We start from the raw sequence: 55,630 nt of genomic DNA, 5'->3' as shown, positions 1-55,630 counted from the left end.
TTGAATATAAAAAAATCTGTTTGCTCTTTTGAGAAATGGATTTCAGTGCAGAATTCTGCTGGAGCAGCACTATTAACTGATTCATTTTGAAGAATTTTTTTTTTCCCATGACAGTATCCCTTTAATTATCTTAACAGGGTGCACAGCATTATCAAATTTACTTTAGAATACCACTCCTCAAATATACATTTTCTTGATGTGGACATTCATCGTTCTGATACAGGTTTCACTACATCTGTCTTTATGAAGCCAACAGACCGTAATAATCTTTTAAGCCCCACAAGCTTTCATGCTCCCTGTCTGTTTAGTGCAGTGATCCCCAACCAGTAGCTCGTGAGCAACATGTTGCTCTCCAACCCCTTAGATGTTGCTCCCAGTGGCCTCAAAGCAGGAGCTTATTTTTGAATTCCAGGCTTGGAGGCACGTTTTGGTTGTATAAAAACCAGATGTACTGCCAAACAGAGCCTCAATGTAGGTTGACAATCCACATAGGGGCTACTAAATGGCCAATCACTGTCCTTTTTTGGCACCCCAGGAACATTTATCGTGCTTGTGTTGCTCCTCAACTCCTTTTACTTCTGAATGTTGCTCACAGGTTCTAAAGGTTGGGGATCCCTGGTTTAGTGGTTTACCAAAAAGCCAACTAATGAGGGTTAGGAGAATCACCTCTAATGATACCCTATATGCTCAGGAATCAGAAAAAATGGTTAATAAGTTTGCGGTAAAGGGTTACAATAAAAACACACTCTCAAAAATACGCGAGGAGGTGGGAAAAATTCCACGAGCCAGTCTACTAACAAAAAAGAATGGCACAGCCGAACAGAAACGGATCCCTTTTGTTTCAACTTTTGACACCAATGCTAAATACATAAGAAAAACAATTCTTAAACATTGGAAGGTTTTTAAAATCTGATATTAAGCATGGAAATCTTTTTTCTTTGCCGCCGATTTTTTCACACAAAAGGGGAAGGAACGTTGGAGATCTGGTTAAAAAGAGAATTGGGTCATTTGTGAATAATAATAATAAAAAGTAGTAGCAGGGGTGGCACTTTCCCTTGCCTCAGCTGTGGCCATTGTACAGGCAGTACCAAAGGGGATTATGTGATTCACCCACAAAAAGGTACTAAACATTTTACAAAGGGCTTCCATACATGTGATTCAAAGGGCGTCATTTATTGTTTAAAATGCCCGTGTGGTTTGGCTTATGTTGGGCAAACAAGTAGACCTGTTAAAATACGCTTCAATGAACATAAAGCAGCCGTCAGAAATTACAAACCACCCCTAAAAGAAACAAACAAAGAAACTGACAAGAAAAAGAATAAAAGTCCAAATATATAAGTTTGAGTCCCAGGAAGATTAGGTATCCCCAAAGTCCAGCAAATCTTAGGCTCTCCTCTGCCTGATCAAAATTCTTTTCTTTAAAGGGGACTCGTCACCAAAAAAATTTATTAAAAATCCTATTTTATCCCATTAGTCAAGCAAAATGAACTTTAATTACACTGTATAAATTATTTGAATCCTCTTTCCTTCAGTCTGGGAATTCAAAATTACACCAAGCAGGCAGGAGCAGCGCCGGATTCGCTGGGCGGGCGCCCCTAGGCCGTGCGCTCCGCGTGGTCCTAGTGCCTGCCCGCACTACCACACGCTGGCGCAAAAGCGAGCGCCGGAGCACTGGGGAGCACAGGCTCCACACAGAGCGGCTGGGCAGCATGCCGCCCCCAAAAATGTGCCGCCCTAGGCCCGGGCCTATGTGGCCTCGCCACAAATCCAGGGCTGGGCAGGAGCCATTTTGTGGAAACTGTTATTAAGGAAAGCCTTACATCATCTCAGAATCTTGTTTGTGCACCAGAATGGGGAACCTGATGTCCATCCCCATGTACTGGCTACACAATCAAATGGTGAAGAGAACATGGGAATGTGGGGAGAGCAGTGACATCTAGGATGTCTATGCCCAGGGCATAGAGGAGGGGCAGACAATATTTGATTGACAGCTGAGATGTTTAAATGAGCTTACAACAGCCATGAATGCTTTAATAAAAAATAGAAATTGGATTTCATGTTTAATTTGAAAAGGACTTTTATTATACAGCTTTTTGTGTCTGGGTGACAGGGCCACTTTAAAACCAGATTGCTGTGTTCCTCCAGAAACAAAGTTTCACGAGGACGGGGAAACCAGAAAAGATGATATAGTGTAGTATCTCAGTGTGAAAGTATTTCACCCTTTGCTCTTAAACAAAAATTGGCGCATACATGTAATGTGGGGTCTACTAAGATGAGGGAAGAGAAATACCCTGGGTTTTTTCCATGCAGCCTCTCTAAGTCATGCCGGTTCGGCACAAAAACTAAAACTTTCAAGAGTACTGTAACTAGAGAAACCTTTCATATAAAAGATCTAATTAAATGTGAAACTATAAATGTGATTTACGTACTGGAGTGTCCTCCATTACGTGGGAAAAACTAACAGAAAGTTACGTGAGAGAATAGGTGAACATATAAATAATATAAGAAAAGGGAATACTAAACACCAAGTATCAAAACATTTTTTGGAAAAACACAACAAAAATCCGATAGGTTTAAATTGGGTATTGAGAGGGTTAATAAGGACTGGAGAGGAGGAAACTTGGTTAATAAGACCCTCCAAAGAGAAAGTTGGTGGATACATAGGATGAAATCGCTAAATCCACAAGGTCTTAAGGTGGCCATAGACGCAAAGATCCGCTCGTTTGGCAACATCGCCAAACGAGCGGATCTTTCCCCGATATGCCATTAACGAGCATGGCTATATCGGGAGTAATCTGCTTGTTTGGCCGATTACCATGTGCCGTGGGCTCCGGCGGGATCGGTCAAGTCAAAATCAAACCTGAAATCAAAAATCGACCGACCTCCGCCAGATGAAAGATGTCGGCACACGCCACACACGATCCAAAAATCGTACGAATCCTTGATTCGTACGATAGGATCTGTGTGTCTATGGCCAGCTTTAATGTTGACTTTAATTTGAGAGCGTTTCTAGAATAACTCTTTACAGACTGTGTTTTAAATTTTAAATTTTGATCCCTGTGTAAATACCTAAGAGACTGCGAGACAAATTGTTCAGGATCAATAAAGTTACTTAAAAAAAAACAAAAAAACTGGCTTAGGGAACACAGGATTGCAAAGTAGATGGGGACGTCATCACTCAAGGAAGAAGCCTTTAGGCGAAACGCGTTAGCGAGACCAAACTTGTGAGTTGCAGAAGCACCCTTTGGCAAGACGGATTGAGCTCTGAGGGACACTGAGGAGACATAGCGACATTGGGGACTTACACTGAAACTTTTTATGCGATTTATCAAGAACTCGTTTGTGAGTGTGTTTTATTATTTATTTATTAAAAGGTTTTTAAGCGTTTCTATTTCTATTTATAACATGTTGCAACATAACTTTGTAATATAATCATTCCCGTAGCGATTGTATCTTTTTAGCAACAGTATAATTTTTACCTGTATATGGAAAGTAGCATTTTATGAGAAGGGATTGTTCTTGATCCCTGTGTAAATACCTAAGAGACTGTGAGACAAATTGTTCAGAATCAATAAAGTTACTGAGGGAACTAGGAGTTAAAACAGTGCAAAGTAGATGGGGACGTCATCACTCAAGGAAGAAGCCTTTAGGCGAAACGCGTTAGCAAGACCACACTTGTGAGTTGCAGAAGCACCCTTTGGCTAGACGGATTGAGCTCTGAGGGACACTGAGGAGCCATTGCGATTTATCAAGAACTCGTTTGTGAGTGTGTTTTATTATTTGTTTGTTAAAACGTTTTTAAGCGTTTCTGCACACGCTGTTTTTCTCTTCACCCAAGTAACGAAGGAGGAGTTCAAGTACGGAAATGAGCTCGCATTTATTTATGCCTATTTCAACTCACGTCTTGTGAGTATTCTATACCACTGGAGACATTAGGAATTCAGCGGTTTGATGCTATTTTCCCTTTTACCCATTCACAAGTTACGTGTGTAAAGAAGTTTTGCATTTGGGTTCTTTGGACAATTGGAGTATGTGTTAAATGTAACCGCACTATAAATAGGCAACACGTATAGATATTGAGGTCTGTGTAACACGTGCATGCCAGAGGTTAAAGGGATACTGTCATGGGGAAAAATTTTTTTTTCAAAATGAATCAGTTAATAGTACTGCTCCAGAAGAATTCTGCACTGAAATCCATTTCTCAAAAGAGCAAACAGATTTTTTTATATTCAATTTTGAAATCTGACATGGGGCTAGACATTTTGTCAATTTCCCAGCTGCCCCTGGTCATGTGACTTGTGAATGCACGTTAGGAGAGAAATGCTTTCTGGCAGGCTGCTGTTTTTCCTTCTCAATGTAACTGAATGTGTCTCAGTGGGACATGGGTTTTTAGTATTGAGTGTTGTTCTTAGATCTACCAGGCAGCTGTTATCTTGTGTTAGGGAGCTGCTATCTGGTTACCTTCCCATTGTTCTTTTGTTTGGCTGCTGGGGGAGAAAAGGGAGGGGGGTGATGTCACTCCAACTTGCAGTACAGCAGTAAAGAGTGATTGAAGTTTATCAGAGCACAAGTCACATGACTTGGGGCAGCTGGGAAATTGACAATATGTCTAGCCCCATTTCAAAATTGAATATAAAAAAATCTGTTTACTCTTTTGAGAAATGGATTGCAGTGCAGAATTCTGCTGGGGCAGCTCTATTAACTGATTCATTTTGGAAAATAATTTTTTTCCCATGACAGTATCCCTTTAATTGAGAGGTGTGGAGTGTTTTTTCACAAGGTGTTAAATAATGAAGGCAATTAACTCACAAAGGGTGAGATACATTCACACTGAGATCCTACACTATATAATCTTTTCTGTTTTCCCTGTCCTCGTAAAACTTTGTTTCTGGAGGAACACAGCAATCCGGTTTTAAAGTAAAGAAAAAGAATAAACAAGAAACCCTTTTGTACAAACATTTTTAACGGCCACAGAACGTCTCAGTTAAAGTGGCAGGTATTGGAGAAGGTAATGACTGCTGATTATAATTTTAAATTAAAATTAACCCAGCGTGAAAGTTACTGGATCTGGTTGTTACAAACACAGACTCCAAGATTCAGTCTGACTAGCTACTTGTAACATTCTCCAATTTCTATGTTGCTAATTTGTTACCTTATTTCTTTTCAGATTCTCCTAATTGTTGCAAATAAAATCTAATAGCAGGGGAAGGTATGGCTAAATTTATTTCCCTTTTTAAAATAAGGTCTTGTGGCAATTTAGTGTTCTTGGAGCTCTTGCTGAACTATAAACACCTGTATTGTACCATAATGTGTAAATTTATTCCTAACAGCTTTCAAGTATCGTATTTCACGGATTTTGTGCTTGGACTTTGCTAAAAGGAACTTTTCACATTTGCTTGGACTGATGTTCTACTGTTTAAAAAAATAAATAAATAAATAAAGTTTTGTAAAAAATTTTTTTTTTGTAAATTTGCATAAGTGGAGGGGTGGATACCTGCAATTAATGGATTTAAGGAAGGTGGTGGGTGGTTTTGAGCACCTGACGAAGGGGTACGCCCCCGAAACGTTGTTCTTGTTGGATTGACATTAAACACGGGAGTAATCCCTTGAGTATGTTACGTGTGCTGGAGTTACTTTTTATTCAGTAATCGTGGAGGGGCTGTCCTCCTATACCCCAGGCACCGTACGTAACGTATTGGAGAGGCCAGGTGTGCGTGTGCAATTTCATGCCTAATCGTGTCAGATGAATGATCCAATATCCAAATCAAATAATTTTTATATTCCTTAAAGGGATACTGTCATGGGAAAAAAAAAAAAAAGAATCAGTTAATAGTGCTGCTGCAGCAGAATTCTGCACTGAAATCCATTTCTCAAAAGAGCAAACAGATTTTTTTATATTCAATTTTGAAATCTGACATGGGGCTAGACATATTGTCAATTTCCCAGCTGTCCCAGTCATGTGACTTGTGCTCTGATAAACTTCAATCACTCTTTACTGCTGTACTGCAAGTTAGAGTGATATCACCCCCTCCCTTCCCCCCCCCAGCAGCCTAACAAAAGAACAATGGGAAGGTAACCAGATAGCAGCTCCCTAACACAAGATAACAGCTGCCTGGTAGATCTAAGAACAACACTCAATAGTAAAAACCCATGTCTCACTGAGACACATTCAGTTACATTGAGAAGGAAAAACAGCAGCCTGCCAGAAAGCATTTCTCTCCTAAAGTGCAGGCACAAGTCACATGACCAGGGGCAGCTGGGAAATTCACAAAATGTCTAGCCCCATGTCAGATTTCAAAATTGAATATAAAAAAATCTGTTTGCTCTTTTGAGAAATGGATTTCAGGGCAGAATTCTGCTGGAGCAGCACTATCAACTGATTCATTTTGAAAATTTTTTTTTTTCCTATGACAGTATCCCTTTAAGTACTTACTGTAGCTTGAAAAACCACATTGCTTTAACATATCAATAGTATCATCAGATGTTCCTGATCTATACAGAAGGTGCCTGCTGATAATCTGGACAATTACTGTATACAGAAAAATCACTGGAAGCCCCAGCATAGTGTACAGTGTGCGCAGTAAGTATTGACACCCACATTAAACAGAGAAGAGCAGGGGCACTGGCACCCCAATTACATTAAACAGTGAGTGGCAGTGGGCACTGGGCACCAATCACATTATCCAGTCCACAGTAGGCAATGTCTGAAGACATGATTAAAGCCACCCAATTGCATAGTAACATATAGAGCATTAGAACTATTGCCTTTCTGCAAAATCTTTCAGTCTCCCTATTTCGCCTTCTGTCTTTTCTTACTCCCATGCATGCCTTAAAGGGAATGTCAACCCAAAAAAGAATGTTTTGCCTTATAAAAGCAAACATAATTCTAAGCAACTTTGCAATATACATTCATTACAATTTCATATGGGTTTTTAAGTTATTTGTATATGTACTGCTATTGAAATCAGTGTCTGACCATTTCTATTCTCAGCCTTGGTGGCTCAGACTGTTGATACAATGTAAGACAAGGCAGCTGATTAACAGACCTGTCTTTGCTGCTGGGGAACTAAGACTTTTGCAACATTGTTTAAAAAGTAACCACCAGGAGTTAAGCCAATGATGCTTTTAATAACAATTGTTTTTACAAATAGGTTTAAAAGCACTGGCAATTTTTAATACATGTAAACTGGAAAGTTGCACATGCTCAGTGTGGTCTGGGCTGCTTAGGGATCGTCATAAACAAAGCTGCTTGAGTTCTGCATGGCTGGGAATTAAGACGGGGGCTCCCCCTGCTGTTCATAAGTATGATTGTTTCCCTGCTCAGCAGTTAGGGACCGTCTGACAATTCCTATCCACAGCAGTAAATGAAGGGCGAATTTCACTGCATACAGTCAGGTTTCTTATAAAAAACGATACACAGTTTTTAATTGAAGTATATTGGAGATAGGTTTTTTTTCATTAAAGAAAGTAAAAATGGGATTTTTTTTTTTTTTTGCCTTTACATGCCCTTTAGCACGATGGTATGTTACAAAATAAAGTGCAATTAGATGTTATAGCTTGTTTAGCTTCACTTGGAAGATCCAATTGGAAACAATACACTTTTCCACTGCCAGAGTGACTCCATTATAATTAGATGTTATAACTTATACAACAATTAGCAGTGCCATTGGGTGCTGTAACTTTTGTAGCACCACTCAGAATCCAAGTGGAAATAATGGGCTCATCCACCACCAAGGTCACTTCAATTTAATTTAAAGCCTGGCCAGATATATATAGGGTGCTGATATGCGGCACACACTGCAACGTCTTTAATAAATATAAGTTAGTATGTGTCATAATAGTGAGTCAGGCCCAATAGTTAAATGGAATACTTATCAAGGCCGATACTTTGCTGCTCAATTAAAACCATAGCTCCAGTATTCTGACAGGCTTGTGCTCGATCCAAAGGCCAATCTGCAGAACATTACTGTTCAATAACAAATAATGGGGTGGTATTGGGGGCCCCCAACCAGCAGTACATCTCTACACCTTGATGAGTGCTGTGCCAGAAGCCTGGCTTTCTCAAGAGGTATATTGGTCCTTTAAAATCAGATCTATGAAATGAATATCTGTTCCTTGTAAAATGCAGTTTTGACCTCATCTGTACAAAGGAATGTCTAGTTAAATATGGGAATCTAAATTTCAGATGTACATCTTTTCAACATCTAATTTAATTCTTCCAAAAACAGTTCTCTTTTTCTTGCTTTGCCTTTGTTGTAGTTTGTACTACCAGGACTATTGTGTGCTCAAATAGAATTAAAATCATGACAGAGGAAATAGAAATTGAATTGAGTGGGAAATCCTATGATACCAAACACTGTGTGTTCAGTGAAGCTGAACTGGATGACATAGCACCCAAATCCCAAGGACAACCTTCGCTTTGGACTTGGATGAAAAGTCACACAAGGTGAGATGAAAAGAAATGCCTTTCTCTGAAAATAACTTTGTGGAAAGGTATGAAATGATTAGCTAGGAAATAACCCATAGGGGATTGGCTGGCATAAGATTCCCCAGATTTAAAAAAGTTGAATGCAGCATATACCGTATATACTCGAATAAAAGCCATCCCGAGTATAAGCCGAGGTACCTAATTTTACCTCCAAAAACTGGGAAAGCTTATTGACTCGAGTATAAGCCGAGTATAAGCCTAGGGTGAGAAATGCAGCAGCTTCTGGTAAGTTTCAATCAAAAAATTGAGGGTTTCTGCTCCCATTGGAGGTGCCGGCGTCTCATTTTTGGACGCCGACGACCATTCTTGGATGCCGGCGACTATTCTTGGAGACTATTCTTGGATGCCGGCGACTATTCGTGGACGCCGCTGACTATTCTTAGACGCCGGCGACCGTTTTTGCGCTTGACCCGAGTATAAGCTGAGTTTTTCAGCTTATTTTGGGGGCTGAAAAACTCGGCTTATACTCGAGTATATACGGTACTTTACTCTATATAGACGCTGGTACTGGCGTTAGAGTATGCACAACTGGGGATAGCTTTGCACTTGTTTTGGTGAGCCCCCCTGATCCCTTATATCTGGACTGTTTAACTGCCCAAAGACCCACAACAGCTCTCCGTTTTAATAGGAGACAACACAGGATGAAACACACACCCATATTTATGTAGCTTCTAAATAAATAGCAGAGGCCTTTCCTTTTGCGTTTGGTTTAAAAACAGAGCATGATAATATAGGAGAAAACTTGCCTATGTTTATCTCCTCTCCATCGAGTAACAGTGTATTTTGCCATTTTGGAGTCAGGAAGGAATTTTCTCCCCCTCTGAGGCAAATTGGAGAGGCTTCAGATGGGATTTTTTGCCTTCCTCTGGATCAACTGGCAGTTAGGCAGGTTAAAAAAACTGTTTAAAAGGTTGAACTTGATGGATGTGTGGCTTTTTTCAACCTAACTTACTATGTTACATAGTTACATAGTTACATAGTTAAATTGGGTTGAAAAAAGACAAAGTCCATCAAGTTCAACCCCTCCAAATGAAAACCCAGCATCCCTACACACACCCCTCCCTACTTTTAATTAAAATTCTATATACCCATACCTATATTAACTATAGAGTTTAGTTACTATTTTACTATGTTACTATGTATTGTCCTCCATATCTAAGAAGTAGGGCAGCGCTGGACTTTATAGATTTCTGATGGGGTTTTTGTTTTTCAAGATGCTCCTTAGGTATGGGGAGGTCTTTGCTGCTGAACTACATTCCAGTTTTGCGTTGGATTCACCGATACCCTTTCAAAGAGTGGATTCTGGGGGATGTCATATCGGGACTCAGTGTTGGAATCATGCAGCTTCCACAAGGTGTGTTATCCAAATTTACGGCTAACGTTAGGTTAAGGTTAAGGTAAAATGTGTTTTCTAGGGGATGAGATAAAGTATGTCTTATCTGTGGAAATAAAAAGCAACAGAAAGGTCAACTGAATCCTCTAAAATTTTGTAGGTCCATATTTATCTTCTAGTGCCTCAGAAACAAAAGTGTTTTATCTCAGACTGCATCACCCCTTCTTGCCCAGAACCCCCATTATCCATACCATACATTATGACTCACAAGATCTATAATGTATCTCCCCCCCAGTCCATCATAAATATAATTCCTTAACAGTTATTTAAGTTATTATTGATTTCCATTGGATTGTTCAATCTAGGCTGGAGTTAGAGTAGAGGGGACCCCTTTGTGAAGGAGCTCCCATGAAATTAAATGTGTGGTTGATAACTTTCAATAGCAACCAGTTGAAAGAGCCTTGAACTGGAAACTTTACATCTAAAAGTGTTATTTTAAAATGCTTTAATCTTTTTGGTGTTACTGTTCCTTTAAATGAATGACGCAAGTTTTATTTAGGCATATTCAAACAATAAAATCATATTATATTTGGTACATAGTTAAAACATGGTCAGTTGCAGATTTTAGTTCACTGTGTAGTGTTTCTCTTTATTTTCAGGTCTGGCGTATTCACTGTTAGCAGGCTTGCCTCCTGTGTTTGGTCTCTACACCTCCTTTTACCCTGCGTTCATTTACTTTCTTCTTGGAACCTCCAGGCATATATCTGTAGGTAAGTGGTGCCCTCCTGCTGTGTAACCTAATCCTCTTTTTTGCATTAGGGCTTGTCTTCTACATGACATGATAGTTGTAATATGTTAAAGGGATGGTTCACCTTTAAGGTGACTTTTTGGGGCAAATTTACTTATGGTCAAATATCGAGGGTTAATTAACCCTCGATATTCGCCTGCCGAATTGAAATCCTTCTACTTCGAATATCGTATTCGAAGGATTTAGCACAAATACGTTTTAATCCATCGATCGAACGATTTTCCTTCGATAAAAAAATACTTAGAAAGCCTATGGGGGACCTTCCCCATAGGCTAACATTGACTTCGGTAGGTTTTAGGTGGCGAACTAGGGGGTCAAAGATTTTTTTTAAAGAGACAGTACCCCGACTATCGAATAGTCGAACGATTTTTAGTTCAAAATGTTCGATTCGAAGTCGAAGGTTGAAGTAGCCAATTCGATGGTCGAAGTAGCCAAAAAAATCATTCGAAATTAGAAGTTTTTTTTATTCTATTCCTTCACTCGAGCTAAGTAAATGGGCCCCTCAGTATGTTAAAGAAAGGCTAATTCTAAACAACCTTTTAATTGGTCTTCATTATTCATTTTTTTTTATAGTTTTAGCATAATTCGCCCTTTTCTTAAAACTCTTTCCAACTTTCGAATGGGGGTCAATGACCCCATCAACAAAGTGATAGTGGGAGGACTTACCGGTACACAGCCAAGCTTCTGCGTGCTGCAACGTCCAGACCGCTATCCCAAACGGCAATCCAGGGCAAAATCAATGTTGAGGAATGGAGCACCGCAGAGCCAGAATAATATGTTAAAAAAGTCAAAATTTATTATAAATCCATTAAAAATTACAGCAGCATCTCTCCTGTGGGGCTGCCCGCTTAACGCGGTTCGTGACTCACTGCCACTTGATCAGAAGCTCTTTTGACTTTTTGAACATATTATTCTGGCTCTGCGGTGCTCCGTTCCTCAACATTGGTTTTTCTATGACCCCATCTAATAAACAAACAGGGTCAGACTGGGGGGCCCGGGGCCCACCGGGACCGCTGTCCAGGGCCCCCTCCGCCCCCCCGGCCCCCTACTGTTAGGCGCTGCTCAGGAGAACACACATGAATGTGCACCGGCGCGCATGCAAGAAGCAACAGCCGCGCATGCACAAACAGCCCTGCCCCCTACTGTTAGGAGCCGCTCAGGAGAACACAGTTGAATGCGCACCAGCGCGCCTGCACGAACAGCAGCCACGCATTTGCAAACATCGCTGTTTTTTTTCCGGTGCCATTTCAAATTTGCTTTGTGGGAAAAGCTCAGGTTTTCATGATTTTTTAGTAAATTTTCCCCGAAATCTGCAAATTTTTCATAGTTTTCACCTGAAAGCTCCAAAAACATCGTGAAATTGCCCCAAACCCCCGACACAACCAAAAATCAATGGGACTGTTCCCATAGACTTTTATGCAACCTCGACAGGTTTGAGATGCCGTGTTTTTATATTCTGGATTTTTAGCAGTCGGGGTTTAATAAATTCTGAAAAATTTTTGATTTTTTTAAAAGTCTGATTTTATAAAAAATTAACAACATTTTCAGGTATTCAGAGCTTAGTAAATAACCCCCTTAATGTTTTGATTGGCTTTGGCAAGTATCATACTGAGTTATGCCTATTCCCTTATTTTCCTTCAGTGTAGGGTATGGGGACTTTTTTTTATAGAGTAACCGTAAAATATGGCCCCTGCAGGGTGCAGGCTGGGACACCTATGTGCCTCTCCCACCCTACCAATGAATACAGTTATAAATAATGCCGGTGGTGCTGCATTTATTAGGGGATTCTCTTTTAGCATGCTGACATAGTTACATATAAGTGGTTTATTTATAAGCCATAAGAGTTATTTGTTGCAAACAATATTATAGGGGTGAACAGTACGCCCCTTAGTGCTCTGCCTGCCCCTCTGATTCGCCTAATGCAGACCGCATTTGATTATGTGCTCCGGAACTATATGCATAATACCTCTTTAAGGCCTTTTTTGCACTTTGTCCACTGCTTGGAGCATTGTAAATAACCCCTTATAGGTATGAGTTAAAGTTTTTTTGTTTCCATCTCTACCAGGTACCTTTGCTGTTGTGTGTGCCATGACTGGAGGTGTAACAGAAACCCTAGTCCCCGAAGAAAACATGCTGATTGGAAACAACGCTACATTCTATGATACTGTGGCAAGGGATAATTTGAGAGTTGAAGTTGCAACCGCATTAGCATTCCTAGTAGGGCTAATCCAGGTAAGAGAGGGTCTGCTGTTTCTGGTGGAACGGCTGTTTGAAGACACAGTTAACAAGAGGGTATCGGAAGTTAAAGTTGTAAGGAATCTTATTAAACAGAGCAAATTGTAAATGATGTATAATCTCTAAACAGCTGAGAAATGGGTGGCAATATAATCAAATTCTAACAAGTTTTACTTATATTAGATTCCTTCCCTAGCAATAAATCTGTCCCTCCCTTGCTGGATAATAAAGTCTAAAGCCAGTTTTGCAGTGCTGGTTTCCTAACCTGTCTCATTCATATTTAAATATCGATTAAGCATCTGTCTTTGATGTTCCAAGTGTTAAAGGGGTGGCTCACCTTTAAGTTATTCTTTTCATATGTTATAAAATCACTAATTCTAAGTAACTTTTCAATTTGTTGTCATTATTTCTTTTTTTTAATTTTTTTTTTATAGTTTTTGAATTATTCGCCTTCTTTTTCTGACTCCTTCCAGCATTCAAATGGGGGTCACTGACCCCATCTAAAAAACAAATGCTCTGTAAGGTGACACATGTATTGTTATTTCTACTGAATATTTCTATTCAGGCTTCTCCAATTCATATTCCAGTCTCTTATTTAAGTTAATGCATGGTTGCTAGGGTAATTTGGACCGTTGCACGCAGATGGCTGAGACTGCAACCTGGAGAGCTGCTGAATAAAAAGCTAAATAACTCAAAATAACAACATATACATTTACAACATGTATAACCAGTTGGCCTAGAGGCTGGTTAGGATAAGATATTTGAAGAAAATCTATTTACTGCCTTGGATATTGCAGTTTTTGCTTAGTATGATTCTTGTGCACAATGGCCTCATATATCTGCAAGACTTGTATCTCATTTCACATAGACCCTTTTCATATATAAAATTGGGTGTCCCTGTAGTTGCATTGAACAGCACTAAACATTGGGTTTCATGACCCCTTCAATGACTGGGCCCCCTACATGTGTACCAACATTTATCCCTGTTAATTTGTTCCCTGTTTATCTGTAACTTTGTTTTGTGATAATGGGACTTTAACATATTAAATAACAAAGTGGTGTGGTGGACTTAAATGTTAAAACATCTGCCTTAAATTAAGCTATATTATATATTTAGGAAAACAAGGACTGCAAAACACAATGTAGCACTAGCGAATTGTACGTCAACCTCATTGTGACTCCCTATTCTCTTTCCTTCACAGATTGCTCTGGGTCTTCTACAATTTGGATTTGTTGTTATTTATCTGTCTGACCCACTCATAAGCGGATACACTACAGCTTCTGCAGTTCATGTGCTGGTGGCACAACTGAAATACCTCCTTGGCATTAAACTGAGCCAGAAAACAGAGTTGTTCTCACTAATTAATGTAGGTTGATGATTTTGTTCCATTTTATTTTTATAATATATTTAGATTTTATATAATAACTACATTGGAAGACCTAGATCCTTGATACAAAACTGCAGTGCATGAAACCTAAGGTCCTAGTGCAAAATCTAAGCCCAGTCCCTCCATTGCAAGCCAAAACATCTATAACCTTAATCATAAGTAGGGATGCACAGTATCCAGGATTCAGTTTGGGATTCGGCCAGGATTCGGCCTTTTTCAGCAGGATTCGGCCGAATCCTTGTTTCAGGCTGAACCAAATCCTAATTTGCATATGTAAATTAGGGGCATGTAAGATTCAGGTATTCGGCCGAATCCCAAATAGTGGATTCGGTGCATCCCTAATGATAAGGTTAGTTTTAGAACCCCTACCCTCAGTACCCACCACCCGTTCTACATTCTATCTCCTTTGCTAAATAATGTCCATCAAAACTCCAGAAGTTGCATTATTTGTTCCTGAATGCCAAAATTCTTTATGACTAGTAGATATTTCCTCCACAGACCTTGATGAATCTCTCCTCAAGCATCACAGAGACAAGCATCGGCACAGTTATTACCAGCCTTATCGCCATTGTGGTTCTATTGATTATGAAGTTTCTGAATGAAAAACTATTTTCCAGGTTTATTATCCCAATCCCTATTGAACTGATATTGGTAAGAATAAAAAAAAAGTACAAATATGTATATTTGCATTTCATTATTTTTCACTACTTACTTTCAAAAACACTTTGAAATGCTGGAAAATAGATAAGGCATACATGTCAACATTTGTCTTTAAATCGGGAAACAAATATAATTTAGATGTTTTGTAAGCTGAGAGGTCCTCCTCCATAATATTTGATTGTTCTCCTATTCAAAGATGAACGTTTGCATGATGTATGCACAAGGATGTGATTAAAGGGGTGTAACTGGTCATGAATATGATGGACCTATTGTAAGGGATTTCTACGGAGAAGAAGATGGTGAAGGTGTGAGTCCTTCAGACGAGGACTGGTATCGTGCCTACAGGTAGAAAGGTTAGGAACAAGATCAGGGTGATGAGGGCGAAGGGTCAGGGTCTGGCAGGATAGGAACGGTGCAGGCAAAGAATTGAGAACTGGAACAGGACCAAGAATAGCGCAAAAGCAGGACTAGAGTAGGGAACAGGAACAGGTCAGGGCAAGACAAGGTGGAGACAGAAGCTAGAGTGAGGGAAATGTCACAGTGTTTATGTGCAAAGGCCAATGGTCAAGCATAGGAAGTAATGAGGACTCATCTTATATAGGACAGAGTCAGTCCTGATTGGTTGACCCTACCCAAGCAATAAGGCTGCTGGGTGATGTATAAAGGTCAGGGAAACAGTTGGAAGGGAGAATAAAAGGTAAAAGCGCACTTGCTGACTGCTCTCCTGGCCCATTGTTTAGGGAGAGCAACCAACAACTGGAAGATCCTGGTTTTGAACCCCAGCAAAGCCTTACACCCATAACCAACCACACCATCCAATTTCCAGAAAGAAAGCTGCTGTAGGTAAATTGAAGAGAGTTTTTGTGCTCACAGTAAGTGTTGTAAGGTGAACACAGATTTGGGTTTACTACGAATAAACATACCTATTCCTAGGATATAACAATTCCTCCTAGGAATTAGCACACTTGGTTATCTGGGGAACCACTCTACAGAATACATTTACTAACTACAAAAGATTTTACCCTTTGGCATCAGGGATACATGGAGATAATAATTAATTCTCAAGCTGATGTACATCTTAAATGAGTGTTGTATTTAGTGGTAGGCATTTGGAAAGGAGAAGCAAAATAAAGTGTTGAATATAAAATTATGGTGGGTGCTGGGTAAAAAATGAAATACAGAAGATATTGGTTGGAACGGAAACAAGAAGGTGAAGAGCAGAGCAAGATATTAAAAAATAATTAAATAAGACAAAAAAGGTAAGGAGGAGAGGTGCCAGGGTCCCATATTTTTGGGATGTTATCTTATATTTAAGACTGAATTAAAGAGAAGAGCAGTTACTCCAGAGATATTGGCCAATAATTTCACCAATCAATCAAGAGATGCAGGTTTATGTTTGTGACTTTTTTAGCTCATAGTCTCCACTGGAATATCATATGGTGTTGGACTACAGGACCTGTTTGGCATTGAAAATGTTGGTGACATTCCTGTTGGGTGAGTTGATTTTTGATATAAAATATTAATCACAATGGGGCTCATTTATAAACACTTGGCAAATTTGCATCTAGGCAGTTACCCATAGCAACCAATGAAAGCTTTGCTTTGCTCAACCTGCAGGTGGCTGAAGAAAGCCAGTTACTAATTGGTCACTATGGATTACTGCCCAGGTGCAAATTTGCCTATTGCTTAAAAATGAGCCCCAGTGTGTTCCATTCCATGTTTCCTACCATTTTGGTCAAGGGTTTAGATATATACAGTAGAAGCAGCTGTGGTGTAGAAAACAGAATCATCGTTAATAATGGGCTACAGGAACCACAACCTGTTCTTTCAAATGCACCTGGACCAAAGAACACCTTAGCTCACAACATTATAATCACTTGTTGGTTTAAAATTTAAACAGTACTTTAAAAAAAAAAGATGTGTGAGTTTATGGCATAATTATTATTATGGGCTGGATAAAATGCAGCCTCATATTGATGAGCCAACACATATTCTGAGCTGAGTTCACCAAATTTCTGGTTAAATTTGTATGTTTGGCACAGATTATAATTGTTACCAATTCCATATCTTTGCTTAGATTGAAGGCTCCAGTATTGCCTAACATCAACTACTTTGAAGACATTATTGGAAATGCATTTGCTATTGCTATAGTAGGATATGCCATAACTATATCTCTAGGGAAGGTTTTTGCATCAAAACATGGATATAAAGTGGACACCAATCAGGTACAGAAGACCTTGTACTGCTATTTTCATCCGTGAGTAGCACTTTAGCTATCTGCAGGTCTGGGCTATCGAAATTATGGCACTCACAGTATTTGTAAAATGTTTGGGCAATGGCCATTAAAATTTAGTGGGTACTAAGGGCAGGCAACTAAATTTAGTGTGAATTTCTGCCTGCAATATCTTGTAGGTGTTACCAATATATTTCATATGTTACCAAGACATAATAGTTGCCAGGAACAACTAACTAGTATATACCTACTCGGAGTTAAGAGGGGTCCATATAGATTAAGGTTTGACCAGTGATTTTTTTTTTTGAATTTTAATTTCAGGAGCTGGTAGCCCTTGGCTGTAGTAACTTCATTGGAAGCTTCTTTCATTGTTTTGCAACAAGTGCCTCACTTTCTCGCTCTCTTGTTCAAGAAAGCACAGGAGGAAACAGCCAGGTGTGTTTATACTATTTGCTGTTCTCGACCTACAGTAGACATATCACAAAATCTATAGTGATGGGGGAATCTGTGCTGTTTTGCTTTGCCGAAAAACGGTGAAAAATTTGCGAAACACATTGAAGTCAGTGGGCATCAAAATAATTTTGATGCAAGCGTCAATTTTTATACGTGCGACTATTTTTTGCAAATATATTAAAGTCAGTGGGCATCCGAATAATTTTGTTGCTCGACAATTTTATGCGCGCGAATTTTTTTGTAGCGGATTTTCGCTGCAGTTTCACAAATTTATTCGCCAGTGTTGAAACGCAGAAATTCGCCGCAAATTCGTGTCTGCAGAATTTATTCACCCATCACTACAAATCTACCCTTTGCCTTGTTTTTGTTTTTGCTAGGACCTGGGGGTTTCTGAATAAGGGGTCTTTCCGTAATTTGGATCGCTATACCTTAAAGGGATACTGTCATGGGAAAAAATTTTTTTTTTCAAAATGAATCAATTATTAGTGCTGCTCCAGCAGAATTCTGCACTGAAATCCATTTCTCAAAAGAGCAAACAGATTTTTTTATATTCAATTTTGAAATCTGACATGGGGCTAGACATATTGTCAAGTTCCCAGCTGCCCCAAGTCATGTGACTTGTGCTCTGATAAACTTCAATCACTCTTTACTGCTGTACTGCAAGTTGGAGTGATATCACCCCCTCCCTTTTTTCCCCCAGCAGCCAAACAAAAGAACAATGGGAAGGTAACCAGATAGCAGCTCCCTAACACAAGATAACAGCTGCCTGGTATATCTAAAGGTGGCCATACATGGATAGATCCGCTCGTTTGGCGATGTCGCCAAACGAGCGGATCTCCCTCCGATATGCCCACCTTGAGGTGGGCAATATCGGGCTGATCCGATCATGGGCCCTAGGGCCCAACGATCGGATCCTAGCGATCGTAAACGGGTGGTCGGATCGCGGGACCGCATCAATGAACAGATGCAGCCGCGATCCAACGGGATTTTTAATCCCATCTGATCGAGATCTGGCCCGGGGAAGCCCGTCGGGGGCCCCCATACATGGGCCAATAAGCTGCCAACTCGGTCTGTCGGCAGCTTTTATCGGCCCGTGTATGGCCACCTTTAGAACAGCACTCAATAGTAAAAACCCATGTCCCACTGAGACACATTCAGTTACATTGAGAAGGAAAAACAGCAGCCTGCCAAAAAGCATTTCTCTTTAAAGTGCAGGCACAAGTCACATGACCAGGGGCAGCTGGGAAATTGACAAAATGTCTAGCCCCATGTCAGATTTCAAAATTGAATATAAAAAAATCTGTTTGCTCTTTTGAGAAATGGATTTCAGTGCAGAATTCTGCTGGAGCAGCACTATTAACGGATTCATTTTGAAAAAAATTTTTTTTCCCATGACAGTACTAAAAAATCATTTAAACCCAATACAATTTTTTTGTCTCCTATAAGGATTAATTATATCTTAGTTGGGATCAAGTATGAGGTACTGAGAATAAGGAAATTATATCTCATCCACAGGGTGTACTAATAGAGCCGCAGGGAAAAACATTACACATTTAACAATGTTACTAAGCAAGCAAATTTCCTATAGTACCTCAGGACTATTTGTATCTGGGTTTAATATCCAGAGTAACCAAATGTCAATAAATTTGTCTTGACATCCCGAGCTATGTATGTTTCCTTTTAAAATGGCAAAGCCGCATTAACCAGCACTTTCCTAGCCTCTATGGTAGGTGCCAGTGGTCTGTTCCATTTGAGAATTATCATTTTTTTGGCGCAGTATAAAAGGGTTTGAAGGAACACTCTCCTTGGAAAAGTCATGCCCAGTAATTAACCCCAGTAGAGCAGCTGTTGGGGTAGGTCCGACTTGAAGCACCATGACTTTTGAGATAAAAGCAAAAACCTGTGTCCAATAGTCTTGCAACACAGGACATTGTCATGTGGAACCAATTTCCAGTTTCTGATCCACATCTAGGGCAGGTTTTAGACCTATCTGGGTTCACCAAATTGAGCCTCTCTGGTGTCATGTAAATGCGATGAAGAAATTTAACTTAACTGAAACAGGTTTATTTTACGTGTATTCGATAAATTCGATTTTCTGAACCCTGTTTTTCTCCTGCGATATTTCTATTTGTAGATTTCAAGTGCTGTGGCTTCACTGGTCATCTTTATCTTTATCCTGAGGGCTGGGGAGCTTTTTCAAGACCTACCAAAGGTAATTAAAGCAATATGGTTATGATATGATACTGTAGATACAGTATGACTAACAATAAATATTATTTGGATTCATGAGCAGTGAAAATGATACCTTCATTGGTTGGACCATTTAATGACCTAACATGATATGTTCCAATTTGTCATACTATTTAAACAATGTGGGAGGCATTGACTAAAAAAACAGATCCCAGTGCAGGCCACTATTAAGATTGGTTGTTGTCTTCTATGCCCATTCAACGTTCAGTGGTGCTGCAGTTCTTGCTCTTTCTCAAATTCAAACACAGTAATTCACTTCAAACATTTATTAGGCAAAATCACCACAGCAATAAATACAATTTTGTGCAATAATGAATATCGACATATAAATATTCACTCATATCATACCACAAGGCAGTGTCTTCCCCCTGTCCAGTGTTGATTCCGGGGCTGCTGCCGCCTGAGGCATCAGCCCAGATGCCGCCCCTCCTGTCCTGCTCTGCACTTAAAAATCAGTGTCAGAGTGGGTCCAAGGGGGGCAGCATCGCTAGTGCATTGAGCGCATTAGAGCTCTCTGCACTAGCGAAACAAAATTTCTGGGTTAAAACCTGGAGATTCGGCTCTTAAAGTTGCAAGGGCTTGGGTTTTTGCTGCCCATTGTAACTGGCTCTCACCTTGCCTCATGGCAGGAGCAGCCCTGCATAGCTCATGTCAGCACTCCCTCCTGATGCGTTTCGCCCAATGGAAGTCATCTCCTCCTGTTCTTCTTAGAGTGGTCCTGATAGGTTTCCTGCTGTATTCTGCCTTCCCTATGCTCCCTGTGTGTGCCATACTCTGCTTGCCCTATACTCCATGTGTGTGCCATATACTGCCTGCCTAATCTGCCTGATACTCTGCTTGCCCTATACTCCATGTGTGTGCCATATACTGCCTGCCTAATCTGCCTGATACTCTGCCTGCCCTATGCTCTCTGTGTGTGTGCCATACTCTGCCTGGCCTATGCTCCCTGTGTGTCCCATACTTTTCTTGCCCTATGCTACTTGTGTGTGCCATTCTCTGCTTGCCCTATGCTCCCTGTGTGTGCCATACTCTGCCTGTGTGTGCCATACTCTACCTGCCCTATTCTCCCTGTGTGTACCATACTCTTCCTGTTATATGCTTCCTGTGTGTGCCATACTCTGCCTGCCTTAAGCTTCCTTTGTGGGCTATACTCTGCCTGCGCTATGCTCCCTGTGTGTGTCATCCTCTGCCTGCCCTATGCTTTCTGTGTGTGCCATACTCTACCTGCCCTATACTCCATGTGTGTGCCATACTCTGCCTGTGTGTGCCATACTCTGCCTGCCCTATACTCTGCCTGTTTGTCTCATACTCTGCCTGCGCTATGCTCCCTGTGTGTGTCATACTATGTCTGCCCTATGCTCCTTGTGTGTGCCATACTATGCCTGTTATATGCTCCTTATGTGCGCCATACTCTACCTGCCCTATACTCCATGTGTGCGCCATACTCTGCCTGTGTGTGCCATACTCTGCCTGCCCTATACTCTGCCTGTTTGTCTCATACTCTGCCTGCGCTATGCTCCCTGTGTGTGTCATACTATGTCTGCCCTATGCTCCTTATGTGTGCCATACTCTGCCTGCCCTATTCTCCCTGTGTGTGCCATACTCTGCCTGCCCTATGCTCCCTGTGTGTGCCATACTCTATTTGCCCTATGCTCCTTTTGTGTGCCCTACTGTACCTGCCCTATACTCCATGCGTGCGCCATACTCTGCCTGTGTGTGCCATACTCTGCCTGTCCTATGCTCCTTATGTGTGCCATACTCTGCCTGCCCTATGCTACCTGTGTGTGCCATACTCTGCCTGACCTATGCTCCCTGTGTGTGCCATACTGTACTGTAGTAAGCACTAACCATATGATTTTTGGTCTGCTACCATCATTCATGTGGATATGGGTGTGGTCTAAAAAGTGGTCAACACTGGCTTCCATTATCGGCCCTCCACAATGGAGACCTAAAAAATTCCGTCCCTTTGTACCACCGAAATGTAACAGCACTGGTCTAGGTCAAAGCTGCCCATGTTTCAAAACCTTATGAGCCACACATTTGTTGCTAAACATAGCCACTCTAATAAACAAAATTCTCCCATAACTGTTGTTACAGGCTGTATTATCTGCAATTGTTGTGGTCAACGTGAAGGGGATGTTCAAACAATTCCTGGACATTCCGTTGCTATGGAAAACCAACAAAGTTGATTTGGTAACACTATAATATGAAATGATAAGATGATCTGGAGAACATAAAAGAGTGTAACTAAAGGGTTTATACGGCTTGTAATCATACCCAGACTAAGTAACTTATTGGGACCCCAAGACAGGACAGATGTACTGACAACGAGTGTCGCTATATACATTTAATGAATGCTGCAAATTCACACAACAACTGAATCCATTTTAGTATGACCACAACTGTAGTTGTGTTTGTAAATGAGCACGTATCTAGTTTTTCGTGATTTCCATAGGGGTCATATAAGACTGCAAGTGCAGTGTGCAAAGTGCAATTTTGGGGCAAGCTGCCATGTGTTTATACCCACAATTTTAGATGGGGTCAGTGAACCCCATTTGAATTTGTATTTGTCAGCATTATAAGTTTGTAATTTAAAACCAAGTCCCCTAGCAACCAATGTGACAGAGTAGCAAGACCATTGTGCACTTAACCTTAGCTCAGGAGCTCTAGTGGGTAGTGATGGGCGAATCTGTGTAGTTTTGCTTCACTGAAAATTTTCCAAATTTACAGCGAAATTAGCAAAATGGTGCTTTCGCGTCAATGAAATTTTGACAAGCGACAATTTTGATGCGAGCTGATAGTTTTTTGGGATTTTTCACCAGCGAATTGTTGCTGCAGTTTTCGTGAATTAATTTGCATGCAGCGAAACGTGGAAATTCACCGCAAATTTCTGTCTGCCAAATTTATTGGCCCATCACTACTAATGGGAAAGCAGGGAGCTTTTATGCCCCAGCCAACAAACATACACCTGTGAATAATTACCTTCCTACACTATTAGCATTTTAAGTTTGTAGTGCATTTAAAATCAAGTCCCCCAGTAGACAATGTGACTGAGTAATAAAACCATGGTGTATTTCTCATTAATTTAGGGGCTATAGTGAAAAATCAAGGAGCCCCAGCCAATTAACATACATCTATGAGTAATTCCCTGTTTTAAAGGCTGAATGGCAGATATAGGCATTATTTGGCTACAATTTGTACACGAAACACAGAAAGAAATCGCCAGCGCTCGGTCTAACCCACATTCTGGAGTTGACCAGCTGCTATAAACGATAAAAAGGCAATATTTATACACAAAGAGAAAATTTGCCAGCGCACGGTTTGCTTTTGAAAATAATTATTACAAAAAACAAGGTGTTAGTACCACACTTTGGGCAAAATATGTAAGTTCACGTGTTCTACACTAGGGGGCACATTTACTATGGGTCGAATATCGAGGGTTAATTAACCCTCGATATTCGACCGTCAAAATAAAATCCTTCGACTTCGAATATCGAAGTAGAAGGATTTACCACATTTCCTTTGTTCGATCGATCGTAGGAAAAATAGTTGGATCGAACGATTCGAAGGATTTTAATCCATCGATCGAACGATTTTCCTTCAATCAAAAAAAGCTAAGGAAGCCTATGGGGACCTTTCCCATAGGCTAACATTGGTGCTCGGTAGGTTTTAGGTGGCGAAGTAGATGGTCGAAGTTTTTTTTAAAGAGACAGTACTTCGAAGTCGAAGGTCGAAGTAGCCAAAAAAAACGTTCGAAATTCAAAGTATTTTTCCTTCTATTCATTCACTCAAGCTAAGTAAATGTGCCCCTATTTGTAGTGCATTTAAAATAATAATAATAAAATAGACAAGTTTGGGAACCCAATATCAATTTCAATGTGTTTATCTCTTGAAGCTTATCTGGCTGGTGACTTTCTTTGCAACAATCCTATTAAACATGGTCATGGGGCTGGCTGTCTCTGTTGCATTCTCCCTGCTTACTGTCATCTTCCGGACACAAGTGTGAGTATTGACATTTAATAAGTTATATTAACACATAAAAACTGTGTTTTTTTTGTTTTTTTATAGCCGTGTGCTCTACGTGGAACATTACGACAGTGTCTTTGTTATTACAGATCTGACTACTCAATCCTGGGTCAGGTGAATGAAATGGGCATTTACAGAGATGTGGCTAAATACCAGCAGGTAAAATAACCAAGTGATCCAAGTGAGTCTCTGTAAAGATAAAATATACATGCACAGAATCTCACAATAAAGCATTTGTGGTGCAAATTCACCACAATATATAAACATCAATAAACAATTTCATAGCATAATACACCACATGGCTGTGTCTCCCCCCTGTCTGCATAGCTTGTGTTAGCCACTCCCTCCTGACGCGTTTTGCACCATTGGGCGCTTCATCAGAAGCCTACTTTCTTCTGTAAACAAAGCAGGAATAGTGTTGATTCCAAAATCCCTCGCATTCTCCATTCGATGTGTCGAAGAACCCCTGTGCTAATTGGTTGCAATGTTTTGAAACCTAAAGATGGCCATACATAAGCCAGTTGTTTTATGTAATCCAGAAATTTCCAATCAAACAGTCATTGGGACATATTTTTTAAAGTGTGAATTTTCTCTTTGTCTAACATCGCCAAAGTTCTTCATAGAACACATCTCATATTTATAAAATATACAGGTAAGTTCTTGCGAGAGGTGATGTTGATAACGAGATGCAAAAGTGGCTGCTCTATCTTTGTAATGCAAGTTCACTAGCCTGAACCTGGAGAAATATCTCCAGAATTCATTCTGGAGATGTAGATTATTATTGTTCTTGGTGAAAATATGCAAAGAGTCAAAATTCATCTGTTAATAAATATGCCCCAGGTTGTAGGCCCCCATAAAGGTGGACGTGAGAAGAACAGCATCCTTCAGCCACATCAGAAAAGTCAGAGGCTGTTAACTAATCATGTTAATTATCTTTATTTATTCTCTTTCCATTTATTATCCCTAAGGGTAAGGGCAGACGCGAAGATTCGGAGAGATTTAGTCGCCCGGCGATTAAATTGCTTCTTCTTCGGGGCAACTAATCTCCCCAAACTGCCCCCCGCCATTTTGAATCTAAATCGCCATTTTCCGAAGGCGCCCAAAGTTTCCTCGTGAGGCAACTTCGGGCGACTTCAGAAAATGAAGCACACCGATTGCTATCCTGCCGGCGATTTACACTCTAGAGGCAGTTCAGGTAGACTAGTCGCCCACGAAGAAGAGGAGATTTGTTGATGGGCGACTAATCTCCCTGAGTCTGAGCGTGTGTCTCTGCTCTTGTATCTTTGATGTCCCTCTTGTATCTATTAGCAAGCATGTAATGTAGATGTGACAATGGATTTCAGCAATTATTATTGTCCACAAATATTGTTGATTCAATTGACATTATTCTTGTTTTTCAGGCCAAGGAACTTGCTGGGATAAAAATCTTCCATTCTTCTTCCAGCGTCTATTTTGCCAATGCAGAACTTTATATGAAGGCTCTAAACAGAAAGGTACATAATGGGCAATAAACAGAGGCATATTGTCAATGAGATTGGAATTTGGCATCAAATTCTCATTAAATAGCCTATTCCCCATTTTGCCAGTGCCCAAGTTGGCTTCTGTTTACTGATCCTGCTCAAGCGTATATCCTGCCTTTGAAATCCTGGTTTTTGACTCCTGCCTGACCTTCGAGTTCCTGCCGCCTGCCTTGAACCCTTTGCCTGTTTCTTGACTATGTCTTCTCTAATCCTTGCTGGTACTTCATTTACAGACTTGTTTCTAGTTACGCCCTTTTCCTTGTTGGTTTCCGCAGGAGAAAGCCTGGGCCCCAAAAGGGCATCGATAGTATACTATATAGTATAGTAAATAAAGGTATCTTTATTACACATAATTAGACCATACAAATGTAACTTACAAAGTTTAAAACAATATTTTAAGCACGTGTTACCACCCAGACCCCCAAAATCTTAGCCAGACGGTGCTGTGTGGCTGCGGAGCCCAGGGTGGTGTGGGGACCCTAGGCAGCCCCCAGTCAGATGCTTTGTGTTGGCATAAAAAAATTGTTGCGCACGCATGAGCTCACAGCTTAGAGGGAACATTGATGGAGATCCAATTTATGGAAAGAACTCTTATCCAGAAAACCACAGGTCTGGAGAATTCTGGATAACAGGTCTCATACTTGTACAGTACTTAAATGCATAATTAAAATAGCTGTTACACTTTATAAAATTGAGTTCACCAGGATCACACCAGGCAAAAGCCTAGTATGCCATGGTCCTCTATTGGGTAAAAATGAGCTAGAATGACATGGCTCAAAGAATGTGGTAGGCTCATTCTTGCCAACAAATAGCCAAGCAGAAAAGTAGCTGTAACTTGAATATTGTCAAAAAAACGATCATCATTGGTTGCTATCCTACTGTCCGACATCCAAAGTATTATATGATCAGCTTGCATCACATGATCTTTGCATATCATTATTGTGAACAAACGTATAAATGTCTTTATACATATTTTTGGATATTTTGTATAAACCTGAAACTTGTAGTTTTAAGACAATTTACATGTATGTGTTACATCTTCTGCACAGTGTGGCATGAATATTGAAAGGCTAATTGAGAAGAGGAGGAAGGCCATTAAAAAACAAAAGAAGAATCAGGAAAAGGCCACCAAGAAAGCTAAGAAAGAGAAGGAGCAACCCCAGGAGGCAAGTTTCTGGACTAGGCAACCAGCAACCATGTCCTTATTGGAAATTGATTTTCTCCAGGATTCCATGATGAACTTTCTGTTAGGCTATCCCATTAATACCTATGACATAAAGCCCAAATATCCAAAGCTGATACATTTTCTACCTTTATTAATAAACATATTATCATTGTTACCAACACTTTTTGTCATCCTAAAAGTCCCCAGCCATAGGGCTATGATTACATCTACCCTGTATTTAAACCTCCATATCCAAATGCTAAATAAATCCCCTTTCACTTTTGGAATATATGTAAGACTTGTCCATTCCTCATACATAAAATCAGTATATAAATATTCTCCTGATAAATCACACAAACTAAGCCATACTGAAATGCCTATTCCTCTCAAAATCCATCATATAATTCCACACTCTTGCACCTCTTTAACTGTTCATCCTCTGGCCCAACTGACTTCTACAACTGCTACCACTACTATTTAGAATAATATTCAAATTATTTTTTATTACCTTCAAATTTGTCCACAAACTTGCCTCATTTTATATTGCTGCTTCATTCTTATGGATGTCACCCTTTCCCAGTCATTAATAGTGATGGCCGAATTTCTCCAGTTTCGATTCGCCGAAAAATGAGAGAATTTCCAGCGAAAACTTGTCGGCGAATTTTCACGGTAATTTCACAAAATTATTCACCGGTGCCGAAAATGCGGAAATTCGCCGCAAATTCGCGCCTGGTGAATAAATTCGCCCCTCACTAGTGATTTTTTTTTTTATTTGTGGTAACTGGTATAATTAATTGTATGTAAATGTTAACACGTACAAATAATCCCTTATACTGCCTTCTACAGGTTACAGGCCGGGTCAACATTGGCTTTGATGGTCTTCAGTTAGAAAGTCCACCAAATGAAACACAACAGGTAAGAGACTAAGATGATCTAACATTTCTTAGCTTCTTCATTTCAGTTATACAGGTATGAGACCTTTTATCCGGAATGCTCCAGATAACAGATCTTTCTGTAATTTGGATCTCCATAACTTAAGTCTATTAGAAAATCTGAGTTTGGATCAAGAAGTACAAGGTACTGTTTTATTATTACAGAGAAAAAGGAAATTATTTTTAAGAATTTTGGTTATTTGGATAAAAGTCGACTTTTCCGTAATTTGGCGTTTTCTGGATAACAGGTTTCCAGATAATGGATCCCATACCTGTACTGCCCCTTTTTTAATCTAGGCATATTAGGTTGTGCTGACTAGTATTCATTAGTTACACAACACATTGTAAACCTTTATAATACACAAATTACATCAATATCCTGTAAATCATATCCTTATAGGCCGTGCTCAGTGATGTCATTGGTTATAATCGGAGCTAAGTGATGTCATTTCTGTCACATGACCCACTGAAACTTGTGTATTATAATAAATAAAGTACCCCCTGTTGCAAAATATGAGGATATTAGAAGTCACCTCGGAGTTCCATGACCTGTATAAAAAGACGAGGCCGAAGACTTTCGGGGTAATGTAATAAAAGGCACTAAGTTTGCCCAGGAGCAGTGACCCATAGCAACTAATCAGCAAGTAGGATTTACTAGTCACCTGTTTAAAAGAAAACTTCTTATTGGTTGCTATAGGTTACTGCTCCTGGGCAAACTTAGTGCCTTTTATTACATTTGGGGGTTTGTGTATTAATATGGTCATGGAACTCTTCAGAGGGGGTACTTTATTAACTATATAAATTACATATTGTTCTGCCCAACAGAAACCCATCATGCACATTGGGGAAGAAAGTCAGCAGCATTTTAAGACAATAGTTTCTGGTTAAGTTCTGGGAGCCACTGCAGCTTCTGTTCCCATTAGGGCCATTTCCACCTTTTGCAGTTTCTAAAAGTAGATAACGCAAGCATTAAACAATTAGAATGATATTGAAATGATCCTTTTTATCCCCTAAAAGACAAAAGAAAATGAAACAGTAGATGGTGCAGTGGTTGCCATTCCGGAAGGTGATGCAAATGAGGAGAAGGTGGAGGTGATCACACTTCAGTCACTAGGCTTGGAGAAACCCAGCTTCCATTCACTTATACTGGATTTTTCAGCATTTAACTTTGTGGACACGGCCTGCATAAAAGTATTTAAAAAGGTAAAAAAAAAAGTAATAATGATAATAAGTTTACAGATCTGTTATTTATCACCACTAATGACATAATAACGTAGTAACATAGTAAGTAAGGTTGACACACGTTCATCAAGTTCAACCTTTTAACTTTTTTTTTTGACCTGCCTAACTGCCAGTTAATCCAGAGGAAGGCAGAAAACCTCACCTGAAGCCTCGCCAATTTGCCTCAGAGGGGGACAAAATTCCTTCTTGACTCCTAAACAGGGCCGGACTGGCAATCTGTGGGTTCTGGCAAATGCCAGAGGGGCTGCTGTAAGGTCCCATTGAAAGTCAGTATTTAGTGGGCTGGTGGGGGCTGTTTGGGCCTCCGTGTACCTGAAATGCCAGTCCCTGGATCAACTTGTACTATGAGCTATCTCCCATAACCCTGTATTCCCTCACTTGCTAAACACCATCCAACCCCTTCTTAAAGCTATCTAATGTATCAGCCTGTACCACTGATTCAGGGAGACAATTCCACATCTTCACAGCTCTCACTGTAACAAACCCCTTCCCAATATTTAGGCGGAACCTCTTTTCTTCTAATCGGAATGGGTGACCTCGTGTCAGCTGGAAAGACCTACTGGTAAATAAAGCATTAGAGAGATTATTATATGATCCCCTTATATATTTATACATAGTTATCATATCTCCCCTTAAGCGCCTCTTCTCCAGCGTGAACATCCCCAATTTGGCCAGTCTTTCCTCATAGCTAAGATTTTCAATACCTTTTACCAGCTTAGTTGCCCTTCTCTGTACCCTCTCTAATACAATAATGTCCTGTTTAAGTGATGGAGACCAAAACTGTACGGCATATTCTAGCCATTTGGTATATCTTTATATTAAGGCTCGAAGTGAAAGCTCAAAAAATTAGGGGTCTGCTATCTGGAGACCTGATTTAGAATTAAAATTTAAAAACAGATAATGGTTTCAACAAAATTAGAAGTGGATCCAGTGGGGCGCCCCTCGTGCGAGGGGTAACGTTGGAACCTTATAATAGACTTTGTTTATACTCTGGTGCCTATGCCTCAATGCAGAGATTTTGCAGAATAACAAAGATACTGGATATATTGAATAGTGAAGCTTCAGTGGTTTTTCTCTTTCAGATTTTTAATGATTTTGCTGAAATTGAAGTGAATGTTTTTCTGACATGCTGCAATGGTAAGCACGCTTCGGATATGAAGGGTCTCTTCCTGCCTTTTCTGTTAAATTGCACAAGTGCACCTATTTACAACTGGAAACCCCAAACCTGTCTCCACCCCTGAACCCGGCAGTACAGGTATGGGATCTATTATCCAGAAACCCTTTATCCAGCAAGCCATCTCCAAAAAACTCTATTCTAGTCCAATTTTTAAAAAGTATTTCCCTTTTCTCTGTTATAATAAAATAGTACCTTGTACTGGATCCAAACTAAAATATAATTAGGGAGCAAAACCAGCCTATTGGGTTTATTTAATGTTTAAATGATTTCTAGTAGACTTAAGGTATGAAGATCCAAAATACAGAAAGATCTGATATGCAGAAAATCCCTGATCAGTAGCATTCTGGATAATAGGTCCCATACCTGCAATTACAGGGTTCCCAAACTGGGTTGCGTCAATAGGCATAGCCGAATTGTGCCAAAAAAAATCAAGAGGTGATGCCATTTTAAATGCTAGCTGTGACTTGCCTTGTTTTAATTCACTGGAGAGTGCTATGAATCCCTGCTACCTAACAGTCAATGAAAAAAACAAAAATTTACTTTTAAATGGGAAAGTACTCTGATTTACACTTATTCATAAGTTGGATGTTTGTTCTTTTTAACTACTATATGAGTAGGATCTGCATACCTCCCAACTGTCCTATTTTTCGCTGGACAGTCTTGATTTTGACAGCTCAACCAGCAGTCCCAGATTGTGACTGAAATGTCCCGACTTTCTTTTTGATCTCCTGCATTGAACAGCCAGAAAAAGATGCAAAGTTTCTAAAACTTAATTGGCTTTTGGCAGAGAGCCCAGAATAAGTGTCAGGTGCACTTAGATACATTTGTTACCATTTAAGATCAGCAAAGAAACCATTTAAGATAAGCAGGTCTATTGGGGGAAACTGTGGCTTGCAGCTTAAAGGGCAATTCACCTTCATTAGCAAAACTGTAATGACACGTAAAACCTGACTCTAAAACCCCCAGTAATGTGTTCAAACTTTCCATAACCTGCTAAGCGTGGCAAAACTTTTTGTCCTTCTTTCTATTTTCAAAATGTTGGGAGGTTTGGGATCTGGCATACTCAGAGGCCTGAAATGTTGCATTTCGTTCGATTTCTAGGAAACCGCATTCTCAGTGGCCATAGTGTGCGGTTCTGCTGAACTCTAATAAATAATAACTTTTGCCTTCATGTTTCACTGTCATATTTACTCACCTGTTTTCTAACCCCCAGCTACGGTGATGAATGGATTAGAGCAAGGAAACTTCTTTAATGACACGATTAGAAAGTCCTGTGTCTTTAATTCAGTTCATGATGCAGTTACACATCTAACAGGGGACAGAGATATCTTTGTGCAGGTGAGTTGGGCCAAGCCCATACTTTCCTGGTTATAACTAGGGAGGAGCCCATGGTATGTGCAGAATAAAGGATAGAACTATTCAATATAGTAATCTGTAAGCGACCATAGTCATTATTTATTGGGTCTCTATGGGGGTTGTTAGAGCCTCTTTGTACCTGTAATACCTGGGCCTTTTTTTCAATCACATTTCAGACCTTCTTGTAAGATAAATTAAGACTCATCTACTAATGCCCTGGATGCAAGTACAAAAGCACTAACGGATGCGAAACCGCGCCCCCATTAGTGCTAATTTACATAGCTCCAGTGCTTTTGCTGCACATTGCGCCAGATTAAAGATCTTGTGCAAAGTGCAGGGGCACAAAGGGGTTGTTCAACTTTGAGATACATTTAAGTATGATGTACAGTGATACAATTGGTTCTCATTTTCTGATATTTGTGTTTTTTGAATTATTTAGCTTTTTATTCAGCAGCTCTCCAGTGTGCACTTTCAGCAATCTGGTTGCTAGGGTCCAAATTACCCTAGCAACCAAACATTGATTTGAATAAGAGACTGGACTATGAATAAGAGAGGCCTGAATAGACAGATGAGTACTTAAAGGAGAATTCAACCTGTGGGGAAAAAAGCCCCTACCCCCCACACCAGGTAGACCCCCTCCCTCCTCCCCCAGGCTAACTACCCCCTTCCCCGGGGAAATGCCCCATACTCCATACTTACCCCTCGCTGCAGATTCTTCCAGTGGAGTTCAACTCATCCATCTTGTGCGTCCTCGGTAAGCCGAGGGGTAAGTATGGAGTATGGGGCATTTCCCTGGGGGGGGTAGTTAGCCTGGTGGAGGGGGGGTCTACCTGGGGTGGGGGGTATGGGTTTTGACCCCACAGGTTGAATTCTCCTTTAAAAGTAGCAACAACAATACATCTGTAGCCTTACAAAGCATTTCTTTTTTTAGATAGGGTCAGTGACCCCTATTTGAAAGCTGCAAAGAGTCAGAAGAAGAAGGCCAACAAAGTATAATAAAAAATAAATAATGAAGACAAATTGGAAAGTTGCTAAGAACTTGCCATTCCATAACATACTTAAAACATACCTCCCAACTGTCCCGTTTTCAGTGGGACAGTCCTGCTGTTGACAGCTCAACCCGCAGTCCCACGTTTGCACTGAACAGCCAGAAAAAGAAACAAAGTTTCTAACTTAATTGGCTTTTGGCAGAGAGCCCAGAACAGCCACCAGGTGCAACTAAGATACTTTGCAACAATTCTGAGAGAAGCAAATAAGTAATTGTAACAATTTAGATAAACAGGTTTCTTGGGAAAAGTTAGACACGCAGCTTAAAGGGCAATTCACCTTCATTAGCAAAACTGTAATAACTGAAAGAAACTACAGAAATATGTTCAAACTTTCATAACCTGACAAATTTTGTAAAATGAACATGGTACTTTTCACCATGCTTTTCCACGCAAAATTTCCAGGATGTTGGGAGGTATGCTTAAAGTTCACTGAAAGGTGAACCACCCCTTTAATGCTTGCTTTAGGCAGCCAGTAAGTGGACTATGCACCCAACAGTGCTCTCTAACATAGGCATACCTATGTGCCACCCTAAGCCACCCAGCATGAACACAGCCATATTGCATACAGGCAGGGCTGGGGGAAGAACTGGTCTTTGCAATCTATTCACAGCTAAAATCTGACTTTTAAAAAAATCGCAAATTTTTCGAAATTTATTAAACCCCGAGGATGGAATCTGAAAATCCGGCATCTCAGATCTGTTGAGGTTGCATATAAGTCAATGGGAGAAGTCTCAATGATTTTTTGATGTGTGCTGGGTTTCGTGCAATACCCCGACGTTTTCAGAGTTTTTTCAGGTGAAAAATCCGAAAAATCGTGAAAATCTGATTTTTTCCCGCAAAGCGAGTTTTCGGGAAAATGTAATCATAAATAATTGTCAAAAAACCGCAAGCGGTTTTGATCAGACTTTTGTAGCAAAAAATATTGAGGTAAATTCGGACTTTGATAAATAACCCCCTAAGTGTGGGGCAACAATACAAACAACGTGCTGGTTTGGACCTGTTTATTTTGTATTTTGCATCATGCCCTGTACATAGTAATCGACACATCTGGTCTCTGAAGAAGAAAACTAGGGAAAGTTTATCTTTTCAAATATTGAGCATTTGGGGACTTGTGTTGAGCTCTAATCAAGAAGTCTTCCATGAGGATTATAGATGCCTTAGCTATGACATTTATATGTATGGCATCTATTGTACCTTTAGCTCTATAGTAAAGAGCAGACTTGAATCATTTCTATGCCACAATCATCCTCATTCTCTCTACTTGTGCAGCTTTTCCAATTTGTTATGCCTTGGAAGTAGACTAGAGCCATTGCCACCTTATAGACTGTAGCAACATTGCAGCAGACCCTTTCCAATGTCTTTAATTCTTTTCTCCATGTTATATCTGAATGATGGTAGTTTCTCCACCAGCAATGTATGTTTCACTTACTCAACTGCTGCTACACCTACCACCAAAAGAAACCAGTCCCATGCACAACCTTCTCTAACATTATATTGTTGTATAATTTTTCCATCTGTTTTGGTCCATGCAGAACAACCAATTCTTTGATATCTACTACATGAGTAAAGGATAGGTTTTTTTTCCATATAATTCTAAAGCCACACTGACCACATCAACAGATACCAAAAATAAATTATAGAGAATCGTTGCTGCCAAATCTTACAGTACGTTAGGCACTTGGACTCCCAAGGGTTCTTCTCTATTATAAACCTCCTGATATTAATACAAACCTTTGCAGGCCCAGACGTGTACAACTAAAACACCAATATTGTACTAATATGTTTCCAAACATAAGGACCCTATGGACACAGAGCTGTCGATCTGTGTAGAAATGTGTGTAGAAACAGTTAATACCACTCTGATACAAAAGCTAAATCTATAGTGGTCTATATGTGTATTTTTGGTGTTTATAGTCAATATGAAAATAAATGTACTTTTATTTCAGGATGAGCCTGATACACATCTCTAATTTTTACACCTGGTCAACTGAATGAAGCACAGAAAACTTGACTCAACAGAAGCACAAAGGATAGGATTTCATCCTCGGCTAGTTGGCCTTTTTTCCTCCAGGTACAATCCAGATAGAGCTGCCCCCTACAGTCCATATGTGCCAACAGATGTCAGGTGTCATCAGATTTTAACAACTAACATGATATAGCAGGAATAAAGCTGGCATTAAGTTAGTGTTTGGATATTTATTTAATAGCAACCTATTCTATTATATAGACCTATTATAGGCTTAGCTGGCCATACCTTGAGGTAGAGTCCTGCCTGGGTCCATTTTTTGGAACCCGTATCCGACCCGTACCCGCAATCCGTACCCGCATTCTTACCCGCTTGGATCTGCTGCCCGACTGGCAAGTAGCTTATCTGCAACCCGGATCCACAACTCAGCTGACCATCAAGAATCAGGAAATTCTGTCATTGTAAACCGGAAGTGACATCATCGAAAGTAGGCGTTACCAGAAAAAAGTAGTAAAAATCGCTATTGAGAAGACCTGCGGCCCGACCCGCAAACCCACAGACCCCACGACCCGTGTCTATACCCAAACTTCTACCCGCAACCCACAGGTTTTTGTGGGTACCCGACCCACTGCAGGACTCTACCTTGAGGACAATTAGGACATGGGGGCATTTTCCTGTACAGACAACTAGTGAGAAATTACATACATTGTGCATATTCACTAAAAGGGCATATACGAGAAATTCACTGTGACAGCTTTTGTATAGATAAAGGAGTTTCTTTAAAACATCAGAGGAGGAGTCAGCAGCGGTTTTTTGGTAAGCTTTAGGGTACAAGTACATTTTGGCTTTTATGTATTAACACAAAATTAAATTTATATGGAGCACAGCAGTATATCCTCATTAAATATAGTGATTCTATGTACACACATGCCACAACAGTAGCAATAGACTTTGTTAGAAGTCTGATAAACACTGAAAAACGAATGGCCCCCAGGTCACAGGCAAGCAAAGAAGCGTGCAAAGGTCAGCTAAACCCATCACATATTATGATTATATACTGTGGGCATACCAACATTAATAAGCTGCATAACCTCAAAGCAGCAGTGTAGCCAAGCTGTAGAGCCTTGAATTCTCTACTACAAGTGTCCTCAACCTTGTTTACCCGTTAGCCACATCCACATGTATAAAAAGGTGGGGAGCAACACAAGCATGAAAAAAAGTTCCAGGGGGTTCCAAATAAGGACTGTGATTAGCTATTGGGTAGTTATTAGGTGGACTGGCAGACTACAGGAGACTCTGTTTGTCAGTACACCTTTTTTTATGTAACCAAAACTTTCCTCCAAGCCTGAAATGCAAATATAAACAATTGCTTTGAGGCCACTGAGAGCAACATCCAAGGGGTTGGTGAGCAGCATGTTGCTCAAGAACCACTGGTTGGGGATCACTGTTCTACCACATCCCCTACATCCCTCACCAGTAAAACCACCCAAGTCAACCACAGCACCTACAGACATCAACAATTTTCCTATCTCCAGGTGGGATGAAAAGTTATACATAATCTATATATAATATATAACATATAACAGACCACAAAGGAAATCTGAAGACTTTGGGAACAGGACCGGCTTCTGTCATGGGTGCCCCGAGGCCGATTCACGTCGCAGGGTCATAGCACCCGCCAACTTTGCACTGCAGGGTCCTAGCACCCCCCAACTTTGTGCCGCAGGTTCCTAGTGCCCACCATTTTCAAATGCTTAGAATGCTGTTGGGCGCATGCCGCCCCTACAGTCTTGCCACCCTAGGCCCAGGCCGTTGTGGCCTCGCCATAAATCTGGGTCTGTATGGGAATGTTTATGATGAAGGCTCCTTAGGGTAATGGCACACAAGTTTGTACAGGTGTTTTTGCACCATTTCATTAGAGAGTGAAGAGAATCATTGGTGGAAATCAAGCAGTTGAAAGTCATTTTTGAAGCATAGAAAAAACATGGTAGATAAAACAACCAACAACACACTCTGTGCTCTTTCCCTGAAGACTGCAGTTTGCCCATAGCTGGAATAAGGGTTCCACATTAACTTGTTTTGATGAGTACAATGACTTGCAACCCAAATGAGACATCACACTTTGAAATTATTAATGTTTACCGCTTTCATTTATTATTTACTTACATGCCCGATATGTTCAAACCTTTTCTGCTCTTTATTCCTTGTTCTCATTGTGTTCTGCTGTTACAATCTAAGGGGCAGATTTATCATGGGTCGAAGTGAATTCGAGGGAATTTTCGAAGTAAAATAATTAGAAATTCAAAGTAATTTTTTTGGATACCTCGACCATCGAATAGGATACTACGACTTCGAATTTAATTTGAATTTGTTTCAAAGTAAAATAGTTTGAATATTCTATAATCGAAGTACTGTCTCTTTAAAAAAACTTTGACTTCAATACTTTACCAAATTAAACCTGCCGAAGTGCTATGTTAGCCTATGGGGACCTTCTACATAATTTTTCTACGTTTTTTGAAGTCGAAGTAAAATCGTTCGATCGTACAATAAAATTGTTTGATCGAATGATTTTACTTTGACTGCAGAATACCCAAATTCGATGAAAAAAGTTAGAATTCGATATTCGAATTTGAAGTATTTAAATTCGATGGTCGAATTTCAAAGTATTTTTTACTTCGAAATTCGATCCTTGATAAATCTGCCCCTAAGTGTTTCACCTGCAAAATAAAGTCATAGATTTAATTGCATGTATTGTCTACTGACAGTACTGCGGTAAATAAAAAAAACATATATTTGTCCTTATTTGGCATTATTCTCTTTTAAAGAGAACATTATTCTGCAGAATTGTACTTTGTACAAGGGAATATTTATTGTTATGCTAATGCTCTTTGTACAGGCCATGCCCTCTGCAGCTATGCTTGGAGTTCTCTCATCACTGGACAATGGCTATGCCTCACTGAATTCTGAATGCCTGTTGGGTCACTATAACACACATAGGGGCCAAATCATTAACTTCGAGTGAAGGAATAGAAGAAAAAAAACTTCGAATTTCGAAGTGTTTTTTTGGCTACTTCGACCATCGAATGGGCTACTTCGACCTTCGACTACGACTTTGAATTGAAGGATTCGAACTAAAAATCGTTCGACTATTCGACCATTCGATAGTCGAAGTACTGTCTCTTTAAGAAAAAACTTTGACCCCCTAGTTCGCCACCTAAAAGCTACCGAACCCAATGTTAGCCTATGGGGAAGGCTTGGCTAAGTTTTTTTGGTCGAAGGATAATCGTTCAATTCGAAGGATTTAATCGTTCGATCGAACGATTATTCCTTCGATCGTACGATCACAGTATTTGCGCAAAATCCTTCGACTTCCATATTCGAAGGATTTTCATTCCCAGTCCAGGGCCGGAACTAGGGGTAGGCAGAAGAGGCCTTTGTGAAATATTCGGCTGAATAGCGAACCGAATCCGAACCATAATTTGCATATGCAAATCAGTGAGGAAAAGTCACATGATTTTAAGGATTCGGATTTGATTCGGCCAGGCACAAGGATTCGGCTGAATCCGAATCCTGTGAAAATGGCCGAATCCTTGCCGAATACCGAACCAAAGTCTGGATTCGGTGCATACCTAAAAAAAATTCTGTTCATTAAATGAGTACATTTGGGTTTACTTACATTGCAGGTTACGGCTAATGGTAACAATAGTACACAGCTGCCTGTTCCATCTGTTCCTATACATAAGATAAGCTGCAAACAAAAATAGTTTATGTAAAGGAGAATTTAACCCTTTAGCAAAAAAAGCCGTACCTCCCACCACACGTAGACCCCCCTCCCTTCCTCCCCCCAGCCTAACTGCCCCCTGGGGAAATGCCCCAAACTTTTTACTTACCCCTTGGCACAGATACAGGCATTGGAGTTCATCACAGCCATTTTCTGGGTCTTCGTGTCTTCTTTCAGGACTTTGGCAATTTCCGTCCATTCCGGTGCATGCGCAGTTGTCGCAAAACTGCTCATGCGCCGATTTGCTGGTCTCCATCTCAGCTTACCGAAGACCCGGAAGATGGCCGCCTGGAACTGCGATGTCTGAATCTGCGTTGAGGGGTATGTAAAAAGTAAGGGGCATTTCACAGCTTTATAACTACACATTATTTCACATTATTTCACACCGAGTACTAGAATTTCTAAATTGTCAATGTGAGGTGTATTTTCCCTACACTTTTATAAATATACCCTGAAGTGTTCTCGTGAGCAAATAAGCCCCAGATATTTTAATTATAATGATTAAAAAACAAAAAGTCAAAATAAATAGTTTTATTTGTACCTCAAAACAATGTGTAATGAAGGTTAATAGTGTTGTTTTATTAAAACTTTATTTAGCTTCAGTGCTTGAATTAAAGTGAAAAAAGTGGATATGCTATGAGCGCTGTGATTAGCGCAGAGTGCTAAAACAAGCCCCTCCCACAAATGTAAGACACACCCTCCACACATTCTGTTGCACCCAATTTAATACAAAGCCATTTTGGTATTTCCTTCTAATGAACAGTTTGATGCCCAGTATGCAAAGATTTATAAGTATGTGGCCTGTAGGGACCCTAAAATAAAAATTGTGAAAATTCAGCTTCTGAAAACACAGCACCATTTCTATGTATTGTGTCACATAGAACAACCCCCGCATAGTCTATATCATCCCACATTATTTCATAGGTATGATTGTCTCACCATTCCTCAGTGTGCTCCCATTTCGACCTTCATTTTCTCTTTTTGTTTTACTTATTTCCTTCTTCTCTCCTGTTCTCTATAGGATAGGACCAGACGCTGCATAGCAATGCAGATTCTCTGCAGGCAGAGTACCCCCTGTCAGTTCCCTGGTAGAACAGCACTCAATAGTAAAATCCAGGTCCCACTAAGACTGATTCAGTTACATTAAATAGGAGAGATAGCCTGCAGGAAAGTAGTTCCATCCTAAAGTGCAGGCACAAGTCAGGTGACTGGGGGCAGCTGGGAAACTCACAATATGTCTAGCCCCATGTCAGATTTCAAAACTGAATATAAAAAAAATCTTTTGAGAAATGGATTTCAGTGCAGAATTCTGCTGGAGCAGCACTATTTACTTATGCGTTTTGGGGAAAAACATGTTTTCCCATGACAGTATCCCTTTAAGTTTGTTCCTGTTGCTCAGGTACTACTTTCCCTCCTATACTAATATCATGATTAGGACCAAGTAACCACAATGACAACAGCTTGGATTGGTTATGATTTTAAATAGATTTGCCAGGGGTCTCTAGTATCTCAGGGGCAGCCCCTGATTTTGACTTTGTCCTTGAAAATGATCAGACAGAGGAGAACAGTAATGTGTGTTCTGTGTCACTTCTCGTTTTAACGCAGCCAAGTGCATACAGCGTGAGGTGACTACACGCTGCACTTCCGCCTTACACTAGAAACCAGCGGGCAGCGGCAAAACAACTTCCTGTAAATTATTTCCTAAGGAAGACGCTCCCCCAGGCGGCGGCTTGTGCAACGAGACCTCCGTCCTACAGGTGGCGCTGTTCAACCTTGGCCCGACCTGCCAATAAAAAGACACTCCAGCTTTCCCTATCCGTATACTGCGCATGCGCCTGTCTGTCCTATCCTCCTGTCCTCCTGTCAGCTGAAGATGGCGGCTTCAATGTGCAGAGCCGGTGGTTTTGTCGGCAAAGCCCTATTGCGGGCCCACTCGGTGAGTAGCTGTATCGTGCAGCCCAGGGCAAACGCCTGTGTTACGCATTGGATCGGGAGGTTAGTTGGTGACAGCGGGTATTCTGGGGAGAGAGGTGCCGGCCTGCATTGAGGAGACTCTGCAAGGTCACACTAACACTAACACTTAGGAAAAGCTGAGAAATGCGCCGGGGAATAGTCTGCTTCTCTCAATATTTCTGCCTATTAATCCCCTTCCTTGTTCCTTTTATTCCAGCGTTATCTTGGCGACCTCTGGCTCTGACTGTCCTTAAAGAAGAGGTTCACCTTTAATGTAACTTTCAGTATGTTATAGAACGGCCAATTCTAAGCAACTTGTCAAGTGGTTTTCATTATTTATTTTTATAGTTCTTTGTCTTTTTCTTTTGACTCTTTGCAGCTTTCAAATGGCCTTCGCTAACCCCTTATAAAAAACAAAACAAATGCTCTGTAAGGCTACAAATGTATTATTGTTACTTTTTATTACTCATCTTTCTATTCAGGCTTCTCCTATTCATAGTCTAGTTTCTTATTCAACCCAATGCATGGTTGCTAGGGTCATTTGGACCCTAGCAACCAGATGGCTGACATTGGAAACTGGAGAGAATAAAAAGCTAAATAACTCAAAACAATAAACCAAAATATCACGAAAAGCATAAATCTAGTGTATCATTAGGATAAGCTTACAGCTTTCCCAGTTGGGTTCGGATGCTCATGCCCCAGATCTTCAGCATAGCGGAGTAACTCGCGACAAAACAGCATTAGGCAGGCACCAATCCGGAACATCCAACAGAAGTAGAATCCAAGAGCCAAAAATGGAGTATAAAAATATAATACTTTATTTTAAATGACATCTAAAAGGGAAAATGTCAGATGCGTTTCGTGACGTGCAGCGACACTTAATCATAGGCTCATGATTAAGTGTCCCTGCGCAACAGAAACACGTGTCCAACTTCTGTTGGATGTTCCGGATTGGTGCCTGCCTAATGCTGTTTTCTCATAAGTAATTCAAAAGCCTTAAATAATAAAAAATGAAAACCAATTGCAGATTGTCTCAGAATATCACTTTCTATGTCATACTAAAAGTTATTTCAAAGGTGAACAAGGGCACACGCTGCTATTTCGGGAGATTGGTTGCCCAGCAACAAATCGCTTCTTCTTCTGAAGTTTCCTCGTGAGGCAACTTCGGGCGGCTTCGAAAAAATAGCATTGCGTGCCCTAATGGGAAACCCCTAATTCATTTCTGCATAATGTCATTCTAATCCCTTTGTAAAAAGTGAGGTTTCCTGTTCCCCTTAGGCCTCTCCAAAAAAGCGATAGCCTCGTGTTGGTTGGAGGAGTCGGCACCTCTCCCAAATAATCTGAAGTAGAAAAGGATACCAAACACGAAGGCAGGTGTAGCGGGGAGATCCCCTGCACGTTTATTAAGTCACGTTTCGGGGGCGTGCCCCTTCTGACAATGTCTGACGAGGGGCATGCCCCTGAAACATCAAGTGACTTGATAAACGTGCAGGGGATCTTCCCACTACACCTGCCTTCATGTTTGGTATCCTTTTCTAATTCTAATCCCCTTCCCCTCTACAGCCCATTGCACATGGCTTTAAGGGTAAGGACACACAGGCAGAATCAGGGAGATTAGTCACATGGCGACAAATTTCCTCTTCTTCAGGGCGATTAATCTCCCCAAACTGCCTCCCCTGTCTTCCCGTCGGCTCAGGACACTACCTTGTACTTGATAACTTAGCTAGCATAAATCCATGTTGACTGGATCCCTTATCCAGAAAACTCTAGGTCCCAAGCAATCTGGATACCTGTACAGGCTATATAGATGTAGACATACCTTTGATATGGAATGAGCTCACTAGGCTTACATGCTTCAGTTTTTTAAAGTCCAGTGTGTCTGTGACGGTGCACATATGCTGGAGTTTTTGCAGCCCACTGTGTGCAATCATGGATGCACCCATTTCATACTCTAAATCCATACCCATCCCATTCACTGATATTCAACTGATTAGTGCATGGGATGCTGCTAAATTTCTGGGCAAGCAGTAGCTGATGCCCCCACACATACTGGAATGTGACAGTATACTTATAAAATATGGATAGACCAGATTTTCTGTCCATTGGGGATTTTTACTAGAAATATACTCTGTACCATAGCAGCAAATGAAAAAATTAAAAACGAAGAGAAGTAAATGCTACCTTCCAACTGGTTACCATACCCACTGCAAACTTGGTGCTCATTTCTCCAATTTTTATTATTTTACCCACAGAATGTTTAGCCCATGATTGTTCCCTAAGGCTCATTACATGCAAAGATTGTCCCCGACCCCTCCGCATTCAGAAGCTCTATGTCCCATTCAGCATTAGGAAACAAAGAGCATACCTCTGTTCCTCTGTACATTATAAGCACTTCTGATCATTTACTTCTTTTTGTCATTCATTTTCTTAGCCTGCAGCACTAAACCTCAAGAGAAATCGCAGTGTAGTTTCCTATGCCCAGGCATTGCAGAATATTCCAGAGACCCAGCTCAGCACTCTGGACAATGGATTGCGAGTTGCTTCAGAGGAATCCAGCCAAGCCACCTGCACTGTAAGTAGAATAGCTATTACTTTAACACTGTGCTGTACCACACAATAAACACTGATGAGATTGATACACTTATCCTAAAATAAAGTAACCCAATTTTTCTAGTGTCTAAGGAATATGATATCATCTTAACATAACTTATAGAATCAGAGCATATATCCGGTCATTAAATATTGTATTCTAGTTTTGGAATAAGACCTAAGCTTTTCTGAAGGCAGTGAAGGAGTTATTATCCTGTCAATGGGCTTTTGGGTAGGACAGTCAGATGAGTGATTCCTATATGTATATGACTGTATCTGTGTATTAATATGTATTATCCCTTTAGGTTGGTGTGTGGATTGGCGCAGGCAGTCGTTATGAGAGTGACAAAAACAACGGTGCAGGATATTTCCTAGAACATCTGGCATTCAAGGTCTGTGCAGCAGTATATCTGCTTTCTATAAGAAGCACTTTATTCAAAATATCAAGGCATTTCACTTAGTCAATAAGGCTATAAAGTCGTTTCCTACAAACACTGTTTCAGATGTAATCTAGAATAATATGGAAAAGTTGCAGACTTTTTTTTATGCTTATAAATCAATTTCCTGCTAGTCATTTGTGTGTGTGTGTGTGTGTGTGTATATTTATATATATCTACTCTAGTCAGGAGGATAAATACAAACAGTCTATATAACTGGCACTCACAGGATTTTCATAGAGAGTCAAACAGTTGATGTTGTGAAAAAAGTGATCAGGTTTATTAATCCGACGTTTCAGGTATGTATGTATGTATGTATGTATGTATGTATGTATTTATATATGTATGTATATACTTGCATATAAATAGCCCAGTCAACAAACAATGTAGGTCTCTTTAAAAAAAAATATTGCATATACTTTTCTAATAGTATGTGACCTTGGGTAATCATAAATAGAAAATTGCCATTTTAAAAAAAGGGCTGCCCCCTGGGATTGTATGATTCACTGGGCACACAAACAAACCATACTTGTTGGGTCACATGAGCCAATTAACAGACAGAGTTCTGTCTTTTGCTTCCACACTTCTTCCTGTTACAGTTAGAGTTGTAGTATTTCTGGTCAGGTGATCTGAGGCAGCACAGAGACCATCACAAAATGGTTGTTCAAGGCAAGAGATGTAAAAGGGCAATATTTACTTAATATATATACCAGTTTGGTAAGATTATTTAATATGCCACTTAATATGATGTAAACTATCTGTTGCTTAAGTGTTTGTTTTGGGAGTATCGTTTTCCTTTAAGTTTACAATTTAAAAATTCAAATCTCTTTCCCAGGGAACAAAGAAACGTCCCCAAGCTGCATTGGAGCAAGAGGTGGAGAGCCTGGGAGCTCACTTAAATGCATATACCACTCGTGAGCAGACTGCTATATATATTAAAGCACAGTCCAAGGACCTTCCAAAGGGTGAGCCTGAACATACTGTGCAGTTAAGAGAATGGAATGCGCATTGTCTGACCTTTGAACATTGAAAATGTCACTAACATTTTAGGAGCATATTTTTTTTATTGTTTCTTTTTTAAAGGAGAAATTCATCTTCCAAAAAAAAAAAAAACGCATTTAATGTGTACATTGCTTTTAATTCTTGCTGGATTGGGAGAGGTTTCTTGCATGCTAAATAAAGGCATGATCAGAATGAGTTCTGGCTTTTGCCAAACAATTACTTGTACTAATTCTGCAGAAAAGTACAGTGTTGTGTATTTATTTTTTTTCAGCTGTTGAAATATTGGCTGATGTGGTTCAAAACAGCAGTTTGGAGGATTCTCAGATTGAGAAGGAACGACAAGTGATACTGCGTGAGATGCAGGAAATTGATAGCAACCTGCAGGAAGTTGTTTTTGATTACCTCCATGCTACTGCTTACCAAGGAACAGCTCTTGGCCGCACTGTTGTTGGTCCTTCTGAGAATGCCAGGTTAGTGTTTAAAGCATTAATGAGCATTTCTGCAGTCACATGTGCAGGTATATAGATTTTACTTGACTTGGACTTGTCTCACTTTGCCAGATTAAAATAGATGTAATACTCTCTTCTGTTCCTTCCTTCTGTAGAACAGGATCCCTGGGGGATCCCTATTGTTGGACAGCAGTAAAAACAGCACAGGTAGCCCTTGCCAATTTCTGTTTTCATGACAGTCAATTGGCCAAGGGTTGCTCCTGGTGCTTTACATTGCTGTCAGAGGGTAAACTACCCATTGTGATCATTATGGCTTGTTTGAAGTAGCTCTTAAGGGGGTTGTTCACCTTTTTTGTATGATGTAGAGATTGCTATTCTGAGACAATTTGCAATTGGTTTTCATTGTTTATTATTTGGGCTTTTTAAGTTAGCTTTTTATTCAGCAGCTCTCCAGTTTGCAATTTTAGCAATCTGGTTGCTTGGATCCATATTACCCTAGTAACCATGCATTGATTTGAATAATAGACTGAAATTTAAATAGGAGAGGCCCGAATAGAAAGACAAGTAATCAAAAGTAGCAATAACAATAATTTGTGGCCTTACAGAGGTTTTTTTTTTTTTTTTTTTTTTTTTAGATGGGGGCCAGTGACCCCCATTTGACAGCTGGAAATCCTAAGAAGGCAAATCTTACAAAAACTATAAATAATAATGAAGACCAATAAAAAAGTTGCTTAGACTAAAACATACGAAACGTTAACTTAATGGTGAATTGCCCCTTTAATTCAGGCATTTTTATTTGAGCAGCATAAACGTCAGCACGGAGTTGCCGTGATATCATAACCGTAATCTTATGCATCTGAAATGTACATATAACTTGGGACCTACAGCAGTAGGTCGTTACATTTGTGTCCAGCGATTGAGTATACAGTAAGAAGCATTAATCTTGTAGTATACAATTGTACAATAAAGTTAAGTTACCCAGTCTGTCCATTTACCCCAGATTTTCTCATACTTGAGGGGACTGCCTCTGGCCTTATAAATAAGTGCTTCCAGAGCAGAGATTTTTGAGAATTGCCCCTTTAAAAGACATTTTAAAGGACTGGGGAACTGAGTACTTTTTGGATATATTTTTTGGTGACTTAAAGGAGAACTAAGCACACCTGCAACAAATTTTAGCCCAAGTACACAGGCCTTCTCAGCCACATAGTAACCCCATAACTGCAGAGCTGTACAGTGGTGGCTGTTTTCTTTGGCCACATCATTTTCATTCTCATCTTGAATGTTGGTTATCAACGAATAGTCATATGTGGCCTGGAAGCTGAAAATGGTCCAATATTCATTGTACTATTTGCATATCTGTAGTTTAGGAGGCTCTATGGGGTGCAGATAAGTTGGGCGATGAGGAAGCAAAGCTGTTTGGGAGAGGACCAAGATCCTGTTAAAAAAAGAACCAACTTGTAGGGGGTTTAGTTCTCCCTTTAATATATATAGGAAAAGCCTTTGAGTATAACATTGTGTTTCAAGCAGGCAACATACAACATTTAGAATTAACTTGCATAATATTTTGCACTATTCAGTTGTACTTGTAATTAATCTACCTGTCTGTGCCGGCTTCTAGATTTTGGGATTTCACAATTTGATTTAACTTTAGCATAACTGTGATTTCCTAAATTGCAAATATGTACATTTTGATCCTTGCAGTTGTATTTTCAAATGGTAAACATTGAAAATAGGAATAACTATCTATAAAGTAGGGATACACTGTTTCTATCATTTGATTCAAGCAAATATTAAATCCTTCACATAAAATTTGGCTGAATTTTGAATTGGGTCCCTAATTGCTTAAATTGGAGCAAAATTAAATCTTTCAATAAAAAGTGTTCTCTTCATCATCTCCATAAAGTCGCATTAAATGAAGGCTTTTGAAAGATTCGATCCAATCCAATGTTCATCTGAACCAAGATCCTGCAGAAAATGTCTGTATTTTGCTTAAACTTGAATGATGAAAATCTAATGAAACTTGATTTGTTGTATCCATGAATTTATGCACAATCTTCACAAACAAATGTGTATCTAAATTGTACAAGGAACAATAAGACCTGATACTGAGTATGGTAAATCTTTATTTATTTATTGTTTTTTTAGGAATCTGAACCGAGCAGATCTTGTAGATTATGTTAACAGCAACTTCAAAGCCCCTCGAATGGTTCTTGCAGCAGCTGGAGGTAATATTTTCCATGTTGTGAAGCTTCTGTAGAAATACTTTTTGTAGACCCTCCATGAGTCTTGGCTGGATTAATGATGGCTACATATTAGTGATGTACGGGCCGACCCAATACCCGCGGGACCCGTTGGTTTCCCCGCAGGTCAGGCGCGTTCGGGTCGACCTTGCACTGCTCCTCGCGGGTGCGGGTTGAGCTCTTCTCCTGCTCTCCCCGCCCGCCACCATCAAATGCCGGGTTTCGGTTTTATAGTCTCGCGTCTGCTCGCCCCACCCCTTTTGTGACGCCATTGGCGGGGCGGGTCTATAAAAGGACCCCGGAAGCACGCGGGCTGGAGCAGGGCGGGTTAGGGTCGGTTGCGGGTCAGGAAAACCCTGACCCGCACATCACTACCACATACATACAACATATTTGGAATTTTCTATCACATTACAAGTAGCAATTCGGTGAAAAAAGTCTATATAGAACATCTGCAGAATCCATTTTAATTCATGCTCCTATATAACAGCAGGCATATTTGAATGACCAGAAAGCCAATTTTAAGCACCTCACAGTGACTCCTATTGCTTGCCTTTTAGCCCAGACTTAACAAATGTAACCAGTGCAGATAGTTTTCTGTTGGACCAGCTCCCCCCATCTTCTCAGGCATCTCCTGTTTCCTTTCAGACCCAGAGCAGCGCCTTTTTGGAAATCTTCTATACTGTGGGGACATAAACTGCAGATACTACCCTTGGCCAGTATTTTTTAGAATAGATCTGAAGTTTCTATTGGTGTAAATATGAACAATTTTGGCATTTGTCTTTAACAAGAATTTGTGTGAAATGTGTTTTTCATCAGGAGTAAGCCACAAGGAACTCTGTGATCTTGCTCAGCGACATTTTAGTGGGCTTTCCTATGAATATGAGAAAGATGCTGTCCCATTGCTGCCACCTTGCAGGTTCACTGGAAGCGAGGTACAGTCTAATAGAGCAGCTCCTATAAACTCCTAGTAATTCTTTTTCTATTTTCACACTTTTAAACTTTTTTTTTTTTCCCTCCATAGATTCGTGCTAGAAATGATGACCTCCCACTTGCTCATGTAGCTATTGCTGTGGAAGGGCCTGGCTGGAACAGCTCAGATAATATTTCCCTGCTTGTAGCCAATGCTATCATTGGTAACTATGATGTGACATACGGAGGAGGAAAGGTGAGGATAGCCTGTAGCTGAAGTGGAGTAAAACAACCAAACAAAAAAAAAAAAAAAACTAAATTGAAGACTGATTGATTAGTATCTGCATGGCCCAAAAAAACAGAGGCGAGCTATCAATGGCACACTTCTACCTGTATTACTTAGCCACACAGTTAGTCTATGTAGCGTGGTAGTTTTCCTCTCCAGCCGACAATGCAGCCTTTCCTATAACAGCAGAGGCAGCTGGTTAGATTGAATTGCTTGCTAATGTTCCCTTACGAGGGATTACTCAAAAGTGGATGCCCCCCCGGTCTACCTTAAGCATGTTACCCGGGATATGGGCAAAAGCCCTCAAGTATGATAGAGGCACAAAACATTTCCCCCAGTTCAGCCAGTTTCCTACTCCTCCCGGGGTCTCTCTCTCAGTCCTTGAGGAAGGGCACTGCCTGGAAAGGGTTAACCTCCTGGATCTATTTTATCCTCAATAAGCAGATGGGTAATCCCTTTGCACAAAGTTATACTAAATGGGCATCTGATATACCACAGTTAAACCTAGAAGAATGGGAGGACGTTACTCATTTCTACTTACCCACTGTAATTAATAGCAATGATACTCTAATACAGTACCGTACAATATACAGAACCTACCTTTTGCCAGCGAGGCTGCATTCCATGGGCCTCATGGAAAATAACCTATGTTTCAAATGTGGAGCCAGCCCAGGCACGTTCATGCATACTTTATGGTCCTGTCCACTAATTGATGATAAATTTTGGGCAAAAGTAACGACATTCATAGAACAAAAGCTGGACTTGCCTAATGTGCGATCACCAGAAGCATGTCTCCTGGGACTGGTGGAAAATATAGTGCCCGATAAGATTAGTCGCTCCCTGTTACATAGTTACATAGTTAAATTGGGTTGAAAAAAGACAAAGTCCATCAAGTTCAAATGAAGACCCAGCATCTATACACACACCCCTCGCTACTTTTAATTAAATTCTATATACCCATACCTATACTAACTATAGAGCTTAGTATCACAATAGCCTTTGATATTATGTCTGTCCAAGAAATCATCCAAGCCATTCTTAAAGGCAATAACTGAATCAGCATCACAACATCACCCGGCAGTGCATTCCACAACCTCACTGTCCTGACTGTGAAGAACCCCCTACGTTGCTTCAAATGAAAGTTCTTTTCTTCTAGTCTAAAGGGGTGGCCTCTGGTACGGTGATCCACTTTATGGGTAAAAAGGTCCTATTCGTGTTGCGGCTTCTATATGCTAGGAAAACGATTCTTCTGTCGTGGAAGTTGCCCAAACGGCCCACCCTGAAAAGATGGAAATCCTTGATAAATGAGGCCTTACCACTCTATAAACTGCCTAACCCCCCCTTCTCTCCCCCCCCCCTTTATTTGTAGTGTGTCTGTTAAGAGAATTAAAGTTTGTTCTTTCATATGTACCCTGGCTTGCCGGGGGAAAATGTACAAAAGATGGTTCAAACACGTGTATAAAGAAGAAATGCTTTATTTACTCATCGACAAATATGTTATTGTTCAAACAAATAAATAAAACTTTAAAAAAAAAAATAATGATGTTCCCCTTTGGCTTTGCAACATGAAATAGCATTTATTATCACTGTGCCCAAGTGAACTGTTCCTCTTTTTACACACCTTCTACTGTGGTTGTAATGTAAAAGGAAGCTGTTACTGTTGATTTTTTTCATTTTTTGTCTCTGCAGTAATTTACTGACACTTTATTTATGTATTTATTTATTGCTCATAGAACCTTTCCAGCAGAGTTGCAAGTGTGGCTGCTGAACACAAGCTCTGCCAGAGTTACCAGACATTTAACATTCGGTATTCTGACACTGGGCTCTTTGGGATGCACTTTGTTACCGATAAACATAACATTGAAGATATGCTGCACATCGCCCAAGGAGAATGGTGAGGAACTGAGATTTATATACTGTATATAACAGGTATGGGACCTGTTATCCAGAATTCTCAGGACCCTGGGTTGTCCGGATATGGGATCTTTCCGTAATTTAGAGCTTCATACCTTAAATCTACTAGAAAATCATTTTAAACATTAAATAAATCCAATAGGCAGGTTTTTCTTCCAATAAGGATTCATTATATCTTGGTTTGTTCCAAGTACAAGCTACTGTTTTATTATTATTATTATTTATTATAATAATAATAAGGAAATCATTAGAAAATTATTAGAAAAAGGAAATTCATTTTAAAAATTTGGATTATTTGATTAGAATGGAGTCTATGGAGATGGGCATTCTGTAATTCGTAGATTTCGGGATAATGGGTTTCGCGATAACGGATCCCATACCTGTATTGCAAAATGCAGAGGTCATAATTTAGGATTAGTGATTCACCCTGTACAAAGTTTGGTTTAGGTTTCAGATGGGATTCACAGCATTTTTGCAGGATTTAGATTCTGCCAAATCCATTAAAGGTGGACCAGTCACCCCAAAAAATTATTCCTAATCCTACTTTATCATGTTCTTCAAGCAAAATAATCTTTACTTACTGTATAAATTATTTGAATCTCGCTTCCATCAATCTGGGAACTCGTTATAGCAAGCAGGCAGGAGTCATTTTGTGGACACTGTTATTAAGACAAGCCTTGTATCATCTCAGAATGTTGTTTGTGCACCAGAATGTCCATCCCCATGCCCTGGTTACATAATTAAATGGTTGGTTGAATGTGGGGCAATCTGTGACATCTAAGAAGTGCTGAATGGAAAGTGAAAGCAATTGCCTGCCCCGCCTCTATACCTAAGGCATAGAGGAGGGGCAGGCAATATTTGACTGACAGCTGAGATTTTAAATGAGTTTACAACAGCTATGAATGCTTTGATAAAAAATAGAAATTGGATTTCATGTTTAATTTGAAAAGGACTTTTATTATCGTGCTTTTTATGTCTGGGTGACAGTTCCACGTTAAACTGGCCATACCTGCTCAGGTTTTGGCATTTTTGTCACCTTGCAGAGGGCAAATGGGTCACGGTTGGTCTATCCAGACTGATCATTTCATCTGCTGATGCAACATCTTGCTGATTGTGTATAAATAACTGGTTCCAAGTGTTGCCTTTTACGTGCCTTCTGCCCTGCCTTTGTCCATAAAAGGCAAATCTAATTTCATGACCTGTTTCAGGCAAAGCCCTTTATCACTTGATAAAGGGCTTTGCCTCAAACATGTCGTGAAATAGAACTTTTTGCAGTAAATCTGCAAGTGCCTGGCTCTACTTCAGTTATACTAATCTTGCTGATTGTATGGTGCAACTGCAGATGAGAAAGTGAGAGGAGAAACACCTCCTATTTATTTCCTGTCCTAAGTTTCCGTAAGTATATCTGAGTTCTAATTTATTTTGGTAACGCGATAAGTCCACATTTTAAATCAACTCCTTTAATTGAATGTAGCCGTCTGTACAGATTGGATGCATCAAAAGGTCTTCCCTCATTGCGCAGATAAACTTCTTGTTCACTCTGTGGTCTGTCAGTTGATAAACACTCCACTAATCGCTTTTCATTTACAGGATGAGCTTGTGTACCAGTGTAACAGACAGTGAGGTGGCACAAGCTAAAAATGCCCTGAAAACTGCCTTGGTAGCACAGCTGGATGGTGGGTATTACATTTCAATGAGAAAAGCCTTGCCATCATTCACATACTGTTTATGACTTTGAACTCCTCTTACATACTTGCTGCTTTTCTTCTTTAAGGAACAACCCCAGTGTGTGAGGACATTGGACGGCAAATCTTGAGCTATGGCCAGCGCGTCTCATTGGAGGAACTGAATGCAAGAATTGACGTGAGCCAGCCTCGACTTTGTTTCTATAGCCTTTTAGACACAAAGGAAAACTGTAAAAATAATTCACTGTGTATAAATATTGCTAGGTTAATAAATATTTCATAAATCAAGGAACCGTAACGCCAAAATGAAAGTGTTTTAAAGTAATGAAAATATCATGTAGTGTTGCCCTGCACTGACAAAACTAATGTGTTTGCTTCAGAAACACTACTATAGTTCATATAAACAAGCTGCTGAGTAGCAATGGCCGAAATTGAAAAAAGTCTATATGGCACAGGATAAATAGTGGATAACAGATAACACCATTATGTTCTACAGAGCTTATCTGCTGTGTAACCTGAGCCTTTTCTAATTTGAATGGCTGCCCCCATTGCTACATAGCGGCTTATTTATATAAACAATAGTAGTGTTTCTGAAGCAAACACAGCAGTTTTACCAGTGCAGGGCAACAGTACATGATCATGATATTTGTATTACGGTACTTTAAACACTTTCTTTTTTGATGTTCCCAGAGACTCTGCTCAGCAGGGACAAAGATAAGAAATTTATCAACTAAATGTATCCATTTAGAACAGTTTTAAAGGGTCGGCGACCCCCTCCCAGAGCTGATTTAGAAGGTGGGGGAAAAAAGACACTTTTTACACTTCCAATATTAGAAAAACGGTGACACATAGAAAATAGAAAGTTGGAAAAAGTCGTTCTTTCTGGTGATCTATCTGAAAACAACTAGTTGTTGTGGTGAACCATCCCTTTAAGCTAGTGAATAGTTCATGAAGTGAAAAAGACCAGTGTATAAGGGCAATACGTAAGCATACCTTGTAATTTTAACTTTGGCTAAGGTTGCATTCCCTCTTATACGAAGTGCCTTCTCATCAACCTCCAATAGTGTAATAATCCCTATCAGGCAAAGCATCATAGTCTGATTTAATTTGATAGGGTCGGAGGAATAGGGCCATAACTCTTGTCGTTACATGGGGAGGCCCATTTATCAAAGTCTAAATTTCTCATTTTCTGAAAAAGACTCCGACCAAATCCGCACAGGGTTTTTTCCCCCCTTATTTATCAATATATTTTCCCGAAACTATCCTGTGTAGGATAAAACCCGGAAAATTCGGATCGTCCGGATTTTATGCATTTTCGGATTCTGACTTTTTCCATCCTTGGGGTATAATAAATCCCGAAAACATAAGTTTTTTTTTTTTTTGTTTTTTTTTTGTTTTTTTTTTATTTTCTACAAAAAATTCACATTTTCTACTAAAAAAAAATATGAATTTTTCAGGTTTTTGGCATTCAGACTTTAAATAAATAGGGATGTACCAAATCCAGGATTCGGTTCGGGATTCGGCCAAGATTCTGCCTTTTTCAGCAGGATTCGGTTGAATCCTTCTGCCCGTCCATACCAAAACCGACATAATTTGCATATGCAAATGAGTGGAGGGAAATCAAGTTACTTTTTGTCACAAAAGAATGAAGTAAATGTCTTTCCTTTCACACCAGGATTCGGATGTAGTTTGGTATTCGGCAAATCTTTCACAAAGGGTTCGGGCGAATCCAAAATAGTGTATTCGCTGCCCCCTACATGTCTAAGATATGCTTGCTATGAACAGTCAATTACAGCATGCTGATTTTTCATTCAAGCCACTAGAGGGCATTGTTTGACGTAAAAGATCAACCGTTTACAACCCATTTAGTATACCAGCAGCCTTATAATGAAATCTTGTCTTTTCAGACATGTCTGTGTTAGAAGCAACAATACTAAAGAGTTGTCAATTTTCTTTCTGCGGCTCATTTGAAAAGACTATGCAGCGTGTGTTGCTTCTATAACTGTGCCCATTTTGCTTTTTGGAGGACTGTCACTTAAAGGAACAGTAACATCAAAATAAGTCTTTTAAAGTAATAATGCAACAAATAAAATGCAATATTGTCCTGCACTGGTAAAACTGCTGTGTTTGCTTCAGAAACACTACTATTGTTTATATAAATAAGCCGCTATGTAGCAATGGGGGCAGCCATTCAAAGGAGAAAAGGCTCAGGTTACACAGCAGATAAGCTCTGTAGAACATAATGGTGTTATCTGTTATCCACTTTAACCTGTGCCATATAGACTTTTTTCAATTGCTGCCATTGTTACACAGCAGCTTGTTTATATAAACAATGGTAGTGTTTCTGAAACAGACGCACCAGTTTTATCAGTGCAACACTGCATTATGTTTTCAAAACATAAATTTTTTGATGTTACTGTTATTTAATTATTAGCAACGGTGTTAAGATTCCTACCAAGATTCCCTTAAAAAGGCAGCCATTGCAGATGTCTCTTGGAGGGCTGTTTGGCTGTAACAGAAGTCGTCCAACAGAGGGAACCACATTGCCCTGTCCCCCAGGAGCACAGAGAGCGGTGTATAACCAGTGTGTTGCTACCCTGCAAATGTTCTTGCTTTAAATCTCTCCTCTCAGTATTCTTTTCTACATACTGAGTGGATTTGTGTGTTTATAGGGGGTCATGGAGACCCAGCCTAAACAACGTCCAAACATATGTCATCATTAACCCAAAGTGGAAGAGTCTCTGGCCAGCCAAACGTTTTTCATGTACTACCCCAAACTAAATGTATTTTCTTCCTCCCGACAGGCCGTTGATGCTAAAAAAGTCAGTGAAATCTGCTCAAAATACCTGTATGACAAATGTCCTGCTGTAGCTGGAGTCGGTACGTTTATTTATTTATTTTTTACATTTGCTGAAGTTTTTCTCAGATGTAATGTCATGCAACTGACTGTTTACATTTGTTTTCTTTTAGGTCCCATTGAGCAGATTCCTGACTATAACCGTATCCGCAGTGCCATGTACTGGCTCCGTTTCTAAACTGCTTGTAACCGGATTCCCAGCCAAGTCACCTCCGCGGCTCTTTGCATTGCTGGATGTTTCAGAGGAAGGAAAGGCAACTGCACTTTATTGTACCACCCAGAAATGTACGGCAGCTTCTGTCCATTTGCTACGAGTTTCCTTTCATTTCTCTACGAATGCACCAGTCAGAAACAAGCCTTTCTGTGTTGTGTTCTGAATTGTGCAAAAACTGTAACATCACAAGCTGAATAAATGTAACTTAAATGTAAGACATTTTCTATATAATTCGGATGCCCTTTGTCTCCCTTTCTTCATTTTTTTTTTTTTTTTCAATTTCCAAGTGTTTGATGTTAGGGAATAAGTATAGTGCATAGGGAACATATAGGGTGCAGCTTATAGAGAAAAGCGCCAATGCCAAGAAGTGTGTTTGGGTAAAGGACTAGAGAAGAATTGAGAAGGGTGCGTTCAAAATTAGGGGGAAAAGAATAGAATCAAAAGTTAGAAAAGTTGGATGTTTGAGAGAAGTGCAAAAATCATTTTGCACCAGGACTTAAAGGGGTGGCTCACCTTTAAGTAGGGATGCACTGAATCCACTATTTTTGATTTGGCCAAAACCCCCGGATCCTTTGTGAAAGATTCAGGCGAATGCAGAAACTAATCATAATTTGCATATGCAAATCGGTGATGGGTAGGGATAAACAGAGCAAAAAAAAAAATGTTTACTTCCTTGTTTTGTGGTGAAAAGTCACATGATTTTAAGGATTTGCATTCGGTTCGGCCAGGCACAAGGATTCGGCCTAATCCAAATCCTGGCTGCTTACGAACCGAATCCTGGGTGACTAATTCTAAGTAACTTTTCAATTGGTCTTTTTATATAGTTTTTAAATTATTTGCTTTCTTCTACTTACTCTTTTCAGTTTACAAATGGGATCACTGACCCCATCTAAAAACAAAAAAAACAAACTAGTTTATTGTTATCGCTACTTTTTTATTATCCATCTTTCTATTCAGGCCCTCTCCTATTGATATTCCAGTCCCTTATTCAAATCAATGCTTAGTTGCTAGGGTCATTTGGACCCTTATT

The 55,630-nt window shown here is 40.0% G+C and overlaps 2 protein-coding genes across 4 annotated transcripts; both read left to right on the top strand.

The window, feature by feature from the left end:
- The first annotated feature begins 3,156 nt into the window (after nucleotides 1–3,156).
- On the top strand, nucleotides 3,157–34,500 carry LOC108713584 (solute carrier family 26 member 6). 3 transcript variants are annotated; one of them, XM_041590845.1, is made up of 22 exons: nucleotides 3,157–3,342; nucleotides 5,168–5,209; nucleotides 8,260–8,446; nucleotides 9,703–9,842; nucleotides 10,481–10,591; nucleotides 12,695–12,861; nucleotides 14,067–14,231; nucleotides 14,751–14,903; nucleotides 16,324–16,406; nucleotides 16,990–17,137; nucleotides 17,467–17,580; nucleotides 19,733–19,810; nucleotides 21,946–22,041; nucleotides 23,744–23,850; nucleotides 23,964–24,033; nucleotides 25,275–25,367; nucleotides 26,444–26,560; nucleotides 27,406–27,474; nucleotides 28,509–28,694; nucleotides 29,816–29,870; nucleotides 31,124–31,248; nucleotides 34,262–34,500. In XM_041590845.1, exons 3-22 carry the CDS (start codon nucleotides 8,304–8,306, stop codon nucleotides 34,283–34,285), a joined length of 2,244 nt encoding a protein of 747 aa, XP_041446779.1. In that variant the 5' UTR covers nucleotides 3,157–3,342; nucleotides 5,168–5,209; nucleotides 8,260–8,303; the 3' UTR covers nucleotides 34,286–34,500. The 3 variants fall into 3 exon arrangements, with proteins under 3 accessions (XP_041446779.1, XP_041446781.1, XP_041446780.1); XM_041590846.1 differs by lacking the exon at nucleotides 3,157–3,342 and adding an exon at nucleotides 3,353–3,762; XM_041590847.1 differs by lacking the exon at nucleotides 21,946–22,041.
- A 5,424-nt stretch (nucleotides 34,501–39,924) lies between these two features.
- On the top strand, nucleotides 39,925–54,831 carry uqcrc1.L (ubiquinol-cytochrome c reductase core protein 1 L homeolog). Its single transcript, NM_001086245.1, is given in 13 exon segments — nucleotides 39,925–39,998; nucleotides 42,447–42,587; nucleotides 42,910–42,996; nucleotides 43,877–44,006; nucleotides 44,315–44,513; nucleotides 46,638–46,717; nucleotides 47,552–47,667; nucleotides 47,757–47,900; nucleotides 49,664–49,824; nucleotides 51,435–51,520; nucleotides 51,619–51,707; nucleotides 54,334–54,409; nucleotides 54,500–54,831. Coding segments are annotated over 13 exon segments (1,437 nt in total). The 5' UTR covers nucleotides 39,925–39,935; the 3' UTR covers nucleotides 54,565–54,831.
- The last annotated feature ends 799 nt before the right edge of the window (nucleotides 54,832–55,630 follow it).

Source organism: Xenopus laevis, chromosome 4L (assembly GCF_017654675.1).
Source record: "Xenopus laevis strain J_2021 chromosome 4L, Xenopus_laevis_v10.1, whole genome shotgun sequence".
NCBI lineage: Eukaryota > Metazoa > Chordata > Amphibia > Anura > Pipidae > Xenopus > Xenopus laevis.
Note: the sequence above shows the minus strand (reverse complement) of the source record. Positions and strands in the feature narration are given on the sequence as shown.

Excerpts from the sequence above, each read along its gene's own strand:
- LOC108713584 (XM_041590845.1), top strand. The coding sequence starts at position 8,304 with ATGACAGAGGAAATAGAAATTGAATTGAGTGGGAAATCCTATGATACC. Across the intron at positions 9,843-10,480 it reads AATCATGCAGCTTCCACAAG|GTCTGGCGTATTCACTGTTA; the intron begins GTGTGTTATCCA and ends CTTTATTTTCAG. Across the intron at positions 10,592-12,694 it reads CTCCAGGCATATATCTGTAG|GTACCTTTGCTGTTGTGTGT; the intron begins GTAAGTGGTGCC and ends CATCTCTACCAG.